Source organism: Parasteatoda tepidariorum, chromosome 5, assembly GCF_982258835.1.
Source record: "Parasteatoda tepidariorum strain Cologne lab strain chromosome 5, Ptep-v5.0, whole genome shotgun sequence".
In the NCBI taxonomy this organism is placed as follows: domain Eukaryota; kingdom Metazoa; phylum Arthropoda; class Arachnida; order Araneae; family Theridiidae; genus Parasteatoda; species Parasteatoda tepidariorum.
In genome coordinates, this window is record NC_141759.1 from 1932506 (window position 1) to 2004594 (window position 72089).

Below are 72089 nucleotides of genomic sequence, written 5' to 3' on the forward strand. Positions count from 1 at the left end.
TGTGAACGTGAACATTAATTATATTCTTATTACATATTTAGTATTCCATGTTTTGGCAACAGCAGTTCTTGTGTACGATATAGATTTTGAGTTTTTAGAATAACGGTGTGTGTAAATTTTAATAAAGTATTGATTTGTTTTTCTTTTAAAAGTTGTTTCTTACAGTTCCTTCTCTAAAAGGAAGAAATACCACTTTGTTTTCTTTTGTATAAGAATTAAAATTTTTTAAATTTAATAGGAATTTTTAATGAATTAAATTCAGAATAAAGAAGGAACGTTACAATGCTAAACGCTACATTACGTCTCTAGAGTAACTGAATGACTGTTCATATAGAAATCGCAGATATTCGTCTCATACAACGACGCCCCCTATAGTTCGTTGCGAATAAATATATTTTTATACTCTTTCAGTAATTTTTGCTTATTTTCTGATAAGTTTTAATTAGTTATGGATGGGTGGTCTAATGTAAACAATAACAAGCGTCCTTAAACCGGAAGAAATTTAGAAAATTTCCGGTGTATCCCTCCGCTTATGTTATGACTACGAGGCGATGTGTGAACAAGTCTAATATTCTATGCAGTTTTGTTATTGTAATTTGGGTTCAAATCTAAACATAATTGTACCATTCATAAGAGCTTTCAGAGGTCGTAAAGTCAAAAAAAATTTTTGGAAAGTTAATATCTCATTGTGAATAATTCTTAAGGTTTGCTATGTTTTGTATTTTATCCCTTATTTGGCTACATTTGAATAAAATGTCGCTAAAAATATCTTTTTAAGTTAGCCTAATTAGAAAATATTCTTATGATTATAATATTATAATGATAATGCTGAAGTTCAAAGGCTGAAAGAAAGAACTCGGTACATGTGAAATACTGCAAAAGATATGATGCAATAATATGATGGCGCGTTTTTTCAATCTGCGGCGTAAAAATATATCGGAAGCAGTAACCAGGAAGTCTTGCGAGAGCAATTTAACCACTAGCGCCACCACCCTTAATCGCCAATTTTTTGTTGCGACAAGCAGAAGTAGGAGGCGTTACTCATTGCTAAGGCTCCTCCCCATTACAATAAAGAAACTGCGCACGCTCGATAACAAGCCTATAAGAAGGCCTCATGGATCTTGTGAAACATGCCTGTGCGTAAAGTTTATAATACGTACGTTGCCATACAAATATAAATGTTGAATGGTACTGCATTTTAACTTCAACTTTATGTATCACTCTCCTTTACAGCGCTACCTATTGATTTTATTCAGCACTGCTCAAGTGGACGAAATGTCTATTGTGACGTTTAAGCGACTGTAAATTATATATTTTCTTTCATTTTAATTGCACTCCGCTAGGACAAAAGCTTTGTCAACTTCAAGTGAGTTAAAACATTATTATATTTATTTGCTTTAATTTTATTTAAACCTGGATCTTTATATAAATGTGTGACAATATTTAATAAACTACGGATCAAATGTAATTATTATCGAAGTTGGCTGTTTCTTTTTTAATTATAATCATTGTGATTTAGACTGTTAAGAGATCACTGAACTGCGTTTCTGCCATCTTGTTTTCATAGGGATTTTATAGTACAATGCCTTTAATATTGTTATAGCATAATTCTGTTAACAAAATATCTGTGTAAAAAAATCTGTACCTTTTTCAATTCGTTTTGTTTCATTTTTTATAATCTATCTAATTGACTTTTTAAGCCTTGGCCATAATTCCTTTGTTTCCTTTTTATAATCCGGTTTCTGTACTTGTCACATTGATATTTAAATTAAAAGTTACACATTATTTCATGAAATTCTTCGTTTTGGTGCAATTTTATTTTATCTCTATAATCCAAATATTTCATTATGCTTAAATGAGATAGGATAAAAAAATCTGTTCAGTGATTTTAATAAGTGACTTTTCTGTTCAGCTTTTTTTTTTAAGGGTAAAGTAAGACTGATAATCTTTTCTAATTTAAGTTACTTTTTAATAGTCTATATTATTAAATAAGCTTGTTTTAATCATCAGTTAAAATTGATAAAGCATAGATAAAGACTAATCTTTTTTTAGTAACTTTAAATTTTTTTTTCATGTAGCTCATTCAATAAATTAAATGGTTTTTTCCCTTGTTTATTACAACTCAGACTGAATTATTGAAAGTTGTCTTGCAGTTTGATTTCTTAATTTGTCCATTAACCTACTTAGATACTAAATTAGATTTTATATTAACCTTGACTTGGTCCATTAACTGTGACTTCTTTTTTTTCAGTAAATTATGTGTGAAAATTAAGGGTTTGTAACACATTTTCTGACAAAGCTTTTTTTTTTCTTCTTCAGCATTTCTATTAATCCAGGCAGGAGATTCTTTCCAATTTTAGAAAAAAATTTCCGAACTATTCTTAAAAGAGAAAAATCTCTATTGTTCAAGAATTTATTATTTATTCTCCTTTAGGCTGTTTTCCATTTAAAAAATATTAAAATTATTATTTTTTTTTTTGAAGTGCTACATCACTGCATAGTCTAAATAATGAAAATTAACCATTGTTCATCTCGGTGAAAAAGTTATTAGACTGGCAATGTATGCATAGTAATTAAAAGCTATAAATAAGTATGAAAATTTTAATATTTTGTTACTCTGCATAATAGTTTCACCTGTTTTTTTTATATATTTTTTTTCTATTTGAGACTAGAATTATGTTCTTTTCTCACTCTCATGCCTAATTATTCAAGCTTCTTATATGTTTTTACTTTTAAAGTAAGAATTTTCCTTTTCATGTTTTCATTGAAAAGAAGATTATGCTTTGGTTTAAATACATATTGTGCACACCTCGTGCAGTATTCTAAAACATATTTTATCTCTTAATTGGCGTTGAATAGTTGATCCTTGATCCAATTCTGAATTGTCTATCAATCTTCAATTTCGTAAATTGTAATTTTGAACCCGAACCAGAAAACAAGAGAACTCCTGGATTGGAACAAACTGAATTGTCTAAGGTCTGCTTTCTAGCTTTGGTACTTAGGGGAAAAATAGGGTAATCTGAGAGAATATTAGAGAAAAGGGAAAGAATGCACTGTCTTTACTGCGAGTGGGATTTTTCGAATGTTGTTTTGATCGCCATTTTTGCTTGCCTCTGCTGTCTCGTTAAAATTGCTGTGTTATTATGTCCTATGATTTTTATAAACTGTTAGGCAACTGTTAGAGGAAAATTAAGTTTTCCTTTTGAGAAATAGCTTCCAAGTTGAAAAAAAAGAGCCTTGCCTTTATAATTATTATAACCTCTTGTTTTAATTTCAGCGGAAAATAGCTTCAAAGTTAATTAAAAAGCTTTTTTTTCTAAAATTTTACTTTTTTACTATTTTTTAATCGGAATAATACTTGATTTTATTTTCGCGGATGTTTAAATTTCAGGAAGGGCGAAACATATTGTTTAGCCCCTCATTAATATTTCAGAGGGGGCGACTGCCCACTCTGTCCCTGCTGGCAAGCTACTGATAAGGGTCTAGCATGTTGATTAATTCAGAGTCTCAAACAAAACTTAAATTTCTCATTTATAAATAAAGGTTAAAAATTAACATGTGGATGGAGATTTCAATGTGGGATAGTACCTATACCAACTAACATTATAATCCATTGGAAGTCTCCCACACACTATACTAACACCTGATTATAATATAAAGAGTTTACTTTCGTTTTATTTTCCTTTCGACTATTTAAAGAGTGGGTTGGTTCACGAGGGTCCCCACACGCAACACACGAGACGATTCAGTCAGAGTACGCATACAAGAATGTAGGGTCATGAGGATCCCCTCACACAACATCTAACCTATTGGTAAATGGAAGGACTATTGGTTTATGAAGGTACTCACACACATTATGACTGCTGGTTCTTAGAGAAAGCATACACAAGTCTGTTAATTCATAATGGTTCTTAAATACAACAGGCGTTCTGGTTCATGGACACATGTCTGTTATCGAAGGTACCCAAAATCAGTTTCTTGGCTCAGAAGGGCACCAAACCATTCACATTTTAAACGATTTACGCATCTCTGACCACCATCGAGAGAGAAGAACTAAATTGATGAGCATTTCGTTAGAGAATGTATTTCACCAACCAAGTTCTTATTCGACAGCAATCAGAGGTGCGAATCTAAAGCAGTTAAAACGACCCTTCATCCTATTTCATACGTGTATACTTCAATGAACTCATCGTAAAGACACGACCTTTTCAGTAGAATACCAAATTCAAGCACAACTGGCTACGCTCAGTTCGCGAATGGGTGACTACATTGACCAACATGCGTAGGAACCGAGGGTTCGCGGTATTGGCTTACGTGAAACTGTTCTAGCGTAAAATGCTGGACTTCGCGCGCAAGTGGTCGCTAGATGGGGAGTCATTCTATTGCAGAGGGTCAAAATTGTGATGGCTTTTCTTCAATCATCCTCAGGATTGTTTTCCAGACCGTCGTCAATAGTCCATTGTGTAGCTCTAATGCGAGGTAAATAAAGTACCTACCTACCTCAATCAACAAAAATTAACTTACGAAAATTAGTGAAGAATAGCTTTAAAAAAATATGAAAAGAAAGCTTAAAGAAGTTAAGAAATTAATCATAAAAGATAATTATTTAAGAAACAATTGTACTGTGTTTTCTTTTTCTGGCAAATCAACTTTTTAATATAAAATAAAAAAAATTAATTTTCATTAATCAATTGCTTAAAATTTTTTCCCTAGTAATTATTTTTTTCCGTTCATTTTTCTATCACATGGAAAATTTTAAAATCAGCTCACATATTCTTTTCAAATAATGCAAATGGGCAGAAATGATCATCCTACTGTTGTTCCGTAATGATCGATGAGTAGGGAATTTTCAAAACAACTTTTAAGCAATGCACAAGCACATGTGCAAAACTGGGCTCCATAGTTAGAATGCAGTCTCTAGAAACTTGTCAACAAACTAACCTTTATTTGCATTAAATGGAGAGGAAAACCTTTAACCCAACAGAAGGGGGTCTTAACCCATAATCTGTCTCCCTCTGAGAGAATAATTTACTTGGGTTTGGAGCCAAGAGTAGGGTTGGTTTCAACCAGCCACTGATGGATTCGTTCACCTCCATGAGATGTGAACGCTCTGTCTCCTGACCCAGCTTGGTGCTATGCAGCATGTTCTTAAAAATTTATCATATTTTATAAGGCATATTCTTAGATATGTCACTTGTGAGTATGGTTAGTCTGTCTACAGTAAGTCCTCCCGCCATAAAGTCTGAGGCCGCCTGCTGCTATAGAAACAAGAATAGCACATTTCAGGGAGGGTAGCTTCTCTTCACTCTAAAGCTAAAAAGATTCCCTTTCTCTCGTCAACCCAAAACCTGTCCTAAACAATGATCCCGCACACCTACTTGAAATAGTTTTTACTTGAATAGTCACCCCCACAGGTTCAGACGAATGGCTAGGGGAGTTCTTACTTTAGACCAGTTCTTACTAGGGGAGTTCTTTTGAAATGAAGCAAACTGTTTTATTTTTATTATAATTCAATCAATGCAACTGCAAAATTAAACTCACGTTCTTGTTTAGAAAATTTTATTAATAAAAACTCAATGGTTTCATGTAAATTCAAAAGTATTCATCTCAAATATGCTTTTTTTAACATTAGATTCTTTGTATTTCTATCATTTCTGTCATTATTAAAATTACGATAACTATAAAATTTTTCATTCAAAAATTCTTTGTGCAAAAAAGTTGTATACAATTCAAAAGAAATATGAATAAACACGTTTATTCTATTTTTGGAAATTTTGGTTTACACTTCTCTGGGAAATTTTTTTTCTTCGACATTTGTTATAAATTGCTCTTCATCTTCTTTAAGCTCGTGTAATTACAGAATGTTTCTCATCATTTCAAAAGAAGAAATGTGCTGACAGTAGTTATTGCTCCATTTTACTATTGTCAATATCACCAAATCACGAGGTTCTGCAACCATTTCTTGACCAACAACACCACAAGATATATTTTTTATCAATTAATGCAAAAACATCAAACAAAACATGTGAGGCTTTTTCTTTTAACTGTGACAAATCCTCATTCTCTACATCTTCAGTATCAGGATTTAGTGAATTTCTCTTTCAAAACAAAATAAGTTGCTTTTTTCTTAAAATTTGGTAGAATTTCTGTATGATAAATGTAAAAAATTCCTAGTTTTGTAAACAATCTTAAATCTCTCCAAGTTGGAGATGATAACTTGGATCTAGATTGTTTTTATTATTAAAAAAACAATTTAAATTAATGCAAATTTATTAAAATATTTTTAATAAAATAACTTACCTTTACTTTGATGGCTTATCTTTTGACACTGACTAACATCATGCACAACCACACCCAATCCTCACTTTTGCTATCTCCATTCATAACCGTCCACCCTACCCTTTTACTGAATCAAACTCACTAGTTCGCCACATTCTTATGTTTTTGAAATTAGATTTTGATTCATACATGATTCAATTGTCGCTCTCATACCTTTTGCATTCCATAAAGTTAAAAATTTACTCATCCATGTTCAACCAGTACCGCACAAAAAGGAATTAATAAAGTAATAATGGTAACTCAGTAAGAGATCAGTGGCATAAATGGCAAAAACATCAACCTTTTTACCTCTTTTCTAACGAAATCGGACCGCCGTGTAGGTATACATATAAATTAACTAATCAGGTTTAAGAATTTTCGAGAATTTTAGAATAATTTCGAAAATTTTAGGCAAAAAGTGGTATGTCAAAGGGTGGGTGTGTGGTTCTGAACATCCGGTGTTATCGGACATTTAAGATAGACGCTCTGTAAGGTTGCAATATATCTCCTCGAAATATCTTCTAGAATCCTAGTTTGGCTAGATTTCAAAAAATCGTCATGGGGTGGGCTATTTTAGGATCCACCCGAATATTACAATTATAAGAATGGTGTTTATGACGGAACTTAAAACAAAAATCTACTCATGGAAAAAAGGACTATACAGATGCACTTTGGACTATACAGATGCACTTTGGACTATACAGATGCACTTTGGACTATACAGATACACTTTGTAATAGCTTTAAATGTTACTATATCTAATAAGAATAAAATTTTCTAGGATTCAGTGTAACTGTAACCTATAGCGGCTGGACTTTTATTCTGCTGTGGTCACCATAAACGTAACAACGGATAGGCAGAGAGGATCGGGGAGTGCTTCTCGATGCTCCGGAGGAAGGTAAATTTGACTTTTCTGCTTTGTAAGAATTCCTTAAGAACTTGTTTGTAAAAAAGATTTAGTCAAGTCTAATTATTGCTCTGTTCAAAAATGTATTATTTCTCTTTTAAATAACAAATTACATCAAGAATTTTCATATTATTAAATTTAAAGCATATATATATATGTATATATATATATATAAAAGTTTAGAGTTTTGCAGAATTATTTATTCAGTAGATGGAAACAGATAGTCTATAATAGAAATCGTAAAATAAAGATATTTTGGTCTAATTTTTTAAAATACTCATGACAAACAATTTTTTATAACTGACAAAATTTCTGCATTATTTGTCTAAAAGTATCACATTTATTTTGATATATTGGATTTATATTCGTTGATGTATTTTAACAAAAAGTGAAGTTTACAATGCAAATAAATAATGAAGTAATTAAATGTGTTTATACATATTACACATAATTTTTTTCCTATATAATTATTGTATTATAATTTAGCAAGTTTTTTTTTAATCATGTTGGTTCAATTATATTAAATGCCATATTACTAAAATATGGTATACTTCATATAATTTTATATAAGAAGTTGCAAATTTAAATTTATAAAACAATATAGTAGTAATTTCAAGGAAGAATTCAATTTAATATTTATAAAAAAAAATTGATTTGACGTGCGTTTTTCAAGTGGGAATCTGAAAAACATGCAGTTTTTTTAGGCTGTTCCCATCCTGGCAAACCTTACTTTTCATTGCGGTTTTCATTTATATTTGATTTTAAAATGAGTAAGAAGTATATATAATTATTATTGATACATAAATTTTGAAATAAGTGAATTTTTATTTTGATGTTTTAGGGACGAACCCCCTCGTCCAGACGCCGCTAGCGTAGGCTCTTCCGCCCCTCGCAGATGGGTACCTCCAAGCAGCATTAAACGAGATGCAACCTCCCTTGAAGAAAAAAATGACCAAGTGTTCCGACGAGTACGAGGGTGAGTTTCTCTTTTTAAAATTCTTTTCAATTTCTGTAGTTAAAAAAATCATGCAATGTTAATATTTTTTCATAGTTAATGTTATGAAATTGCATGAATATTTCTTTTTAGCTTAGTCAAAAGCTTTCTTTTCATTTTTTATACTACAACTGTGGATTAATCAAATACAATAGAAAATGGAGTTCCTTTATCACTTGGTTGTTGCTTAAGAATTATTTTATATATAAAATAGCAATTTGGTATGATTATGACGTTGATGTTTGGGAAGATCAGTTTTGATGGTATTAAAATAGAGTACATTGGAAAAAAAGTATTCTATATTGTCAAAAAGTATAAGATATTTAGAAATAGTATTTTAAATTATGTAATTTTATTGACACCATTTTAATTAATTTAAATAATAAATAAAAATTGATTTACGTTGTATGAAATTTAAAAAAAGAAGTTGTTACTTATTAGAATTTTTTTTAAAAATTTATTTTTATGATGATATTTACTCAAGCTGATTTAAATGAAAATGAACTAACTCTGATTTATTTTTTTATTGACAACCATTGGTTTGTATAAGGAATTAATAAATATATTTTCCTTTCAGCATTCTTAACAAACTCACGCCTGAGAAGTTCCACAAGCTGAGCGAGGAACTCCTCAGCGTTGGACTTGATTCTACCCAAATTCTTAAAGGTGTCATATTACTGGTAGATATCTTCTTTCATCTCTTTGCATAAAAATTCGAATTCTACTTTTTCAACATTTCAACATTTTTTTCTCTTGTTCAGATCTTCGATAAAGCTCTAGATGAACCGAAGTACAGTTCTATGTATGCATTGCTATGCAGGAAATTGTGTGAAGAAGCTCCAAACTTTGATCTCCCTTCAAATAATACTGGTAGTCACAACAGCAATGTAAGTTTTTTCTATCATTGGAAAAACTGATGGAAATTTGTAAACTCTTTATAAAAATTTTTTTCATGTGTAAATAATTTTTCAGAGTGCATAGCTTAACCCCTTGCACTATTTTCCTGAGTCTGTCTCTCGCTGAAATTTTTAGGTAAATTTGAATATCATGAATCAGGCTCATTGTTTAATTTCATGTCAAACTGAATGTCACGACTCGTGATCGACATTTCGGGCCAAACATGAATATCACGAGCCGTACTCATGGTCTTAATCTGGGGCTAAGCAAGAACGTTTGAATGGGCTCTTCTGTATATGAATCGGTATTTTATATCTTGTCTACTAATGTAGTTTGCATGCAATTTAGGATGCATTTGAAATCTAAGTAAACTTCTCCCAAACATTCGGGTGCCGAAGTTAGGCATGGCTTGTTCCAAATTTAAGCCTAGTGCAAGGGGTTCAAGGCACTGATTTTGATTTTCATGTTTTAAAATTCCTAGCAGTGTGTTTTTTTCATTAGGTGTTTGTAAAAAATCTTTAGTTTTTATTTTCCTATGTAGGAGGTGAGGAAGAGAATGATTGATGATATTTAGTGCAAGACTCTTACTTCTCTTAACAGTTTAGGGAACTAATGATTATTTCTAAAATGATGGTAAAATAAACATCTTTTAAAAAAGAAAGAAAAATCCTTAAGTCTCAATGAGGAAAAAATTTTTTTTTTTAAAAATGGCGGAAACATTTATCAAATTTCATTCCGGTTTTCTGATTTCTCGAATTTTCACTGAACCCTGGGACCAACTAAACATTGCCAAATTTTAATAGCAAAACTTTTTTTATTTCTCTTGTTAATTTCATTGTTTGTGAAGCATCTTCATCAAAGATAAGCTAATGGCCTTCATTGCACTATTTTATTTATAGATCAGTACATAATCTTTGAATTTGACTTGATGACCATTCACTAAGTACATATTTTCATGTACTTAGTGCATATTTTCCTCATAAGTCCTCAGATCAGTCAAGAATCACAAAGCTTCATCACCTTAAATATTCCATCTCCCTTTTATTCATTTAATTTATTAAAGATTAGAATTAATTGAGATTTTTAAAAGTAAAATTCTTTACCTGAGGGACCACCTACTAATTGCATAATATTTAAAAAAATTTTATTGTAATTTATTACTTTTTACTATTAATTTTTTTTTAATTTTGATTGCAAAAAATTGTCTGAAAACACACATCCATCCAAGCACAGACATCCAAATATGGAAATTAGTACTGTATATAAACTTAATAATTTATAGTTTTAGATTCTATCTGTAATTTATTTTTCTTCTCTATATTGATGGTGAGAAACCTCTTTCAGACATTCCGTCGCCTTTTGTTAGCCAAGTGCCAGGACGAATTTGAAAACAGAAGAAAAGCAAGTGAAGGTGATATATATCTATAATTTATGTTATCATTTAGAATTAATCAAATTTTTCTGTTTGTATTTCATCAGCATTTTGTGTGGTGGAATTTCTTTTTTTTTTTTTAAAACATTTATGTTAAAATTAGTTCTTCAATTTATTCGAAGCTCAATTAGCTGTCGAAATTAGACTTCCACTCAGTGTAATCTCAAATAATTTTCGAATAACTGATTCAAACAATCATCTTATTATTCTGTTATTATCTCGGAAGAGGGCTTTTTTTTGAAAGGGGGGAAAAATCTCGATTTTTTCTACATATAAGGATTAACAGTTGCTAGGTTAGACACAGCGTTTGCTGGTTTAAACCAATTTTTTTTTTTTTAAATCTAAGCCTCGTCTTTCATTTGAAAAATCTTAAGTAATTAAATTTTTACCATTTTATTATAATCGAACAAATACAACTCATTTTTTCTCACCTTTTTTTTTTTTTTTTTTTTTTTTTTTTTACAATTTTGAGTTATAATTGTAATCTGTATTTTATAGAAACATAAATCTGCAATTTTTAAATGATTACGCAGAATAAGGTTCCCATAAAAATATTTTATAATAAATTAATGTTAACAAATGTAGGATAAATTACTATGTCTCTTAATATTGCTTAAAATAAAATAAACAATATCCATCACTAATCCCATGTTCTGTTAGTTTTTAAAGTGAGCTAAGTAATGTAATTATTTGAGAGTTAGTTTTTTTAACTTTATTTTTACCTGCTTGCTACATATATTTTTCCTATAGTCAAGAATATAAAAAATTATATCCTTTATATTTTATTAGTTTAATATTGAAACCATTTTTGGTAAATTATTATTTTTAAAATTATTTTTTACCAGTGCGAATAAATTTGTATTTCATGTGTATTTTGATGATATTGTGGTTTTAAAAAATTCTGAAGTTTTTTTCTGTTTAAGATTTGAAATATATTTTTTAAAATTACATTTGATATTGAAATAAGGCTTAAATTATTTTTATATTTGTTCTCTCTTTTGGAATTCAATATTTATAGCAAATATTTAGCAATATTTTATGGTAAAAAAATAATATTTAAAAAGAAAGCTCACAAAATGAAGAATAGATAATTTAAAGTTTTTGTGTTTAATTCTAAGAATTTTCTTGTACACAATACAATTCAACTTAATAAGCATATAATTATTATATTTTTATGTTTTATATGTAGTTACCTTAAAATTACTTTTGCTACATTAATGCAAAATGCTACTATTTTTATTTTGTGTTCAAAATGTTTTTTTAAAAATTTATTGTGATTTTTTTTCTATGTATTTATATTAATTTAATTATACATGGAATGATGTTTTATACTTTTGTTTCTTTGAAATTAAATTACCATGATCCCCAAAATTGACCTTTTAGAAATAGCGTATTTGAAATTTATCAGATAAAGAAATTTTAACTTTGCAAATATCCTTAAGATGCATTATTAAATATTTTTAAATCCATGTTCTAACTTATATGTTTGTTGCCATTAATTGCTGGGTTATTTTTTTCAATTAAGAAAATGGTTAGTATTTTTCTTATTTCAACAAAGCAAAATGTTTTTAGCCTTTGACAAGAAAGATGGAGCACTCAGTGCTGAAGAGGAGGAGCAAAGAGGAGTTGCTAAGCACAAGATGCTGGGCAACATCAAATTCATTGGTGAGCTGGGGAAGCAGGGCCTGTTGCACGAGGCCATCCTTCATCAGTGCGTGCAGCAGCTCTTGGCCAAGAAGAAAAGGCAGACATCCAAGGACGTGGCTGAAGACCTCGAGTGCCTCTGTCAGATAATGAAGACTGTCGGCCACAGGCTGGACACAGACAAAGCCAAAGTGAGCATTAAATTTTATTTATTTACCATGTTCTTACCTTTTATAACTTTAACGTGAACTGTTCGATTTTTGCAATTTTTTTAAAAATGGAATATTTTGGCTACTTTTTCCAGTTTTGAGCAATTTACGCTCAATTTTGCTAAAGTAGGTTTGTTTATTTTCTATTTGTTTTACAAGTGGTAATTTTTTCCCTTTAAGAAAAACTACTTTCAATATGTGAAAATTTCCGATTTTAATAATAAAAAGAAACCCATCTGGAATTCTTTTCTTAGTTTACATATAAATAATAATTCTTATTATCTTTTACAGGCACTGATGAATCAGTATTTTGAAAGAATGCAAGTATTTGCATCAAACTTTGAACTGCCTTCTCGTATACGCTTCATGTTGCAAGATGTATTAGAGCTGAGACAAAATAGGGTATGTTATACTGACTGCCATTTTACCTTTCACACAGACTTAAACATTTCTTTAAGTGGTAGTGGCAGATACTCTACCTAGAAACTGGGAAAACCTGAAATGTCCTGACATTTTTGATTGACAAATTTGGATTGAAGAAATAAACCATTTTCAGAATAAATGGATGCATATGCACAATTAAAATACATTATTTTTTAACACGAAAATCAGTGAAATGGTAAATTTTAGTGAGTTAGAATTTGTCTTAAAAGGGGATGTTCCTGTTGTGATCAAAGGCACAAACACACACGTTTTAGATGACCGCCTCTACTAATTGCAAAAGATCTGAGCATACCCTAACATACCGTCATATTTAATAAAATCATTGACCAATTATTGTACACCCAATGATATATGCATTACAAAAAAAGGAGGCATATTTATGAATATGTTTAAAAAAAAGAGAAGAGTAAAATTGTGTGTATATTGTTTCAGTGGATACCTAGGAGAATTCTGTCTGAGCACGGTCCTAAGACCATCCAACAGGTGAGAGATGATGCAGCAAGGGACTTTGGGTCGTATCTTCCGAATCGCAACATGAACTCTCTTCCTCCTTCCACTGGCATGCTCAACATGAGCAAACTTCGCTCTGGAATGGATGATGTCTTCAGCCCCATTCCTATTGGTATCTATCTTTTTAATTATACAATGTAAACCTAAAATATCAACTCCTAATTTTTAAAAAATTTAATTAAGTTTTTTTGGAATCCTAATGTTAACTTAATAACTATTTTGCGAGTGCATTCAATTATGTATTTTATGGAATTATACTTAATGTATATTTGGTAAAAACATTAAGACAAAGCTTTTATCAACGAAAGAAAAATATCCAGGTTTTTTAATCTTATGCTGCAACAAGTACTTCTTGCACATTTAGCAGGAAAAGACCATATTTTCCCCTCCAAAATTTTGTGCTAAATTGGCAAAAATGTTTATAGGAATTAAAACTTGATAAACTCCGTAACTTTTTGAACCGTGAGGTTTCACGATTTAAGAATCATACATTGTTTTCCATTCTATGCAGGAGTGATTGTAGTCCGGGGGTACCCCGAAATTCCAGGTTTTTTGTATAATTTTTTCCGGTTCAAAACTGGAAGCAGTGCTTGCAAGTTTTGCGCGAATATCATAGGATTTCGCATAACTCAAGACTATTGGTTTCGTGAAACAGAACTTTTAATCCGACGAAATTTTGAAGATTTTGCTAAATCCGGTTAACTAGACGTTTTCATACACTCTTCTGCCAATTTGATTGTTTCGGTTTGGCAAATTTTCGATATTTTTAATATTTGGTACAGCGGAATCTGCTAATATTGCGAATCTTATTCACGTGATTTTAATATCAAATATCAATTTTCATATTTACCTGATTTAAAAACTGCGTGTTGCTATTCGTTTTAACTAGATTAAAAAATCAAATATCATGATTTGTATTTATGCGTTTTTAAAACCCAATGTCTCGATTATTACTCACACGAGTTTAAAATCCAAGGCTGCGATTCTTATTCATTCACACGTTTTTAAAATCTGATTTTGCAACTTGTATTCTCACGTTTGTAATATCAAACATCGATATTTTATTTTTTATACGTGATTTAAAAACTATGCATTACAATTCGTTTTCAACCGATCTAGTGATACGCATTTAAACGATTAAAAAATAAAATATCTCCAGTTGTATTTTTGCCTTTTTAAATTCCAATATCGCGATTCTTGTTAGAAGTTGCTTCTTGAATTAGTTACTCTAATGGTGTGATATTTTGCATTAGAAGGTAATTTAATTATAAATGTTAATTCAAAAAATTATGTAAAGCATGAAAGATATATGATAAATAGTTTAATATCTATTTTTTGCACATAAAATTTTCAGGGTTTTTCACTTTGTGCTACGATCACCCCTGTCTATAGTTTTTAAAATCATATTTACAAAATCAAGCCTATATGTATTTAATGAAGCAAGGTGGTATGGGTTCTTATGATTAAAAAATGAGACATTGTTAATCACATTCACACAATTTTAACATCAAACAAACATATTTCAAGTAACGCGTCACTTCATATTTACTCAATTCCGAGTCATAGGGTTTGAAAGATGCACAATCCGGTTCATACGCATGCAATTTTAAAATTATGTATTGTAATTCGTATTTATGTGTTTTAAAACTGCACAATGTTAAATTTTTAGTAGTAATTGCTATTATTAAATGCATTTTTATTTAAATAGGTTAAAAACATTTAATTTTTATTTATAAGTTTAGTCTTATTTTCTATATAATTATTTCGCTTTTGTTTAAAAAGTGGTTCTTTTAATTTTTATATATGCCGCTCTTACCGTAGTTGAAATGTTGTGGGAAAAAGTTTCTTCCAAAGTGAATAAAAGCACCCTAGAGGGATTAGATTTCTTCCAACCCAAATCAAAGAAATGGCTAAAATTTTTTATTAACAAGTATTGAATTAAAATTGCTAACACCTTATAGTTACAATCTAGTTTAAATACTTAATACTAGTATTATTTCCAAGTCATTTAATGAATCATTTTTAAATGAGTGGGAATAAAAAATCAAAAATTGGGGAAGAAATAAATGTAATGAGTTTCTTGAAACCAGCTGTAGGTACTTTCATTTTTTAAACAGAAATCTGAGAACTTAAATTTTTTATAATTATATATAAAGAAACTTAATTTTATAATTTAAAATATTATAAGATTATACAGATTTTTATAACAAAATGCTGTTAGAATGAGTACTGAAAACATATCTTACATAATATGCTAAAGGCAATAAATATTTTGAATTCATATTATATTCTTTATGTACCTAATCATAAAATTATAAGTTAATCATAATTTGTAAAGTAAACTTCATAATTTTTAACTATAAATTTTTATTCCCAAATTACTTAATTTTCAAATCAATGATTAATTTTATGAAATTTTAAAAAATATTGATGAAGTTGTAAAAAATTTTATACTTAATTATTTGAACTGAAAATCACGACAAAACGCATTAATGTATTAAGATAAAAATATATAAGATTTAAAAAAAACATCAGTTTTTTTTTCTCTCTAATATTACTTAATGTGATAATTAGTTTATATGAATGTAGTTCTATGTATAACTATTAATATTTCTCTAATGTTCTTAATGTTAATGTGCATGTATATATATATATACATGACTGCCAACTAGGACTGGGCTATAAATCAATATATCGCGACATATCGATTTAATGCCTGTATCGGCAGGCCGATACAGCGACTTTCGTTCCAGGCGATGCATCAAAAATCTGATTTAAGTCATCATGTAAAGAAGACGAAAAATATAGCGATGCAAGACACGCAAGGATCTCTTACTATCCAATGCCAACTCGCGCTGGTGAAGACGATGTTGGTATCGTTATATTGAAACAGCCTTGATTGATGAGCGGTAGAATCAGAATCAGTTTTGAGAACATATATCGTGATCTCGCATGTTCGTTTTCGCACCTCTTAGTTTATTTTTCTTCTTTGGCGCGATTTGATATCGTTTCTTGTAGATTATTTTCAGTGGGACTGACTTTGTGATCGCCGTCATTAACTTGTTCTGAACGTAATCTATTATTTAAAAGAATATATAAATAAGTGTTTCTTAATTAATTAGGTATATATATTTTTTAAACGAAACTTTCTTTTTTATTTTTAAATGTGAAAATTAATTTTGATATATGTTTAAATATTATTTTATATTATTGAATTTATTACAAACGGAAATCTAATTTAAGGTGCCCGTATTGAATTAAATTAAAGAGTAATTAAATTTGTTAGGCTATTTTTTACTTTGTTTTAATCTTTTAAAAACTTTTTGGATAAAATAATAATCTAATGGGTTTTTATTACTGATTTTAAATTTATAAATCTTTAGTTTTCATTTTTATCAATAAAATTATAACAAAACTTATTTTTCCTCTTTTGGATTTGGACATAAGTCAATCAACTTTGTTTATTCAAAAAAATTAGCAATGTTTGCGATTGCGACTTCTTTTTTTAAAATCATTTAGCACTTCGTTTTATTAAAGAGTATAATCGTGTTTTTTAATTTTCTTTCAATATTGTCAGTTGAATATATTATCGAATATCATAATTCTTTTGTTTTTATTTTTAAGAAATTAAACCTTACTTTGTCTTTTCGTTCAGAATTCGGTAATTATTCAATTTAACTTTATTATTTATGTGAAATAATAATGATAAAAAATAGTGTTGTTTTAAAGTGTTTTTTTTTTATTTATTTACCACTTCGTTTTAAGCATACAAATAATTTTTAACGAACTTATTTTTTAAATTTTCTTTCTATATTGTTAGGTAAATATATTGATAAATTTCAATTTTATTAATTTTTTATTATTTATTTTTTAACTAAGAAATCTTTCGTTATTTGCGCGATCATTTTTAGAAAATATAACATTAATATCTTACTTAAGCAAAACATATACATCAAATTCATAAATTGATTTAAATCAATCTGAGTATGAAGTTTTGATAGAAATCCGACTTTCTGCGCCTTACAAGTAAATGAATTTAAAAAATACTATATCGCAATACATCGCTATATTGCGATGCTAAACTGATGATCCATCACGATATAAGATTTCTTCTTTCGCCCAGTCCTACTGCCAACCCTTTCGCATTTTTACTTATTTTAGCTATTTTGTCTGCTTTTACGCGCAGAAGATAAGATCTTCCGCATCTTTTTCTTTCAATCAGAGTCCTCCTTAGAAAGCCCGCTAGCGGTGATGCTGCCTTTTCTTCCATTTATGTCACATAGTTCAGTGTGACGTAATGGAATTCTCCTCTCTTCTACCAATGAGAGAAAAAATTAGCTTATGTTGCGAGAACGCTTCCCTTTATCACATGACTTCCTGTTTGCCGGCGCGAAAGCAAACGTTATAAGACAATGGCGTGTGTAAAAGCAAAACAGCAATTGGTTTATGGCAATATTTATTTGCTCATTAGATTAATCTTGTTAATTTATTATGACTGAGCGAAAACAATACAAACAAGCCTTTAAGGAGTCCTATTTTCTTGAATTTCCATTTATTTCTAGATCGAATCTTGGACTACATGATGTACGTTGCAATGCATGTAAAAATGACTAGCATAGTGCATGGTGGTAAAACTGATATAGTCAGACACGTAAAATCGATAAAACACTAGAAGAATAAATTTTTTTAAATATAATTCTTTTTTCATAATTTCTATTAAGTTTATATATAGTGCATGCTAATATATTATAACTTAACTATCATATAACTTATATCTCATATCATATATAACTAACTTATCATATAAGTCTTAAAATATGGCATATTTCCCATAAATCAAAAATATTGAACCATCAAGTAGCTAGTCATTAGTTTTTTTAAAAGGTTATTTCCTTTTCTTGTTTTAAAAAAAGTTGAGTATTGCTTTTTTATGCTGATATAGTGGATTTATAAATAATTAATTAAAACCCGTTTCTTTTATAAATATATTAGTAATTAGTATGCTGTTGTGAATTCTTCTGCATTTTTTTGTCTCGTCTTCTGCATTTTTATAACTAGAGGTTGGCAGCTATGTATATATATAATAAAAATATTAAATAGTTTACTGTTTTCGTATATTTAATAAAATTATTCTATTATCAAAAATATTATAAGCTTGCAAATACCTTTGGATTGTGGTCATAGATACTTTGTTTTTATCTTGCCTTGTTCTTGACCTCTTAATTGTGTAATAGAATTGTTGTATGTTATTTTCAGGTGTTGGATCTCTAGGTACTGGACCTGGTGTAATTTCTACTGATACTTTCCCCAACTATTCTAGTAACATGGGTCGTCCTTCCCGTGGCGGAATGGGAGGATCCGGTATGATCTCCTTTTTCATTTGAGTCAATAGATAAATCTGCATTTGGTCTATTTTTTGTGAACAGGATGTTACATAAAGTTCTCCCTTAAAAAGTTCTTCTTTAAAATAAGAATATTTTAGGATTATTAAAAATGTAAAGTAAAAAAATTACCTGCATAGTTTTTGATGTCACTCATTCTACAAAAATTTAAAATGTTTAAAGAGGCTATTACAGGTTTTCCACAGCCCTTAAAAACTGCTTAATTTTTATTTTGGAAAACAAGGGCCCTTAAAAGTACTTCATTTTGGTACGAGGTTTCCAAAAGTCCTTAAATTTTTAGCATTACTATAGTTGATAGGAACAATTTTTCAGTTCAATGTTTTAAAACAAAATGTTCTTTTATCACTTAGAATTAGACCATGCATTGTGGGCAAAGCATTTTTGAGAGACAAAAATTGATGTGTGTGGGGAGATGGGGAAGAAAGCATGTCCTTTCATTAATTTATTGGTTCTTTCAGTGTATATTTTCCTTTTACCTAGAATGATATTCTATGAGGAGAGTAAAGCATTCTAAAAGAAAAGAATAGTGAATATTGTGAACAAGGGGATACTGCACAAGAGATTGCTTTTTTTGAGAAGGTACCTAAGTAGAAGACCCACACTGACACACTAATAAAAAAAAAACTTTGAACTAGAATCCATAACTAAAACCATTTCCTAAAATCTTGAAGAATTAAATAAATTTGTGTAATATTTCAATGAATAATAAGTAACTAAATTTATAGAAAGCATAAAATTTTTCAATATTCATTGCCCACTTAGCTTTTTCATCAAAAACCTGGGGTTTACTGGGTTTTTGATGAAAACCTATCTTTTTTGTCTTCAAAAATACTTTAATTTTTTTTTTCCTGAGTACTAAATAAGAAAGCATGATTTGCTTCCAACAAGAAAGTTAAATATTTATTAACGATTTATAATTTGTTTTGTTGCAGTGTAATTTTTTTTTTAAAGTCTTAGATTGTTACGCTATTATTTTTATTTCTTAAGGATCAACAGGTTACAAAAAAATTTAAATCTATGCAACTAATAGATCCTTAGATTTTAATAAACATTTTACTCAGTTAATATGCTGTTTTTAATTTTTGTTCAATTTTTTGGTTTCTTTAGAATTAGTTCATGTTTTTCACCAGAATGTTAAAAAACATTATGTAAAGTTCATTCCTAATAACTGGTTCAAAACTTCAACCATAGCTTAAAAAATATTGCTAGTAAAATCTCCAATGTTGGCAGGTATGTGTGACTTCTTCATTGTGTTTTTGGTTAGAGATTGTTGTAAATCTATTTTAAGATTATATGATTAATATTGGTACAAAAGAATCTTAAGTAATTGGTACTGGTTATTCGTGATGTTCCATAAAGTGTCCAGATTTTTTTTCTTTGATCATACTATGAGGCCTAATGTAAGAAATTAAAAATATAGTTTCTATAAATGATTTATTTGACAGGAGGATTTCTGACTGGAGGTTCATCTCAGCCATTCTTTAACAGTAATCGTAACAAACAGTTTCCTAATCGTGACCATGACCTCTTCCCAGCTTATCAACAGCAGGCAAGACAACAAAATCAGAACAACCAAGTAGGATTTACTGGAACCTCATCCAACCGAGACTTGCCTCCTCGCTTCCTGAAAAAGACACTTCAACCTCACAACGCAGACGAGGTAACATGTTTTTTTACTACATTTTGAGAATCTAAAGTGCCCTGGTGGGAAAAGAGTAACTTATTTAAATGAATTCAAAGTGCATTCATACTCAAAATTAAATTCCAAAATTAATACCAGTGTTTCCGCTACAGGACCTTAGAACCCTGGAGGGCCAAGAATTTTGAATTATTTTTGAACTATCAAGGCTTTTAATTAAGACCCTTCATTAGTGTGCTATGCCAGTGGTCCTTCACTGAAAAAGATTTGTGCACCTTTATTAAATATTAGTTTATTTAGTAAATCTAAATAATGATTATGAGCACATTCCCTTTTTAGTTCTCATTTCTCTAATGTATTGATGAACTTCAATACTGCTATAGGTAAATAATTAAAAAAAGTTGTTGAATTCCATTGAACTTGTTGCTAAACAGTGTTTATGTTAACTGCTCTTCCAAAATTTAAATGTCTGAATAAATTGTGGTATTGCAGATAAGTTTGCGTCCTGCCCAGAATTCTATGATGGTGAAAAGCAAGCAAACTGCTCAGTTCACCAAAGCCAACTCCAATTCCAACAGTGTGATGACCAACTCTATTCTGAGGGACAACTCACCAATCATTCCAACAAATGCTCCGTCAAACCCTGTTCTCAAAGAAGTAAGTAATCTATATGTAGTGTCTTAAGTTTTGAAAAATTAAAAAAATCTCAAAAAAGTTTTAAATAGCACATTGGAATTATCACTCTTTGATACTCTATTTGCACAGATTCTATTTTGAGTCTCTGTTTCTCAATTTCTTTCGCTACTGTTACATTTCTGGAATTTTGCTATGGTTTTTTTAAAAGAAAAAGACCAATATTTTTAATACCATACTACAATAGGTGCATGTTCTAAGAATAACCCCTAAAATCAAAATACTGCAAAAATTCATAGATCAATATAACATAATTAAAATACTATGATGCTATGATAATTAATTGCAGAAAAAAATATCACCAAAGGATGTCAATGATAATGGAATTGCCGCAAATTGAAAACCTTTAAAAATTGATAACTCGAAATTTGAACACCCTATTAAATCTTATAAAAATATCAGAAAATATAAAAACCATGTGCAAATGGGCGAAAAAAAGGATAAATAACTACCAAAAAGAGGGTTGTCTAGAGTGCCGATACATACATTACCTAGTATGATAGAACTTTCCAAACTGACATCCGAATACTTTGAATTGCAATGAATCAGACTTCGTAATAACATTGTGTTCTGAATATCAGAATTTGAAAAGGGCCAATAAATCAATGTTTTAACTGACGAAAAACTGTCTTAACACCACGAAATTGGGTTTGGGCATCACAAATCAAGAACAACAAAAAGTGATAACGCTAATATGAAATTCGCACATCGTAACAGCATCGTTAAAGAAATATCTGAAAATATTCTCAGACATGAAATTACGATAGAAACATTATTATCAGACATGAAATTACTATGGATTCATCAACAGTTCTAGTGTCAAACAGTTATAACTCTTATTCGGATTTCAAATGCCAAATTAAAAAAATTATGTGAAAAGGGCTGATAAAATGATAAATGACTCACCGAAAAATCATCACCAAGTGCCATCAAATTGCAAATAGAATGATCGCGAAACGAACATGTTACAGAATTGATAACTCAAGTTTAAAATAATGACTTATTAAATATATCAGAATTTGAAAAACCAAATTAAAGCAGTTGAAAAAAAATGATTAATTATGGTTGAAAAACAATATATTGCTGCTGTAAAAATTATCTGAAAAACCACATGAATTCAAAATGGTGTGAGTTGCACTGTTTTTTTACTCTTGCCTTTTAAATACACCAAGATAGGTAATCAAGTTCAGAGGGCATGCAGGGCAAAATTTTTAATTCAAAGGGCAAGCTTGACGGCCCGTCCCGCAAACACTGCCTAAAGCCCTGATTTTATATCACACATTTAAATAATTATTTTTTGATAAGTTTGTACTTTAATCGTAAATGTATGTTAATTCCGCAATAATTGTATGCTCGATCTTCACTTTAAGATAGAATTTATTTGTGCCCATTTCATCATAAATCCAAGTTACCTTTCCATCGTTTTTACGACTGTCACCATCCATTTCTATGCGGTATTTAGAATCACGATATTTTAATGCAATGTTTTTGTAACAAAAGAAATTCCAAAAAAGGGGGGAGGGAATTTTTAAACTGTTCACTGATTACAATTTGTTTTAAATTTTTTGTAGCTTAGGTGATTTTTTTTTTAAAGAAAAAACAAAAAAGAGAATGTGTGATGTCTGGTGGTGCCCCCTCAAGAAAAATAAAAAACAAAACAAAATGACACAGAGGAGGGAATGCACTGATTGAGAGCGGAAGTGAAAAAAAAAGGATGTATGCTAGTAGTTTTGTTTAGGTGGCTTGGTTATATTAATTTTCTTCAAACTTCATCTTTTACTGTTGTTAATAAATGTTTTTTTGTGTTATAAACTGATTACCATTTTTTTGGCCAATTGTGTTTTTGGGAAGCATCTGAGTGAAGAGAGAAGGGAAAAGGAGGTAAAAATATATGTAATATCACAGAATGTTTCCTATTTAAAATTCTTAAAACCTTTAATAATTGAAGAAATGGAAGGAGTACCAAAATGTAACACAAAATTAACATTCAATCTTATTTTGTACTATGATGGTTTTGTTTTAAGTTTTTGCAAGAACCCTTTAAATTTTCTTTAATTAAAGTATTTTATTTCAATTTTTTATTACTCATTAAAATATATATTTATGTTTTCATTCTGTAACTGTTATAGTTTACTTACTTACTTATCCTCTACGTGCCTTTGGGCACTTAAGGCCTCTAGCATATTCTTCCAACGCATACTGTCTCTAGCAATAGATCTTGCTTCCCAGCCAGATGTTCCACATTCTTTTAATTCGCCCAAAAACATGCGCTGGATGATAAGTCTGGGTCTTCCTCTTGTTCTTTTACCGTCAGGGGCCCATGTAAGTGCAACAGATGTAATTTTTTCTCTGGGCATTCTAAGGATATGTCCGAACCAGCTCCATCTTCGTTTTTTAATTTCATCTTCTATTGTTTTTATTTTAGCTTTCTTTAATAGATTTTGACTTAAAACTTTGTAAGGCCAGAAAATTTTAAAAATAAGTCTTAAACATTTGTTTTGAAAGGTTTCTAATTTTTTTATTTCGATCTTAGTCTGTTTCCAGGTTTCTGCGCCATATAATAGTACTGCTCTAACAATAGCTGTGTAAGCAACTATTTTTGTCCTTATTTCAATATTTGACTCTCTCCAAAATTTATGTAATCCCTTAAAACATGTTCTTGCTTTGATTATTCTATGTCTAATATCTTCACTACTTCCACCTTTTTTATCTACAATAGAACCTAAATAGCTAAATGACTCTATGTCATCTATTTCATGATTTTCGATTTTAATTTTGTCATTTTTCTTTTGATTTATTATCATTACTTTAGTTTTCTTCTTGTTTATGACTAAACCTACACTATTTGAATATTTGTTGAATTTGTCTGTTTTAAGCTGAAGGTCTGTACATTTGGATGAAAAAAGTACGATGTCATCAGCAAAATCAAGGTCTTCTAAAGTAGTTGTGAAATTCCACCTTATTCCTCTTTTTTCATCTTTCAAGCTGTTTCGCATAATCCAGTCTATCACCAGTATAAATAAAAATCCTGATAAAGCACATCCCTGTCTCACGCCAGTTTTTACCAAAAAGAATTCAGTTAATTCTCCATTTACTTCTATACATGCTTTGCTGTTATCATACATATCTTTGATTATGTTAATATATTTCTCTGGTATATTATAAAGTGATAAAATTTCCCATAATTTTTCTCTCTTAACTGAATCAAAGGCTTTACTGAAATCAATAAAGTTTAAATATAAAGAGGTGTTAAATTCTAAGCTTTGCTCAATGATATTTCTAAGTGTGAAGATTTGCTGCATACTCCTCCTCCTCCTCACTATTACAGTTTATTTTAAAATAAAAAAAATTTTGTAGTGAATTTTCTGCAATTTTAAAAATGGGGGGTTGACAGGTATGCGCATGAAATGATTAGTCATATTTGGCCAAGAAAATTTATATTGAGATATAAGTTGTCTGAGTTTATGTGTATATGTATTAAAATTTGTTAATTACTATTAAAAATTATTTTATTACTAATGAAAATATGCATCTAGTTTGTATTAAATTTTTTTTTGATTACTATTAAAAATTATTATTTTTTATTATTTTTAAAAATATACTAGAAAATTTTTTGAAATTTAACTGTTGAAATCTAAAGAAATTTGGATTTGCCTCAAGAGTGGACAACCTGTTCTGATTTTTGTTTCTTTTCTCCTCAGCCACCATTAATTGTAAAACAAGTGACTCAAGACAAAAATAAAGCAAATAAGCATATTCCATCAAAAGAAGAAGTTATGAAAAAAAGTGTAAGTTTTTATTGAGTCTCTTTCTACTTTACCTTTTTATTACTATGCATTTTCTGTATATTATGACATTCATTTTAAAACTGTAAAATACCTTCATTTTATCTCATGTTGACTGTTGCAAAATGTAGCAATATTGTACAGTGACACATCTTTTGAGTAGTAAACCATTTTTTAGCAGAGGTATATGTCATACACCAATAACATTTATATTGCTGTTTCTAATGCAACTTGCCATACTAGCAAGCCTGCTTGGTGAAACCGAGCAAATTTAAAGCACAGTGTGCTTTTCTTGTTTTTCAGTGGCGCCATCTATGGCCAAGAATTCGACTTCTGATACACCATACGTCTCACCCGTTTGTAGGGCGGACCCATTCATACATCCATTCATTCATCCACAGATCGTAATTTTGACCTGATTCAGAGAACGATCGATCTCCAATCCAGTACCCTCAGAGGTGTTGATTTGTTATGGGAACCTGGAGGGCTTATGTGACACATCAGTCACTTTACTTTCGGCCGCCGGGGTTTGAACCCACGAACTATTGGTATATATATATACAAATACATATCACCAACAGCTGTGAAATAGTAATTAATTGGCTGGGATGGCCTGGTTGGCAGAGTGCCGGACTCTCGTTTTTTGAGAACATTAATTGGAATCCAGCTGGCCGAAGACTCGCGTAGTAAATGGTGACTGGTGCACGTTAAATCTGTTGGGTCGCAAAGACCTTCACGTTCCCATGACAAATAGATACTAGGCGTACTAGATTGGAGATTAATCATTCTCTGATTCAGCTTAAAATTACAATCTGTGGATGAATGAATGGGTCCGCTCTATAAACGGGTGTGGAAGTGGGTGTTCCAGAAGTAGACTTCTATGCCATAGATGATACCACTAGAAGACAACAATTGCACCCCATCTGCCTCAATGGCCGACAACAACAACAATTTATTAAATCCTTTTAAGTAACGAAAGAAAAAAAAAAGACATCAGCAAATATTGAATCACAATTCGGGATCGTTATTGGTTGATGGGCAGAAAGTCTCACCGAAATAAAAACTCACACATATTTATTGACGCACATCTACACTTATTTATAGTTCTTCAACTAATAAGGACACCAATTTGTAAGAAACTAAAGTTTATAAAAAATATGTCCATTCTTTCACTTATACGGTGCTATTATAAACTTAATCAATAAAACTTCTTTACTTAAAGATTTCGCGAGAAAGTCTGCTAAGTTGTCTTTACTAATATGTTTTAATTTGAATTAAATCACTTGTAACATAATTTTAATAAACTGATATTTTACATCAATGTGTTTTGTTTTTATATTTTCGATTGAATTTTTAGAGAAATAATAGAATACATCTTTGTTGTTACAAAATTGGATTGTCACTTTATTTCCTATTACTCCCAATTCATTCAGCACTCTTGAAAACCAAATAGTTTCTTTAATGGAGTCTATCAAGGATATAAATTCAGATTCCATGGAATTAAGTGCAACACACTTTTGTTTACTAGATTTCCAGGTGAATGGTATACCAACAAAATAAATATGTCCGCTTCAGGAATATCTGTTAGTTATCTGTCAGTTAGCATCAGAAGAAGCCATGCGTTACTATTATTTGCATTTGTCGAAATAATACACTCAATTTAATAAATAAGTTACTACAATCCAGTGTTGAAAAGAATGGCCATTGTTTTTTCCAAACATTTCTATGACTCCGCTTTTTGTTACATCAAAATTAGCATTTATTGTTTCTACGACCTTTCGTTCTTCAGGAATTTAGGATCCGAAACCTTTCCTTTTTGTTGCCTAGCCAACTAGAATTACAAGTTTCGAAGTATTATTAAATTTGTTTTACTTTGGGTACGTGTACAAATCCTAGTAAACCAAATACTTAGAAGTGTCGAACTGATGGTTTGTGACCATACCAGATTTCAAAAGGTGTTTAATCCTTCCGTCAGTTTAGCGCTTCGAGTTCGAGCACATATATAATTTTACAAAGTGCTAGGTGTAAAACCTTTGAATTTAGACCAGAAATAACTCTATAATCTTTTGTTCCGTCGCACAATATTCCAGCAAAATAAAATTGAGTCTCAATATTTGCAAACGAAGGCTCGGGTGCTTCTCCCAAAATTGCGGTAATTTAACACTAGCTGCATGCACTTTGGCAGAGCGATCATTTACATCTGTTCCAACATTTGTGTCGTAGGATAAATCATTTAGCAGCATGTTTATCATTGCAGCATGTTTATCATTTAGCAGCATGTTAAAATGAATAAATATACTAACAATTAAAGAAGTCTATAAAACTGCACTTTCCAGATCATTAAAGGTAGAAAAAAAAAGTTCCCATTAACTTTGCATAATGGTATCCCAAGTGATGAAACACATGTTTATCATCATTTAGCAGCATGTTAAAATGAATAAATATACTAACAATTAAAGAAGTCTATAAAACTGCACTTTCCAGATCATTAAAGGTAGAAAAAAAAAGTTCCCATTGACTTTGCATAATGGTATCCCAAGTGATGAAACGCTAAATTGGCCTAGCGCCTTGTTACGTGCTTTGTAGAGGATGTGTTATTCAAATTTCTCTGGTCGCCATTGTAAATGTATTGGATGTTATCACTGTTAAATGATAGTGGCAGTTACTTAAATAAGTGCAATTAACTTCCGCTGTTAACTTAATGTAATTAACTTCTAGGTTACTATTTTATATACAAAGCATGAATTTGACAAAATTTGTAGTTCCTGTTGCGAGCAGTGTCTCTGGCACACACAGCGCCATCTATTGTTGACTTCTCTGCATCATCTGTAGGGGTCTGCTACAACTTTATCCCCCAGATTCTGTCTTTTAATCCACTACCATGAAGTGATGCTCAAACTGCTTCAGCTGCATCACGATTAAATTTTTCGGCAACACTGTTCTGATAGAGAATATGTTAACGTTTATTCTATTTAAATTCCAAGATTATTTAAATATTCATAATTCCTTATGACAAAACTCTAATCTGTTGTCTGTTCTAATTGACTTTAGTTTGCAGTTTCATTCTCTCTCAGCCCGAACAAGAAATGTTTTAAAACTTCTGTTTTTTTCTTTATCGTAAAAACTTACTTTTCCGGAAAAGTCTAACTGTGGATTTAAAAAAAAATATATTTTCTTCTTCCCATTGAAAATGTTGGAGAAGATCCCCACAAATCCATATTCACTTTAACTAACACTTTGTTAACCAGCAATAAATGCTCTAGATTTTGTAACTTAACCAGCTATACAAGTTTTGAATTTTCCCATCAAATTCACCATCACTGACCACAATGCGGTAGACAGATCATGGGTTAGAGTCCCCTTGTTGCCAGACTAACTGTGGGTAGTTTTCATGGTTTTCCTCTTCATGTAACACAAATGCCGGTTGGTTCCATAAAAAGTCCTCCATGAAGGCCAGGAATTTCTCTAAATACTTGATCCAGGAGTTCCCTTATCTTCTGGATTGGGTTAAAAAATATAGGTTTCTGGAATTGAGTCTTAACCCCCATTGTATTCTTAAACCCCTAAAAATGGGTCATATGTTCAAAGAGGTTTATAAAAAAAAATACTTTTAACCCCGTGGCAGAATTGCGCCGACATTGTCGCAGAATATTACATAGTTTTAGCAGAAAGATTTTTCATTTAGGGACAAAAATTTTGGTTTTCCTTTGTGTGTAATTTTTCAAAATTTTTTTTTTGCAGAATTCTTTTCTAAAGATGTCTTTTTTGTGCATCAGAGAGGAAGGAAATAAGCATGATTTTTCTATTCTCATTTGAGATTTTTTTTTTCTAAAAAAAAAAAAATCCTTAAGAATTAGCTTCAGCTGGAATTTCAAAATATGATATAAGCCTAAATGTGATTCTTTTGCGGATTTCCGCTTTTTTTCTTCAGATTTTTCCATTTTTCTGGCTAATTTCTGCATAAAAATTTTTCCCCACAAAATAAAATATTTTATGAGAAATTTAATTTTCCTCGGAGCGAAAGTATTGAAGTCTTCATTCCTCCCTCTGAAGTTTTTCTAAAAATCATTTCCTTGGGATAAAACTGGTTGATTTTTATACAAGGATGAGATGCTTTCGCTTTTGTCTCTCAGATTTCAGCCTTTTTATTAAAAACTTCAGTTCTCTAAAAGTTTCGTTTATTTTTATTTATTTTTTATATTTAACTGATTTAAAAGTTGAACGTTGCGATTCTTATTCAGGCAGTCTAAATATCGTACATTGCGATTCTTATTTATGACATTTAAAAATCCAATGTCTCGATTTGTATTTACGTGCTTTTAAAACCCTATATATATATTTTTTTTGTTGATTTGTATTCAAGCGAGCTTAAAATCCAATGTCAAAAGCATTCGCAACTAAAGAGTCCGAATTATTTAATGACACATATGAATTCGTACGCATTAGATTGTAAAGTTAATGCAGTATATGGAGAATTGCAGGTTATAGAATTCATTACATGGAACTTTTTCTCCAGTGCATTTTAATTATGAGAAATGCCATACTTAATTAATATGAACTAGTGATGGGGCCGAATACCGAATATTCGGCCAAATTTTGGGCTGAATACCGAACATTCGGTGGCCGAATATTTACTTTTAGAAGCAAATTTAGCAAGAAAATATCTTTCAGCTCCTACAAGTACAATATACAGTGAGCGTTTATTTTCTGAAGCTGGTAATATATATGAAACCAAACAAAACAGACTTCTTCCTTTAAATGCTGAAAAAATATTGTTCTTGCATCATAATTTCAGACTTTGCAATGATAAATGATTTTTTTATACCTGTAAACCATATATCTCATGTAGCTTGTTTCTCTAAGTATCAAGGCATCCATTAAATGGATAATTAATGTTTTACATTTATAATAAATAACTATATAATCATATATTTCTAGTGCATATTATTGATAAATAGATATTATTAAGGGAATCACAAATAAATTTTAATTGCCGATTCAGATAGTATTCACACTTCTATTTAACAAACTATATATATTTGTATTTTAATGTAAAAGATTCCAATGCTTGTTTAAATACATATGATGATAAATTTGCAACAAGAAAACGTTTTTATTTATGTAACATTATTAAATGCACTTATGTATTATACAACATAAATTGAGTAAATGTTAGATTTTCTAATAATTAATGCAGTGAAATATAACTCTGCAATATTCATGATTAAATATATTAAAAAGCACATCTAAAAAAATATCTCTCATTATTATGAATTTATTCAGCCAAATAACTAATAATATTCATATTCATGCCGAATATTTGGCAGAAGGGCCGAATACCGAATAGTGGCCGAATATTCTTTACATCTCTAATATGAACTGCATTTTTTAATAAGTGGTTGCAGTTTAAAAATACTGGTGGCAATCCTGGCAAATAGCAAAATTTCCTAATTTTATCATAGCAAAATTTCCTAATGCCCTGTAATATACAGCTACATTTAGCCATTAATTCTAACCCTGCTCATAATTTTTTAACTTACCAAGTTTTTCGTTTATAGGTTATAAAAAAGAATTTAGATATGTTTACAAAAGTTGTTTTTTTTTTCTATTGCAGGAAAACCTTCTACTAGAGTATTTAAAAAATCAAAATATTGATGCTGCTGTCAAAACTTTCAAAGAAATGAGGATGCCAAAAAAGTAAATTTTTTTCTTTTAATCAATTTTAAAATGATTAGAGAGAGAGAGGTTCTAAATCTTTTGGTCTGTAGGTATGCTAGTGATGTGATGTTGATGATGATGAAACTAACCATTGAGAAGACAGAGAGCGAAAGAGAACTTCTCAGCCAATTGCTCAGTGAACTCAAAAAAGAGGGTCAATTAAATGGAAATCAGGTGATGGACGTAAGTATATTTATGCACGAATAAACAAATATATATTTTTTTTTATCAAGTTATGTAACTAGTTATGTAGTATCCAAGTTATGTAGTACACAAGGTTGCATTCCCCATAAAATTCCTAATAATCATTAAAGTTATAGGGAAGAAACATCGATAAAGTTACCCAAACTTGGGAATTACCCTGCACCCTTTATTTTAACCAAATCTGCACAAGATGTCATTTCTCTGCAAGAAGAGGCTTGCGGCGTCTTTGGAAAGAAGAAAACTAGTTAGATAAAGTCAACTGCGTCGCCGTGCCGGCATTCGGGTGTGTGATTGATTGGATTTGTGTTGTTATGTTCCACTTGAGACGTCACGCGCCTCTCCTTACCCGTCTCTCCTTGTCTATTGCGGGGTTCTCGAATGAGACGAACTCTTTGGTCAGTCACGTCAAAATATTACTTTCAGACGCCTTTTTTTATTAGGTTTCAGTAGTGAATGGCTGATTTGTTCTGATTGACCTGGAATTGCTCTTTGTTGTACAGGGACATGTGTTTGTCAGTTACCTGCATTTTTATGTTTCTTCTAGTTTGTCTAGTAATATAAACATTTGGGATCATTTTCACACTGTCTTACAGTATTTGTCTGCGAAAAAATTTATGCTGTGGAATAAGGACGAACCAAATTCCAGAACGATTGGTTTGAAAAAGAACTGGACAATATTTTTCTAAAAGAATGGTTGGAATTGGTGGCTGGTGTTTATTTCCCGAAGTGGGGTTTATGTTTCAAAACTTTTGAAATATCAGGAAGTCGTTTCACTCAAGTTCAATAAGTGATTTAAAGCAATGGTCAAGCAATACTATTTATTTGGGTGCAAAATAGAAGTATTGTTGATACTGCTGTTCTTTGCTAGCAAAATCAAATTTTGAAAGCTGAAACTCTGATTTGTGCATATAGCTGAGAAAAATATTTCTTTTAAATCTTGTACAGATACAATCGATTTATTTAAAGTAATGTTTCCCGATTTCCCCATAGTATTGGCAATACAACTTAAAAAAACTGCTTTTGTACTGATCCATAAATTTAAAGTATTTTGTCTCTTAATGAAGGACTAAAATAAGCAGGATAAAATAACATTAACATTTGATGACAGTACTAATGTACAGAACAAGCGGCGTAACATGTCAATATCTGAAAACTGTATTTCTAGGTCATGCTCACTTTAATACTACTACAGGCAGTAAAGGAATCTCACAAGCCATACCATGAATATACTAGTAAATTTAAAGAGGAAGCTTAAAAAAGAAAAAATTACAAGAGTTAGAAAAAGAATCTGAAGATCAATGACTTGAAAAAGAATTAGCTTTAAGTCTTATGAAAAAGGGAACAAAAAGGCTGATAAACAGCCACAAACATTATGGAGATGACTGTCTTCAAACTGGAAAGGAACAACTTTTGACAAAGAGACTCAAAACTAATTTTATTTTCTGTAACTTCTGATGTAAATTGCTAATTTGGAATTTAATATCAGACAATAGTTTTTTTTATTAATAAGGTGATAGGATTTAAATAACAAGGTTTCTAATAATAAGTTAAAATTAAAGTTTGGCTATATGAAATGAAAAGTATTTTGGAGGGGATGTTCTTTTTTTTTAATTATTACAGAATCGAAGTAGAGTTGATCATTAATTTATTAAATATGTAGATTATTTATTTTTTTGCAATATTTTCTGTATTTGTATACTTAAATTTTTCACATAAATATCGTAAGAAATTGGAATGTGAATTCTCTTCTGTTTTTATCTGGCATTCTATTTTTTCTGGGTACTTAAATTACACAGGGCACCAGAAAAAAAGAAAAAAGACCACCTTGAATAGCTTTTGATCCAATGATAGGATCTTCACTTTCTAGGACTCACTCTTAAAAATTAATGACTCGAGGCCGTGACCTCAAATATGCTAATTAATAAGCGCAGATGATATTTTAACTTTCGGAAACACGCAAAAACTTACTTTCTCTGAATAAACATCCTTTTTTGTACTTATTTGGATTTCTGACCCCCAAATTTTTGGGGGATGGCTGCAATCTGGGAAATATTTTCCCAATGGTTTAGTCAGAAGAGCACTTCAAAGTTTGGACCCCTTAATGTTTTTTGCGTATTTTGCTATATCTCGAGAACTTTTTAAGCGAATATAAAATTTTTCACACATAATTATAAAATTCACATACCCAATTCCATGCAAAAATAAATAACTTTTAGAAAATATTAATTTTTTTAATTTTATTTAATGATGATCAAAAAAAGTTTTGAATGTATAAAATTTTTTGCACCATTTTAAAGATTTCAATTTTTAATTGCAAAATACAAAATTTGAACGAAATCGGTTGAATAGTTCCTGAGAAATTGACTTTCAAAAAAGTCTGATATTTAAAATTCGGAGCAGATCTAGTATGGGTGTTTTAAAAGTTTTAGAAAATGGTGATTACTATTTGTCAAGAATATAATCAGATCCCTTGTGGTTAATTCTTTAAAATACTGATGAAAGAATAATTGTTCAATAAGGTATTTTGATGATAAGTGGAAGCTATAAACCACATAATTAGAAAAATTAATAGTTTACGATTGTTAGCATTTAAAATTTGAAATGTGACTACTCTTAAAAAACTAGGTTTCTTATAAGGAAACAACTTGTAGTTTGATTTACTGGTTTTGTGCCTCAGAAGTTGTGTTTCAGATATGATTAAGGAAGCATTCATTTTCATCTATTCAGTTATGAAAAAAATATCTTAGTTTCTTTCTAGACTTAAAATAGTATCACTTTTTAGTATTTCCTCAGAAAATATCCACTTAGCCGAGATTTAAGAAAAATTGGCTTAAATGTTAATTTTTTTTTCAGGCTTTAAAGTGTATATTTCAACAGATGTCAGATTTAGAGGCTGAAGTTCCTCGTGTCAAGTCTCACGTTGCTGGCTTTGCTGCCAGGGGAATATCCAGTGACGTGGTCAGCTTGTCCCTGGTGGCAGAACCTCTGGAAGGTGGGGCACACTACCCCCTCTTCCTTCTCTGTCTGCAACAGTTACACAAATCACAAGGCCGCAATTGGTTGCAGTCTACTTTTAACCAGAGCAAGATTAACCTACTTTCTATGCTTCCAGGTAATTTCTTAAGTGAAAAAAAAATTAACATTATGAATTATCTTCATAATATTTTATAAGATTTGCCGACATATTAAAGGAAAAGGCAGTGTATTTGTCTAATTAGAAAATTTGCTCTTCACTGAGGACTTTGTAGTTTCATCTTCAAACAATGTTTTGATGATTTTAATATCTCCTTTGTTCTAATTGACCTTAATAATGATTTCACCATAATCTTAAAAATATGTATGGATTAACTAACAGGATTAACTAGAATCATTTATAAAAATATACTGCTTACATGCAATAAAAATTTGTTTTCACTAACAGAAATTTTTTTAAAAATGAAGTATAAAATTCGGAAAAGCACCTCATTCCCATTTATGCTTTTGATTGTAGCAAGCATGATGTATTGAAAAACATGCAAACTTTGACATGAAGTCGATGATTGTCTGTTTATTTTAAAAATTTTTCGAGACATTATAACTTCACCTTAAATTTACTCAGATATACTTATTTTATAAATATATATTTTCCCAATGAGCAATAATATGTAAACATTTAAAAATTATATTCATTTATTTAAAATAACATAAACACACATTAACAATTAAACTCAAGCGTAAAAAGATTTTTATGGGAGTTTTTTTTTTACTTCATTTGTTTACACTATGCTAAAAGTATTTGGCTTGGTTGTTTTTAAAAAACCATAAGTTTTCTATGATTTGAAATTATATTTTTAAGAACATAATTTCAGGGAATATAATTCTCCAAATTTTTATGTTTGCTTCTTATTTTTAATAAAAATTAAATTTCCCCCTTAAAGAGATTGACCGAACGAAGGAGAGACTGGCTGACATCCTGGAGGACAGGGGACTGAGCTTCCTTTTCCCCCTCCTCCGTATCCAGGCAGATCTCTGGAAACAGATGCAGACAGATCCCAGCCCCACCTCTCTCTACAGGTGGATCAAAGAAACCATCGATGCCTCTCAACACACTGTGCCTGGATTTGTGAGCGCCCTTGTCTCATGGTCAGTTCATTCACCTCCACTTTTATCATTGATTGATTTTTAAATCATGCTAAGAAGAATCCCTATGCTTGATTTTAAAATAGTGTGGATACGAATTCAGATGTATAATAATCAGTCGCGTTAATGCAAAACATGATATTTTATATCAAATCTTAAAATTGCGAAACATGATGTGCAATCTTAAATCACGTAAACAGGGGTCGCATTCCCCCTAAAATTCATAAAATTCCTAAAACTATGCGCAAACCCTAAAAATCTGATAAAATTTTGTTGGTGTTCCTAAAAAATTAGAGTTATTGGCTAAATATAAATAAAAAAAGCAATAATCTAAAACCCATAAGCAGAATATTTTCAAATGTTCTGCAACAGGACTCATTAATTTATACAAATGTTCTGCAAGCATTTCACTGCGAAAAAAAGTCAACTTTAAGTTAAAATACTATATTTTCACTTATTAAAATACAGGATCATACACAGATACACTACATTATTTTTTAAACCAAGGCAAACATTCTAGATTTGTTACTTTTTCAATCACTTTTGAAGTACAAATTTTGTGATGTGAAGGTCCGAACATTAAAATAAGGGCTGCCTTAAAAATCTTTCGAAGGTACAAGTGCCCAAATGGTGCACCATTTGCAAACACAAACATTCACTGGCTGTTGTTCCAACAACTTCTTCATCTCCATCAAAAGCATTTGGTCTTTCAGAAACAATTCTGTCAATCGTGGATCCCCACGATTCACAAATTGCTTCTGAAATGGGAATGGAAAATATAAAAGTCATAAACTGTTATGAAATTGGAAATCTCGGAATTTAAATCTTTTACGGCTTGATTTAGAAGCTTTCTTGATAAAATGGTGATCGATTTCTCCTGTTGTCTGCTAAACACTGATACATCCATTTTATAAAAATGTTATAGCCAAAAGCTTATTCTTTAATTTCCTCCTCAGAATGGCAAAGATATGGGAGAGGGAGAATACTGATAAATGTTCCTCTTTTAAAGCAACATCACTCCAGGGAAACAGCAAGTGGTCAAAGCTAAAGAGAATTCTATTCAAGATACAAATTGTTCTGCAGGACTTCGTTTGTTCTGCGACGTACGTCACAGTTTTAGGCACTTTCTGCTTCTGGGATCTAAAATATAAGAATTTAACTACATTAATTAAAACTGTTTTAATTTTGCCACACGGGAATTCTGATCCTCAGAGAGGTTTTTCGATAAATAAAGCATTGCTTAATGTGAGTCAGCATGAGAATACTATTATGTCTCTTAGACTAATCAAAGATACCATTCAAAATTATGGAGGAGTGTTGAAGATCACCACAACACTATTGAGGGCAGTAAAAGAATCTCACAAATCATATCAAGAATATATTAGCAAAATGATCATAATTAATTTGTTTTTCCCTAACTTCTAATATAAATTGCTGATTTGAAATCTAATAATATCACACAATAGTTTTTCTTAATAAGGTAAGGTAAAGGGTAATAATAAAGTTTTGATTAAGAAGGTAAAAATTAAATAAAAATCAAATAAAAAAGTATTCTATTTCAGAGAGGAATGTCCTTTTTTTTAAAAATTACTATAGAATCAAAATAGAATTTTAATTTATGGTAATAATTTTAATTATAGGTATGCAGATTATTTGTTCTGATTTTTCGAACTAAATTTTTTTTTTTAATACTTTTATTGTTTATATAAACATCGCAGAGGATGAGAAAGGGAATTGTTTACAATATATGTAACTTTAGTTAGCAATATTTTTGTCATGATTTCCATTAATTTTATCTGATATTAAATTTTGGAAACTTTTCTGTGTGCTTTAATAGTACATATAAGTATCAGAGATATGAGAATTTAAATTGTTCAAAGTATATACAATTTAAGACAGTATTATTTTTGTTAATATTTAAGTTGATACAGTTTTTATATGGTATATTTTTGCTTCATAAATGATTAAATCATTTTCTGTATACTTAATCTGATAAGGATGGGAAAGAAATGAAATTGTGAATTTTTTTAATATGTATATCGCTTATAATAATTTTAAGTTCATAAAGTTTTAGTCAAATATTCCTTAATTTTTTATTTGGCGTTGCATTTTAATTTACGAATTGTTTTGGATTTAATAGAGTATATTTAATTTTTCCAAGTTGGTGTTAATTTATTTTTTCTCTAGATTTATTCTCACTTTTGCCTGTTCCTGAATTATGCACTTAATTTTTGATTGGTAATATGTTAAGTTGAAATTTCATTTTTACGCTTTAGAGATTTCATTCTTGACTTAATAAATTTCAGAGCTTTATTTTATGGCTTCCAATTATTTATGATATGTATGGATGAATTATAATAATCTTCTGTTATGTAATAAACTACCGTGTGATCTGTTTTTATCCTAGCAAAATCTTATATTACCCCTAAAATTTACCTAAACTTTTTTGAAAAAAGTTCCTAAAATTACCCTAAAATTTTAAAAAACTTTGCTTCTACCCCCTGCGTAAATGCAAATTGTGATGTCTGATTTTTCTTCTTTTTTTTTTAAAAAAAAAAGAAACAAACTACTTATTGAGTTTCTGATATCTATTCAACCAAAGAATTCACTTCACAGAAAGCTTTACAACAATGTTTATTTAAAAGAAGATAAAACTTTAAATACAAAGAGAGAAAACTATACTTAACAAAACTCAATCTAGAGCAGAACATAATTAACTGCAAAAACACCCATTCCACAACAGGAAATGACACGGCAAAACACTCCCATCTATTTGTTCAGACTTGGTTTGAATTTACCAACAATTTTAAATTGTGTGAACACGTATGTGATTTTGAATTGTGTGCATGTAATTTTGAATTGCATTTGTAGGTGTAGGAAAAAATGTAAAAGCAAATATTCTTTTCTTATTAAATTGAAAAAGACAGAAAAACTCTCATCCCTGATTCCATCATGCAAGAAAGTCAATAGCAATGACGCAATTGCTGAATTAAGAAGAGCGGTTGCATGAAGCAGATAGAGAAAAAAAAAAAATCTTGCATCAATCTTGGTCAGATTGGCCTACTTGTTAAGATAAGGAAATGTTAATCTTTTTTTTTTATTATTATTAATGAAATATTTTTATCTTAAATATATATATAAATATAAGTGTTTGTGTTTAGCGAAAGAGATAAAGCAGCAAATTATTTTACATACTATAATGAGCCCATTGAAATATGAAGATATGAAATGAATAATGATTGAAAAATTATAATTTAAAAGTTACATTCTTATCTACATTTAAGCTCTTAAAAAAAGAGATAATATTTTGTTTATTAACTTATTTCTTGATGCTATGAATAAAACAATGTCAATGAGATTTGATATCAGTGGTTTATTATCAGCCTTCGTAATGAGAATCTATGATTTAAAAAAAAATTTGTGATTGAAATCAAATATTTTTTTTTTTTAAATTATGCCAAAACTTTTTTATTTTATTTTTCTTGACATTTTCTGCAGCAGTCCTTAAGGATTGCCCGCCGCACTCACAAATCGGCAGTAGTTGAATTTTTTAATGCAATTACTTTCCATGACAAAAAGTACCATGTTATTTTAAAAATTACACTCCTGAATGTAAAGGAACATTAACTGAAATAAAATTCACATTTGAAAATGTAAATTATAATAACCCTGAACTCATTATCAGAAAACTCTAAATCGAGTTCGCCCACCCCTTACAACGGCCCTGCTTAATGGCTGTTGTGAAATTGCTTCTTACTTAAACATTTTAAATTGCAATTTCTGATAGGTTATTAAATCTTCAAATTGATTCTTAGTTAGAAATTATTCCAATTGAGTATTCAATATGAAATAACAACACAAGAATATAATAACTTATATTAAAATTTCTTAATAGGACTTATCTAGGAAAAAAAAACAACATTTTTTTAAGTAATTTCTAAATTTTTGTATGGTTAAATTTGTAGTATGGAAAGCATACTTGCCAACTCTTTATTCTTTATTATACTTATATTTTGAAAGATTTTAACAGGTTTTAATCGATTTGCTGAATGTTTAATTTTATCATTAAAAATACAGCTTAAACTACTATATGTATATAAGTCCCACATCGTGGTTCATATTCCTACAATTTTAAAATCAAACGTGATTCTTAATCACGAGGTTTAAAAATTATGCATCATGATTTGTATTTACATAATTTAAAAATAAAATGTGATTTATATTTATGTAGGTTTAAAATCTGATATCACAATTCTTATTCACATGATTTAAATATTATTCATGCATCGTGATTCTTATTCATGCAATTCATTTGTAATATTCATATTCAATATTTCCACAGGTAATTAAAAGACTAAAAAATGTATTTCCTTTTTTTTCTGAAAATATTTTTATTTCTAAAGAATTGTCCAAATTTATGTGAATTGTCCAAATTTGTGTGTTCAAATCTAATGTTTCTTAAAATACTAACTTTGATAAATTTTATTTATTTGTACAATACTATATAAGTATTAAAATTTCATGAAATTTGATTAAAAAAGGTATATATCAATTTCTCAATTATTAAAATTTTCTGAAAGTCATAATGGACCACACTCAATGTTATGTTTCCTACATACTTTTTTCCTGACAAAATTGCAGTTTTTTCTTCCCCCTTTTGCTCTAAAGTTTGGTAAGGTGAAAAACTGCACTGTTTCTAACTGCAACTTCTCTTCATAAACTGTTGCGGCAATATAAAACAGATTGTTTTTATGCAAATGATTCCTATTTTGTTTTACTTGTAGCATGATCAAGTATATTACTCAAGAAACTACTCTTGCGGATGGATTAGATCATTCAAGTGTACCAGATAAAAACATACTTGACAAAGAAAAAGAAATGTTAGATAAATTCAAGGTAATCCAGTTATGTATTCATTCAAAAAGTAATTCACAGTGTTTCTGTTGTGCTTAATGATTTTATTTTCCCTGTGAGCTTCATTCTCAAGACAGATTTAATAATCGATGTTTGTTCTAAAATATTTTTTATGTTGTTAAATTCTTTGTTCCAAAATTGATATTCTTTTTACCATTTTTAATGATTAGTTTTTTATTAAAATGTTGGCTGGTAACACAAGTTGTGAATGAGATAAATGTGTCTTAAATTCTGATTTGTGACTTTCAAACAGTTAAATCAGAGCAATATATTTGTTTCTCTATCTGAGTAAATATTTTATTTTTTAATTATGAAATTTTTCTATTTCATACATCCATGTATTTTCTTTTTTATTTATTTTTCAACGCTAGTTATTGTCTTCAAAAGAAAGTAATAATTTCTTAATTATGTGATTGTTAAAGTAAAGATAGAAACAAGAAAAAGTAGAGTTTATTTCAAATCCTTTAGTTAAAAAATGTTTTTCGAGCCCTGATATAAAAAATATATGTATAACAATTCCAGATAAGAAATGAACGTAACTGCCTCAGTTAAGATTTTTGTTGTGCTTAAAGGTCCTTATTATTTTTTTTAATAGTGTGTCAAAACCATTAACCTGTGCAAACAATTTCAGTTGTATTTTTCACGGGAAAGACGATTCTACTGTGCAAATTTTAATCTGTAGAGTAAAACAAATAAAGGGAAATTTTTGTAGTATTATTTGTAAAAAATTATTTCAAAAAAGTTTGGGCCAAACTTGAACACTTGAACAACAGATTCTCAAGAAATAGTATTAATTCTCAATTTGTTTATCGATTGATCTGTTTTTCTCACTCAGTTATTTGATTTCCCAGGGTCACTAATTACTTCAGAAACAAAGAAAACCTCAAATTCTTGAAAAAATTTACCCCCTTTCTGAAGTTTTTTAGTTCCATTCATTCCATTGAGCACGGCATCACCATATTCGCACATAATTTTGTTGCAAATGATTCATTCTATTCTTTCTCATTTCTGTGCAATGAATTGTTCATTTAAAATTTTAAAAAAGCTGCATTTTCTGTTGTTTTTCTTTATTGGTGATATAATAATATTAGGATAATAAACCTGGCATGGGAATCTTCTGCCGATTTGCAGAATTCCACGAATCTAGAAACCGTTGATTCACAGATTGCAGCAAATCAGTAATTTATATTTCGGCAAAATTTTCTCGAAGTTCCACAAGCGAGACATATATTCTGCCCTGAGCACCACCTTTTCTTTCTTCCCAAGTTCTCATACAGAATAAAGTCTTTTTATGCAGAGAGAAAATTGCATCTTTGATAACCCTAAAAAATCTAACTGCGGCTGAAACTAATGAATTGACAATGAGGCAAATACAAAAGTATAGAATTGATAACCTAGAAAGATATTTCCAAAATAACAAGCATTTGAAAAATTGCTCACTAAAAAATAAATTTTTTTGTGCCAATTTCAAGTTGTAGCGAAGGAATTTATGTGATATATTTGCTTCCTTTTTTATTTGCCTGCAATTAGATTGAATTAATTTTTCAAGTGTTAATATGACATAGAAATTTTGAATTGTGCATTTCAGTAATCACTTTTTATCGAGCTCAACACCATCTTAAATCCACGTTTTGATCTCTTTTTTTTTTCCCTTCATTTACAGATAATGCAATTGATTTTCTCATAGTTTTTAAAATTCTAATGTTATTACAACACACGAAATTTGAATAATCACTTTTTGATGCTCTTGATTTGTATGAATATCATCTTAAATCCACACGGTTTTCCAATAATTTTTTCGCTATTGTTGCTACAAATTGTATCTTTCTTTAATCTTTTAATTGTATCTTTCTTTCTTTTCCTTACATTGTTTATGCATTATTATTGCGTCAAGCGGTTTGTGCGTTTAATAGTCACTTTTTATCTGGCGGTCCCCCCCCCCCCTTTTTTTTTGGATCAAGTTTTTCACAATAATTGCTACTGAGATCCATGTTTTTTTTTTTATTTGTATAATTTCATTCAATATCATCAGGAAATGAAAAATTCAAATAACTTTTTAACACAGTCGATTTGCTCTAAATCCATGATGCATTTTGATACGGCTTTTTTTTTTCTTTCCTTTTTAATGCTGATAACTTTTTAACATGATTTTTTTTAAATTACAGTATTATTATGATACGAAAATTCAACTCACGTACTTGGGTCTTTACTATTTGACGCGATAGTTCTATCATTTTTTCCCCCTTCAATTATTTGGCAGTTATCGCTACTAATTTTTGCATATTTTTTAAAATCTCTATATTTTTATTACGTTATTATTCATAATAACACATGAATCTCAAAACGCCTCCGATTAGTGCGTTCGATTGTGTTGCAATTACATTTGGTTTATCATTCATCTTTTATTAGCTATTTCAGAATCTCATAGTTTTTAAAATCTTTTTTTTTTCTTATGCGATGACGACCCGCAAATTGCAAAAAAGCAGGAATTTGTAATATTTTCAATGTATATTTCCATAAAAATAACTCAAGAATTATCTTTGTGCAAAAAGATTTTTAAAAAAAAATAAATTGAGAAAAAATTCTTGATAATTTCTTCTTTCAGCAGTCTGTAAACCTTTTTGTGAACCAATTTCTATATTTCTAAAGCCTATGATAAAATCAAGAAAATTTTTAATGGAAATTAGAAGAAATGTTTTGAGAAAATTGTAGGCATGAAATAATGAAAACGAACTAACAATTTTTATTTAATTTTTTCTGCATTTAATAAATGTGTATGTAAATTTTAAAATTATACTTTAGATTATGTGAATTCCAAAACTTAGGTAATTAATATTTTACTGAAAATCTCGGGGATGTAAATTTTGTCTTGGGTGTAGCCAACCTGTTAGCATAGGTCGTTTTTGTCAATGAAAACCTTTAATTCAAAATATTATTTGACTTAAAAATTATTTTTCAGTGAACAGAATGTATTACGTGTACTGAATTATTAGAGTTAGAAATGATGCAAGTGCAAATGCTGAAGTTTTGTTTAATTTCTATAAGCATTCAGGCGTAAGATATTCTGCCGCAATTATTTATATGTCGCATTTTTCTGCAGAATAATACTTTGTTTATTAGTTTATACAAGTTAAATAAGCTTTTGCAGTTAGATTATATTTAATAGTATATCATGTAACATTCCTTTTACTCTTATATAGCCTGTGTTCCAAGCATTTTTACATGAGCAGCCAGGACTGCAACTGGTTACGTTGTATGCCCTTCAAGTTCATTGCTACAACCATGGATTTCCTAAAGGTATTTCCATTATTTGTCCCTCCATATTTCTGCTTTTTTAGTTCATCTCAGTGTTTTTATTTTTTAAGAGTATGCTATACCACAGGAGACGACACCCTTTTTGTCTATGTAAGTAAATTAAAGTTAAGAAAAGAATGAGTTTCAAATGCTGAAGAAAAAAAAATTTTTCTAAATGCAAACAAATTGTGAAGGGATCACTTAAGATTATGCTATGAGAAAGTTCCAATAATTTTTGTTTTTTTTATTTTGTATGTTGATATTTAGAAAACATTTTTTCAACTTTTGAAGTTCCATCATTTTCTCTAGGTTTACAGCTGAACTTTTGTTTCCATTTTTAAAAAAAATTTCCCTCAGTATACCGTCATCTTAAGAGAAAAATTTAGATTCTGCTTAAATCTGTGATTTTTAAAATTCTAGTAAAAATGTTGATAAAAAACTTTTCCTTTGTTGAATGAATCCACTTAATATTTTAAATATTTATATATACGAACATATATAATTCTTCTCTTATTTTCTGTATATGATGTATTGCTTAAATGAAAATTGATCGTGGCGTGCCAAGTATCTATTTTCAAGTAAGTTCATCGTGAATAAAACTGTTTTATCGATGTTGCAGGTATGCTGCTAAGGTGGTTCATGATGTTTTATGACCAAGAGGTGATAGAGGAAGAGGCCTTCCTGAAGTGGAAGGAGGATGTCAACGATGAATACCCTGGAAAAGGAAAAGCTCTCTTTCAAGTGAGTTCCCCTTCATTCTGAACACTTTTATGAATCGCCTTCCAAAGAGGTGATTCAGGTTTGAATCCCAGCGACGACTGGTCGATACGAATTCCGCATTCGGCTTGCACCCACCACAGTGCTGATGCAAAATATCCTCAGTGCTAGACGGATCATGGGTTAGAGTCCCCTTGCCATCAAGGTGGAGGGTGTTCGTGGTGTTTGTGTGTTGATCTGTGGGATGTTTTCCTCTCCATGTAACGTGAATGCGGGTTAGTTCCAACAAAAAAGTCCTCCACGAAGGAAAATTCGGATGATTGTTGTTTCCAATAATTCAACTTAATAATTTTAAAAAAGATTAAAACTCCACATAACTTTTTTAAAATGATTTTAGTACGATTCAAAAAAATTTATTAATTTTATTTAAACGGGATTTTATTGACAAATGTTTTTTTTTTTTTTTTTTCAGGAGAACTATTAAAGGTTTTAGCATTAAATAACTTTAAAAAATTGAAAATAAATTGTAAGATTTTTTTTCTTCCAGTTTTGCAATATTTTTAAAAAAATAAGAAAAAGGATTTGGTAAATTGTTAAAAAAAAAAAAAAAAAAAAAAAAAAAAAAAGAAATGAAAAGACAATGTTTTTAAGAGTTAAATGAACACTTGAAAAGTTTGTTTCAAATTAAATGTGCCTCACTACATCGTAACCTCTGTTTCAGTAAACAAAAGGAAACTTCTAAATTAGGGACAAATCAGCTAACTCAAAACGTTTTTACATCTTGATAAATGGGTAGTATAATTGTTACTCAATACAATGACTGCTAATAGTTTAAAAAAAAAAAAAAGAATATTGTTTTAGATACTTTTTGCATAAACAGTAAGTTCAGTTTACATCTTAGCTGCGAGAAATGGGGCTCACTGTATGCAGTATATAAAATCAAGCGCACTATTATATTATTTTCAGCACTGAGCATTTTAAAACTGATTAGAAATGTATTAATGGGCTTCGTAATAGACGAAGAAATAATCAGGACACTTTTTGAAATAGTAGACATATACAAAACTATATTTAAAAAGGGCAGACAACAAATTAAATATAGTATACTCTAGTAAAATATGACAAGGGCGAATTTAATTGCAAAAGGAGGGATAAAATACACTTTTTTAATATTAGGAAGTTTGCATTTCATAACCCACTTTAATGGATGAGCAACAAGTTTACGATATCAGGGCTGCTACTTATCCGAAAAAAGATTTCTTTAAAGAAAGGAATATTTCTTTATTACCTTTCTTTCGAGGAGAAGTTAACAAGCAAGAACTACTTCTTGATAGTTATATAGCATTCTTTACAATGAAGATTTGTATCAGATGGAATTGAAACACTCACAAAACCAGAATTTCAAATATTTTATTAGAATAACTACAAAATTATTTTTATTCAATTTTCATAAAAAATAATTGGAGATCCGGGATGGCTCAAGGAATAGAGCGTTCGCCTTACAATGAGGTGTGACTGGTTTGAATCCCCGTGATGGCTGGTCGCATCCAGTTTGCACCGACTGCAGTGCTGGTGTGAAATACCCTCAGTGGTAGGACGGATCACGGGTTAGATTCCCCTTGCCGTCAGGCTAACTGTGGGAGGTTCTACTGTCTTTCTCTGCATGTATCACAAATGTGGGTTAGTTCCATCAGAAAGTCTTTCATGAAGTCTGGAATGGGTTCAAAATGACTAGGCTACGGAGTTGAACATAAGTAGTCGTAAACCCAACAAATTGGGTCGACTGTTCAGAAGTGGTTATAAAATAAAATAATATGTACAGTAGAGAAACATTTATCCGGTATCCAGAAAACCGGAAAGAATTTTGCTTGGTTTTCCCACTATTTTGAAGTATTATAAAAAAAAAAAAAACGGAAATTTGACTTATCCTTGAAGTTGAGTAGAGGGAAAGGGGGGAATTCTCCTCTTTTGCCCAGAGAAACTTCAATTCTTCTCCTGACCTTGATGATCATAGATCGAGAGAGGGCAGGGAAGTTTTATTTTCTCCTGTCTGTTGGTTGTTTTTCGGATAAGCTGCCGTCAATCAAGCTTAAAGGAGTGGAAATGCTGATTTCGTTTTCTCTTTGATTTAAGAAGGGGTGGGGAAAAGGTATTGCACAAGCATATTAATGAATGTTCCAATTAAGGAACTTGAAACTTCTGGCTAAGAGTATTGACATGTGAGATTTATTTTAAATCCACTTTAGTTAGTCAGTTTTCGTTATCCTTTATTTATTGTGAGGAATTGTTTTATTTCGGATAATGCATTATTTATTACGAACAAAACGTTTTTTTAATCACTAGTTATATTCATCTATTTGGCATCGATTAACAAAACAATATATTTTTTGTGTAAATATGTTCTGATTTTCTAGAAATGCGGTATCATTAGCAAGTTTTTCTTGATGTCGAATCACATCTGCTTTTGTTAAAAATAGTCTTTTATAAAAAAAATGAGATAAAAGGATAAGATTGTTTATTAGTTTAAGCTTCTTTTTTTAATTTTGATTTTTTTTAAAGATAAGTTTCGTAATTAGTAAGTTCTTTTTATTCATAAATTTTATCATTGAGTTTTTTTTTTTTTTAATTCCCTTGATCTTATAATATCCTGCCTTGTTCCAGGTTTTAATATTTATGTTAGTGTAGGGTTCCCACAGTCCTTAAAAGTCCTAAAAAACTGCTTAATTTTTATTTTGGAATATAAGGGCCCTTAAAAGTACTTAATTTTGGCACAAGGTTTTTAAAAGTCCTTAATTTTTCAGCATCACTATCGGAACAATTTTTCAGTTCAATTTTTTTAAAACAAAATACCGTTCTTTTATCACCCAGGATAGGGCCATGCATCATTTTAGAGAGACAAAAATTAATGTGTTTGATGGGAAGGAAGCATGTCCTTTTATTAATATATTGGTTCTTCCGTTATGCTTTTTCAGAGGGGGGGGGGCAGTTTTAAGGTACCTAAGTACAGTACAGAACCTGTTATCAGGAAATCAGAAAACCGGAACGAGATTGGTAAATTTTCCCGCCATTTTTAAAAAACACTTTTTTTTCCTCGTAAAATTTTAGGATTTTTCTTTTTTGAAAGATGTTTACCTTAATATTTACCATTTTGGAAATAATCATTAGTGTATTACTTCATATTTTTTTCTTCTTTTTAAGACTATTTCCAAATATAATTTTTTTTTTTAGTTGCTTTTAACAATAAAAAAAACAGCTTTTTGTAGCGATTCAGAAAACCGGAAAAATCAGTAATCCGGAATAGCGATGGTCCCGATCGTTCCGGATAATCGGTTCCCTACTGTAGAAGACCCACACTAACCTTCAAAATTGACAGAATTCAAGAAATTCAGTTCTGCTAGTCATCTGCTTATAGGAATTAAGTAAAACCTTAAGAAAAGAAGTATCAGAAATATTTTTTGAACTAGAATCCATAGCGAAAACTATTTCCTGAGTTCTTGAAGAATTTAATTAATTTGTATAATATTTCAATGTGTAATAAGTAACTAAATTTATTGAAAGCAGTGAAATTTTTGTAAAATTCCTGATTGTACTAAAAATTAAACAGATCTGTAATAAACAGGGTTTGAAAAATCCCACCCCACCTTTGTTTTTCATCAAAAACCTGGGTTTTTGATGAAAACCTCAAATTTTTTCAAAAATACTTTTTCTGAGTACTAAATAAGAATGCATGATTTGCTTCTAACAAGAAAGTTAAATATTTAACTACTATTTATAATTTGTTTAGTTGCAATGTAAATGTAAATTTTTAGATTGTTACACTATTATTTTTGTTTCTTAAGGATAAGCAGATTGTCACGTAATATTTAAATCTACTCAATTAAAAGATCCTTAGATATTAATAAATTTTTTTTCATTAAACATTGTAACTTAATATACTGTTTTTTTTTTTTTTTTTTTTTTTTTAAATTTTTATTCAATTTTTAGTTCTTTCAAAAATTTTCATGTTTTTCACCAGATTGTTTAGTAGCATCATGTAAAGTTAATTCCTAATAGCAGGCTTGGCTAGTAATAATTTTGTATAAAGCTCATTATAAAAGTAAATATAGCACATTTGTTATATAGTTATAATTTCAAAATTGATGAGTTACATACCGTTTTAAATATGTTTTTCATAAAATATTTCAATATTTTTTTACAAAATGTTACCTGATAAGGTGATATTACAGGACTATTTTATAATAAAAGAATACCACTTTCAGTTATCAACTGTTAATTTGTGATAAGAAAAAATTTTCAAATCAAAATAATAGTAAAGAGTATATTAGGAATGGTAGAGGATGATAAAGAAATATTGCTAGTAAATATCTATAAATGATTAAAATATAAATAATTTATCAGTATTTATTAATTAAGGAACCTTATCAACTTTCTGGCCATAGGAATATGTTGATATCTTTGAAAAATCGTTTTAGACCCTTTTGTTTACATGTTTACTAACTGATAAAAACCTAATAATAAGAACTAATAAAAGATAACTAATAAAAAACAAATTGGTTTGAAAATTATAAATCTTTTCGAATGTAATTGTATTTTTATTCTATATAAATTTTTATAAAAATATTTATTGCAGTGAATTTAAAAAATATATTGAGTTAAGCCTTATGAAAAAAATGTGGAATGATTTAAGGTGCTTAGATATTAGTATCGCCTTTTTTTACTCAAAATAGGACTTAATTTTACAGTTAAGAAAACTATTCTTAAGCCTAACTCTACTTCAACTTTTTAGTATTAATTATTTTAAGATATTACTTTATAAATAAAACATTTTATTAATAGAAAAGAAATAATTTTTTTTTAGCGTAACTGAACATTTAGCAAGATTGGCCCACAAATGAATATGTGATGCAGGTCTAGTAGTGAAATATAAAAACTTGTAATGAATTTTTCAATGTTTTTGCTAAATTTTTTTATTTACTCTTTTCTTTAATATACATGAAAAAAATTGCAAATCTTAATTTCTGGACATAATTTTACAATTCAATTTCAATGAAATCGTTAAAAATTGAATATGGATTAGTTTCATAGATGATGTTAACCTTTTACGATCTGAAAATGTTTTTTAAAAAAACCAACCCTGGTTTGCAAAAATTGCCTGGTACTTTGGCGAGCCCTATTAATGAATGCATCTATATCAGTGCTTACATTATGATAAAATTGTTTTTTTTATATTTTTTATTTATCGATTTTTTTTTAAAAAGGAAATGTAAATAATTTGCACTGTCACTGGTAGTGTGTGCATATATATATATATATATATATATATATATATATATATATATATATATATATATATATATATCAGGGATGAGAGTAGTCAGAGAGTAAAAAAGAGGAAATCCAAATATATATATATATATATAAATCGCACTTTTTTTTGTCAAATTTTTGTTTAATCTTGTAATCCATGTGATTATAAATCCCGATATGAGGCTTTTAAATCACGTGAATATGAAACTCCACATCGAACTTAAAAAATGCGAAAATACAAATCATGATCCGTAATTTTTAGATCAAGATGCATAATTTTAAAATTGCGCGATATTACAACCGCAAAAAGGAATCACGACATTGAATTTTAAGCTCGCGTAGCTACATAGGGTTTTAAAAGATCGTAAATACAAATCGCGATATTAATTTTATAAATCTCGTAAATAAGAATCGCAATGTACAATATTTAAATGGCCTGAATAAGAATCGCAACGTTCAACTTTTAAATCAGGTAAATACGAAAATCGATGATTGATATTAAAATCGCGTGAATAAAATGGAGATATTTGCAGAGTCTGGACTTGGGATTTCTAAAATACTTGTTTGAATTGTTTTTTGTTTACACAATAAATAAAAATTTACAGGATTAATTGAATGAGCAAATAAATATTTTCAGCACAAATCCACCTCTATTTTTTTTTCGCTTTTTTTGTTTGCTTTCTCTCCAGAATACAAGAAGCAGCGACGTCTAAATTACGAAAATACGAGCTATCCCGCCGACGGATAAAAAATACGGAAAATCTTATTTTCTGTGCGAGAAATCGGAGAAAATAGCTAATATAAGTAAACATGCGGAAGGATTAGCAGCTAGGACGTAGTTTGAATTATCTGTTTTTCTTTGAAAATCGTAAATAAGTACAATAATTTGACTTCAACGACTGAATTTTTTTTTCAAAAAAAACGGGATATTTATAAATAAATAAAATTAAAAAAAAAACGAAACTTTTAGAGAATCTGAGTTTTTGATAAAAAGGCTGAAATTCCAGAAACAAAAAGCGAAAAATATCTCATCCCTGTATAAAGGCCAACCAGTTTTATCCCAAGGAAATGATTTTTAGAAAAACTTCAGAGGGAGGAATGAGGACTTCAATAATTTCGCTCCGCGGAAAATTAAATTCCTCATAAAATATTTTAACTAGTGCAAAAAAAAATTTCAGCGGAAATTAGCGGGAAAAATGGAAAAATCTGAGAAAAAGCGGAAATCCGCGAAAGAATCTCATCCCTGATATATATATATATATATATATATATATAAAGTTCAAAATGAAGATAAAACAAAGGAAAATTATCGACACATGAAAAGGGGGGGATAATAATTGAAAAAAAATAACAAACGACTGATTTAAAAAAAAGAAAAAAAAAGAGTGCTTTCTGATATTGTATCAATATAGCCAAAGCAAAATATATTAAAACAGTAGTGTGAGGAGCACTCAAAAAAATTTTTTACAAAAATTACAACAAATAAAATAGAAAACAATAAGTAAAAATAACACGTAAAAACAGAAAATAAAATAAAATGAAAAAACAGTATAAAACAAAATCCCTAAAGCGAGTAGCGAAATCAGATGTACTTACATGAACGAGAAAATTTTCAAGAATGATTTGAAAATATTTTTGCAATAAGATTGCCAGATTACAAAATATGAAAACAAAAGCGCAAATTGAGTGTAACTAGAGGAATTTAAAGTGCCATTCTTACTGCATTGCTGAAGTGATTTGTTATGCTGTGCATTGATTTGTTAGTTACCAAGGATGGACCCGAAATGGATGTGCGCAAGGTAATATATATATATATATGTATGTATATATATATATATATTTGATGAATGACAATCATTCTAAGTCCTTAATTGTTTAAAAAAAAAGGACCTTAAAAGTGCTTAATTTTTGCTTTGTTATAAGAGTGGGAACCCTGTAGTACCTTTTTTAAATATTGTTTCTGTTCGATAATTTTCAAGTATTTTTATTTAGATTAATAACTTTTCCTTTTATCGCCTCCCCTTTTATATTAGTTAATTTGGGGATTTTAATTATTATCAAAAAATAAATATATGAATTTTGTATTTTTTAAACTTCTTTTTCTTGTCTAAACTTACAAATGTTTTTATCCTTTTAAATTTAGATCTTTTTATTTTTTTCTTATTTTAAAGAGTGTTATACTTTTTCCTTGTAATTTGGGTTTGATAAAACATCCATTAACGGCACTCTTGGCCGATCCAGAAAACCGGGAAATTCAGACATCCGGGATAGCGATGGTCCCGAGCATCCTGGTTAATTGGTTCTCTACTGTGTATGTGTGTATATATATACACACACCTTTGCTTTAATGAAATGCCTATTCCCAGACTGTTTTATTTGTTGATTAATAGGTAGTGTAAATTTTTTTATTTGTATTGTAAAATATCCTGGATTTTTCCTATTTTACATCGGCAATTGCATAATGAAAAAAACCCTATGAACCCAAATACTAGTTTCTGACTGCAATGAAAAGAATTTTTTATGGCTTTTAAAATAATTTTTGATGAATGCTATTTTCAATTTATATTTCAGGTGAACCAATGGCTGACTTGGCTCGAAGAAGCAGAAGAAGATTCAGATGACGGTGAAAATTAATGAATGAGGATTTTCTCACAAAATCCACTATTTCTCGCCAAACACTGAAAATGTGGAAACTTCTTTCCTTTTCCCAACCTCACTCACTACTTGCGAAATATTAACTCTTTTTGCATATCTATTCCCCCCTCCCTTATCATCTCTTTAAATCATTTGGAAATGAGTTTCTCTTCTTTTTCTTCTTTTATTCCTCTGGAACTATATTTAACATTCTTCTTTTATTTTCTAAAGAGGGAGTTTCTTTCATGCTCACCAGATGTGTGTCATTGGTTCCATCTTATCTTTAAAAAAAAATTAAAAAAAACTTTTTCATAAAGATCTTTTGGGTGGCAGCATTTAACCTGATTAATGACGAAGAGGTGTTGTGCTGCTCCTGCTGCTTGACTCTACAAACATAACTCTAGAAATAACGAACGAAAAAGGAAAAAAAAACTTCAAATTTAATACAATCCTGAGTTTTTCTTATACTTGGAGTCATTTTAACTCCTTCTTCTGTGCATTATATGTTAACTTATTTTGGTCGTAGCTCTTGTTAAAAAAAAAACTCTTTAAACTTATTTGATAGTAACTAACATAAGGGCTATCTTTTGACTTATTTTGGTCTAAACTCTTATTGACTTAAGTACATTTTAATTTATAAGTTCAAGCAATTGTGGTTTGTGTGTTAACTCAATGAGCATACCTACTAAACATACTTTAAATCTAAGAACAGAATGATTTTTTGCAGAAAAGCTCTTTAAGTATATAATTCATCAAGTCAACATATTCACTCCAACTTGCTTTTAAATGAATTTTTACACAGAAATGTTATAATACCGTGTGTTGCCATTGTGTTTTGTTGGTATGCTCTCTTGAGTTGAAATGATGTTTAAAAGATGACAAAGGTAGTTATCTCTAATTATGTAAAAATTTTGAATAATTATAGTTATGTTTTTTATGTTTTTACAAAAAAGTAAAAATTAAATTTGTATCCCTACAGCTAAAAAGAAAGGGTAAAAAAAATTTCTTTGATTTTTAGAAAATTTTCATTGCTGTCATGTTTTTAAATTTTTATCAAATAATTCAATCATGTTAATATATTTTAATTATTGATTACTATAAATCAATTATGAGAAATCGAGAAAAGGAGTTGTGTGTGCATTTTGTCCTTCTCTGCAGGCAGATTATTTTAAAGAGGAAAACGTTGTGAAAGTGAATCTGAATTTAATTTAGCATTTGTGTGTGTTTTTATGCAACATTATTTATCAAAACGTCCTCCCAACGCATCTCGTTTGTGTGTGTAATCGTCTTTTCGGAATGGATTTTAATTGTTTCAGATTTTTCTTTCTTAAGTGAGTTGCCTATCAAAGTATTGTTTTTATTATTGAATTTGACCTTTGACAGATGTAACCAATATTTAAAGCATTTTTTCATACGATTATATTGAAATAAACAATTCGATTATAGTTATGATAAACTGTTAAATTGTAGTGATGATAAAAAATAAAAGCAATCATATTTGTACTTCAATAAAAAAATTACCTTTCAAGTAGTTTTGGTCTCTGTTTATTTTTTTAACCTTGGAACATCTACCGTACAATTGCGCAAAAACGTACCTCTTCTAGTATCCATTAAAAAATACATATTTTATACTTCCCTGCTGGGTTTTTGACCCAACTAAAAACCCGGGGTCAAATGTTTTTTTTTATTTTTATAAACATAGTCAAAATGGATTAATAATAAAAGAGAAATAGATTTAAGGGATTTCATATTTATCTTAAATATATTGATTCTGAAATTTTCAAATCAAGACAAACTATAAATACATAGTTTAAAGAGTAATTCTTAAAACTATTAAGAAAGTTCTTTAATAAACAGTAATTCTGTAGTTGGCTTGCTAAAGGCTTACTTTACAGCTGAAAAATGAAGCTATTACTTATGAATGTTATAATTAATTTAAGAGTTTTATTAATAGTAGCATGAAAAGATGGTACTAGAATTAAAACTTATTTTAATTCATAACTTAATTATTTTCGTATAAAAGTTTTCTTTTTATTAATTGTTCTTTTTAGAATTAAATCTAAAAAGTGTTAAACTAGGTAATATCTTAAGAAAGCCCACTAAAACCCACCCGGGTTGGGGTGTTTTAAACCCTGCTTCCATGCAACACTTAGTGCTGAAACTGTAAAAATGACACGAAACAGACCCAACTGATCTCTTTAATTGTATATCATGGTGCGTAGCGTTTTTAAAAGGTGCTTATTTTCGATAGTCGTTTTTTAAAAGCCCTTAAAGGTGCTTCTTTCATTGGATGTTTTTAAAAAGTGTTTAATTTTCCCTCTTCGAAAATGAGATTTTTTTTCTTTACCATGCCGATTTTCGCCACGTATTATGCAAAAGCGTGCCTTTCACATTGTTCTATTCAACGTTTTCACAATTCATTCAACAATCTATTTCGGTGTACCGTCTGTCCATAGCGCATGAAAGCGCCAATCATTTTGCGTGTTGGATGAAATACTTGCGTGTCCGCATGTACGTCTATTGAGCTGGGTTCGGATAAGATTCAAGTGCTCTCGTGTACAACTCTGCTGCATTTTGCAATATATTCTCAATTTCAAACTTCATTTTCCAACCTCTGAAATCGAACTGAAAAATATCTTTATCGTTTTATAATGAAGAAAAATGTTCTTTGTCAGAAACTAGTTATTTTATCATGTGAAGTCTGAAAATTATTTTGCATTTTTTTATGTATATAGTGCTTGAAAAGTACTTAAAAGGTGCTTATTTTTTGTTGAAAGATTTGGCTATGCACCCTGTATATATTTTCACCTATATCTGTGAAAGGACATGGGTGATTGTCCTTCGATTAAGTACCACCGAAATTCCCGTATCTTTCTTTTTCAGCACTGAAAATCCGCCTTATACATCTTGATGAAAATTCACCTTCTTCCAATTAAGTTACGCTTTCTTTCATATCTACAACGACGTGATTGTCGCAATAACAAAACGAAGTGTTTACACTCGGAAGATTTTCGTTAGTAATTCTCATTTTTGTGTGTGGCTATCATCTTCTCTCTATATGTGATGTTTCTTGGAATTTTTTGTTTCGTTTGCACCCTTAATGCTAAACTACCGTTATTTTAATTTTATTAATATGGGAGACTTATCATTCCCGTTTAACTTTCTATGTAACGCTACTAGACAAGCGTTAAATTCCACTGCTTTCTTTTTTTTTTTTAGTTAGAGTCTCGATACATATTAACACAATTGACGACATTTGCAAATAACGCATATTAAAATGACAGGGCTTGTTTCTTATTCACGCAATCTAAAAATCGCGTGAATGGATTTGTTTTGAAAGTTTGACAATGGGATTATCTCAATCCTGATGGGTTGTTGAAATGTGGCATTTGTTAACGTTAGCAACCGTTCTTTCCATTCGAGTATCGATTCTCTTACGTAACACATTGCTACGGGGTTGAACATTGAAAGTCTCGGAAGTTGAGTCGACTTTTCAAGAACGGTTATAATATAAATGGCAATCAAGAATTCTAACTTGTTTTTTTTATTTTATTTATTCACGATTTGAAAATAAAATAGAAGATGATGAATGCCTTCTCTTAGGACAGATATCAAATTTAATGATGTTTCAAATTTAGATTTTTCAGATTTCTTTGGTCATGAGCCTAAAATAATTAAAAGAAATTGTTTACTTGTCATTTATTTAATTACTTCTCATTGATCATTTTTTTTAAAATCTGTTTTATCTAAGCTTAAGGCTTTTATTATATTAAAAAATAATCATGTAATATTAACTTAAATAAATTTTTTATGATAAAAATATTTCGTTTACCGTCTATTATTTATTTAACGGTTATATATCTTTTTTAATATGTTATATTTACTTAATGCATTTTATGTGAAACTGAATTCACTCGACGTATGTACTTAAAACATTAAAAGCTAATTCACTATTTAAAATTTTCAAAAGATTTATTTTTTCACACTATTGCAGAAATGAACCATTTTACTATGTGTAAGGAGGAGCTTGTTGGAAAAATATATTTATCCTCAAACGAATTGATGTGCTCAAGAATATCTAGATATGATTCTGAATTAACCCTTTTTTTGAGTATACTTCCAGGCACTCTAACATTTGTTTCATCCTCAATTATAATTGTCATTAGACGCACTTTGTTCACTGAAGAGTATTTTTTCTTTTCTTTCAAAGACCTCATTGCGGCCAGCTGCTTTTGTTTTACAATCATAATGCTATGCTAGCCTAATGCATAAAGAGTTTATAATCGTCATCAACTAGGTGAATCATACCAGGAGAGCCTGGTTGGCAGGGCGCTGGACTCTAGTTCTTGAGAACAGGAGTTCTAATTCAGCCGGAGGAAGATTTCCTGTTTGGTAAATAGTGACTGATGCACATTAAATATGTCGAGTCACAAAGTCCTTGATGTTCCCATAACAAATTGTACCTCTGGGGATACTGAATTGATTATTCGCTGGTTCAGGACAAAATTACGATCTGTGGATGTATAAATGGGTTCGCCCTTTAAACAGGTGTGACGTAACATCTGAAGGGCAGATTTGTTGGTTGCTCTTTCATCGGCACCCTATTAGGTGGGCCAATGTTGCTTAGGACAGATAGTACAGAGAATGAAAGAACATCCATGCCTTGCCAGGATTTGAACCCAGAACCTTTCTGATGCAAGGCCAGTTTCCTGACCCCTACACAGGTCGGTTAGCTCTCTCTTGCAACCTAAAGTCAACCGTACATTGCAAATAGCTTCAAAATCTGAGACAGATTGTTTTTTTAGTTGACTGGTTATCTTTAACTTGCACAACTTAATGGGACTTGGCAGATAAGTTTATATATGTTTTGAATTTCGAAGTTGCAGTGTTTGTAGGGTATTTATGTTTTCCCTAGAAAATTACGATTTCACTCAACGTTAATAAAAAGTTTAGCCGACTTTCACTGTCTGTGCTTTCCTCGTCATTAACATCACTATTATATAACTATTTGATAAAATGCCATGATCTATTTAGTCAAGTTGGTGGAAAATAAAATAATTTTTATTTAAACATTAGGGTCCTAGCACTAAATTTTTTTGTATATTTTTAGAAAATTAAATACTTTTAATTACTAGAATTCTATAAAAAAAAAACCTTTTCATTATTGATTTAGCAAATATATATACATATATATATTCTAGAAAGTGCTTTTCAAATTTGAAATTCCCGAATCATAATATGGTATTAAAAATGTTTTTTTTTTTTTAAATTATGCAGAATTTTGTAGCAATAAGCATTGAAAAGGTGACCGAGAAACCAAATAGACTTACAATGAAATCTGTGCAAATTGAGCGCATTAAGAAGTGATTACTCAAATTAGCAATTCAAAATTTTTTATTAAAAAAAAAAATCTGTGTTTAGAAGCTTCCACGGGCTGCCAACCCAATTTATGCTAAAAAATATTGCTAGTAGTACTGAAAAGTCTTACAATTGTCTCCTCTTCCTGAAAATAGTTACTTTTTTAGCCTTTTCAGGCAAAATAGTTGCAAATAGTCGCCTGTTGCAACTCTGATAACACAAGATACACACGCCTCCAGCGTAGCGCCTGAAGAGGGCTCTGCAGAATGAGATGCCACGGCCAGAGGAAACAAATGATGCTCGAATAAAGTGCCTGCTGTAGCTCTTCGAAACACTTCCATAACCTGCACCAAAAATATTATGAAATTTGTTTAAAAGTGAAGGATTAAATCTGCACATTAGATTTAGTTAAATAAGTTCTTTTTACTTACTTTCAATGATAAAATTTATTCTTTACAACTTATCATAAGCTTTCATGGTAACCGCTATAACTTGTGTGTGTTTTCTTTTCTCCATACTTTTAATTTGACTTTTGTTTTACTGTATTGGAAGGCAAACTCCCTTCAACTTTAAGGAGAAATGGTAATTTTTAAGTAATTCTTGTAAGCTAATTTTTAAATATTTTTTTTTAACCTTTTATATAATAAGCATATTCATAAAATTTTGAACTGCAAACTCTCCTGAAAAAATTTTGCTTTCACAATCAATCTGGTGGCTACATAACATTTATATATTCTTGTTTTAATAAATATGATTTAAAATGATTTTAACTATTATTACATGTAAATAATTTAAACCTACTTACTGAAGATTTACGACACGTCACTAAGTGTGTCGTAACAAATATAAATAAAAAGGCTGATTGCAGTGACAAGTCAAATTTCCTTTTACTACCAATAAGTAAAAGCTTCTATGAAAAGCAGAAGGGTTGGCGATTATGAAATATTTCTTATAATAAATATAACATTCGTTCATGGTACTTTTATTCAATCATTGGTTCTTAGTATTTCAATTTGAAAAAACTAAACCCATCTATCTTAGACATACTATTTTGTGATAAAACTAGACCAAAATTAACAACTGAAAACATTCCATTACATTAATTGTAGGTTATCACGATAGTCAAAATTTAGTGGTCTCATACCAATGATTGCTGGTTATATTATATGCCTCAATAGAGAATAACAGAAATAAAAATCAACCAAAAATATTGTTCAGATAAAAAATAAGCATATTTTGGCAATATAAATGTAACTTCTTAAGGAGTCTAAATAATAAAGTCCCATCTGCACATGTTCAATATGTTACTGTACACACACCATTAATATCTTTTCCATCCCTCAATGCATTTGTACTTGTTCATTAATATCTAAAGTAGTCTTCTCATCTGTTAAACATGTTGGAAGGCTTTTATTATGCGCAGGATAAGCAACGTAGTGAGAATATAAACTTGCTTGCAAATGATAAGCTTTTTGGCATACATTGCAAACATAAGGCTTTTTGAGGTTATGGAGGTTGAGGTGAGATCGTAAACTTTGTTTACGCAGGTACCTTTTATTACATATATGGCAAACATGTCGCAATATCCCTTCTCTATGAACACAATAGAAAAAAGCAAAACCATTTCGCAATTTATGTATACCTTTACATAGAGAGCATGGATTCTGCATGACATGCATGCTTACATGTTGAATCATATCCTTTTTAGAAAGGAAACTGCGCCAACATGTATTGCAAGAATAAGAGTCTTTGCTAGTCTTTACGTAATGAGTCGAAATATGATTAGATAAGGCTACTTTATTTGGAAAAACTTTAATGCATACGCTGCAACAATAAGGCACCGTATGATCATGAAGACGCATGTGAGACACTAAATGTTCTTCATGTTCAAACAAACTGTTACACTTGCTGCAACAGTGAAGAAGTTTTTCTTTTACACGAACATGGGCAGTTAAATCACTCTGGTAATGCCTTTCAACGCATGCATAAGGATTCTTCAAGTCATTTGTTAACGAACTTGCAGCAGTTTGACCACTACATTCTGGATTTTCATTGCACTGTGTAAGACTAAGGGAACTGTTACTTGTTTCACCATTAAAACAATATTTCTCATTACTATTTTCCATGGTTAAACATTCATTACTGCCCTCTCTAATTGAACAAAGTTTTATAGTACTGTCGTGGATAATGTTGTAAGTAGTTATATGCATTTTAGTGATCGCGTTTTTGTTAAAAATGTTATAAGTACTTAATAGATTCAAGGTAGGTATAAGATTGTGAACAATGACGTTATCAGAGGGAGAAAATCCCTTTAAGCATCGACCGCACGAATAAGGTTTTTCATTCAGATGAACGGAATCAGTGTTGAAAGTCCTCTCCCATGCAAACATGTTATAGCATTTACAGAAACAATTTCGTTGATCATTTGCAGCAGACATAGTAAAGAATCTTGTTTTTCTAGATAGAATTTTCTATGATATTTTAAAGAACTATATCGTTACAAGAGTTTTCTACCCGATCGTTACAGTGTACTTTACCCCCTTTTGTTTTGAAAATAAAAAAAATTAGATAGATTTTTTAGCATTCTGCTACGCTGTTAAAATATCCACTGCTTTCCCCTATACTATTAAATTTATTGAATTACATAAGTAAAAATAGCTTCCATATTAGTCCGAAAAGTTGCAAAATACATTTTTTTTCGTAGATTGCAACGAGCTCTTTGCTTTCGCTTACAGCTCTGTATTTCCATTTATGTGATCGAGGCTTGATTCATAGCTGCAGGTGGCAGATAAGTTAGTATCCTGAGCGCCATCTGTGCTTATCTTTATTCCCTTCCGCAGAGGATCAAAATTGTGATGGCATGTCTTCGGATCATCCTCCGGGATGTTTCCCAGACCGTCGCCAATAGCCCATTGTGCAGCTCTAGTGCGACGTAAAGTAACAACAACAGCTTATCCTTATATGTTCATAAAGGGAAATAAAAATTTGACTCCTAAACTTGCAGCCTTCGAAAGCGGATGGTGACCGATAGTAAAACCATAGATATCTGAGTGAAACAAAATCCAAACCTCGCAACCCCCGAAGAGAGAGGTGAAGGGAATCCCAGCTGTCGGACAAAGGTTTGGACCCTCCCCCTAGGAAGTGACGTTTTATATCGATAGTTATAAGAAAGTGACCAATGGCTTTTGTTTATCCTTTAATCGTTCTCCCTTCGCTTGGGGGTCGTGATCCATTGTTCTTTTAGAAAGAGAATGTATTCTTCTTTCATTTTGACAGTTGCATACATAGTCTAAAATAAATATCTACTTATTTTAATTTTTGATCTTTCTTCAGGAATTTAATATGTAGTATTCGTTTTAAACTTGTTTGCATTATTGTATTTATTATTAGAGAATCGATTCACTTATAACTATATTTACTAACAGTTCGCCAAAAAAAAAAAAAAAAAAAATTCTTAAAATAAAAAATAACATCAAATTACAAATCAAATGCATCTTTATTTATTACCTTTTCTAAAAATCATACTTTGAATGTTGTTTTAAATGAATGTAATTGATTCATTCAGAAATTTTATCACTAGATTATGAAACTTTAGAAATTATATGTATATTATCGAGAGCTTTTAGATTTAACGAACTAATGATTAATAAAGGTTATTTAATTTCACAAAATTTTGCAATTTTCTATTTTTACTTATTTTATTATTTATAAAATTTTTATTATATTTATGATTACTTTATTACCTTCTATTATTTATAATTATTTTTTTTTTATTATTTGCAATTGATAAAATGTGTAGCTTTATACTTTATAACACTAAAATCTTTTAGTTTTAAAGCTACAATAAGTATCAAAATAACGCGCAATAAATAAACTTTAATAAATCGGTAGAATGCATGAAATAAACTTTAAACTAGCATTTTTTAAATAATTGTTAGTTTAAATAATCTTAAAAAAAATTTGCTTTACAATTTTAAAAGAAACTGCTTTTTCAATTTTTCACTTTCTTTTTTGTTATGATTCCTCTTTTTTTTTTTTTTCGCAATTGCAAACTTATACATTTTAATAATTGTAAGTTATTTTTCAAGAAAAACATTATTTTCTTCTTTTTTATAATATTTTTTATAATAAATTACAATTCGCAACTCAAACAATGCAATATTTATTTTTCAAATTTAATAATTTATCTCTTTTTTGTAAATGGTATTTTCAATCGTTGTGTTATATTGAACTAGATTTGGAAAAAAATCCTCTGCAATGAATTTTTTGCCTTACATTACCCTCTTACATTAAACCCAACTCAGAAGACAAGGATGCCAAGTAGTTGTACTTTATTTAAGAATTTCATGCTCGAGTTATTAGTTACACAATTTCACTATTGTCGTTCTAGCCATAAAAGCAGTTCGTGATTTTTTTTATATCACAAATTCGTTTTTAAAGTTTAACTCGTTACAAGTATTTTTAATACTTTCAATTAAACACATTTTCAATTTCAAAATATTCTCAATTGTTTTTATATTTGATGCTGGATTTTTTTTTTTTTTTGCCTTATCATTTACCATTGTGTATGTAAATAAATTATGAAAAAGTAATTCGGAAAAATATTTGTTTTAAGTGCCACATAAATTTGTAAGAGACTTTTTGAATTAGAATTAATTGCATCAATGAGGATAACTTAAAATATTATTCGAATAATACCAAAAAAAGATTAGTATAATAATTACCAATGAATACAGGTAAAACAGAATATATTAGTTAATATTTAAAAATTAATAATACTTAGCAAATTATTAATACGTAGCTAATATTTTTTAAAAAATCTCAAAACAGAGAAAACAATTATGCTTGATTTTTTCTCTCCCTAAAATTTGTAATACTAACAATAAGTATTTTCCCGAGTTCAAATGTCAAACAACAGTTTAAGAAATAACTAAAAAGTTTTCTTTAGTCTAGAATTTTTTTAGTACAATTTTTAAAAAAAAATATTTAAAACAACGTGATTTTAGAAATTTTTTAATGTTTATTTTAAAAAATTTTTTTCTTAAAATATTATATAATTTTTAAAAAACAAATTCTCGAGTATATTTCGATGTTATAATTATAAGACTAGAAATATAAATAATTTTTTCTTGGAATATTGAGAACAGGAAAATTAAGGAAATAAATAATAAAAAAAAGGTTTCTAAAGGTCTGGTTTCTTAGGACAAACGCCTTATCTGAGCGTCAGCGGGACGTCAACGTCCCGCTGACGCCAACAAAATACTGGTTTGTTAGCTCTAGACCTGGTTTCTTAGAACTAGCGCCTTATCTGGGCGTCAGCGGAAAGTTGGCGTAGAGCTGACGCCAAAAAAATACTTTTTTGTTAGCTCAGCGTGAGCATTCGGTCCAACGCAGACATTATCTCTCATTGCGCATGCGTTAATAACGTAAACAAATATTTATTTTGAATTTGTATTGATTTTGTTGTTGTCGACCAGTGTTTTAGAGAACAAATAATGACTTTGTCCAAGAAAAAACACATTACAGCTGAGTTAAATGAAGAGTGCTATGTTTAATGAAGAAGCTATGTTTAATGTCAAAATCAAAATCTTGACTGATTTCAATGTGCTGTTGGATGTTGTCCGCCATTGCTTCTGTGGTTAACGTCACGTTGTAATCCAACTGCAGTTGAGTTTGACGGCAATTGTAGTTCAAGATGAGCGTTCGATGACGTATACTATCAAACTTACAAATAGACCAATCAGAGGTTAGCGCTGATTTCCAGCTGACGGCGTCTTGTCCTAAGAAACCAGGCCTTTAATTATTCATCTAAATTTATCAGCAACTTTAAAACAATTAATTCAAAAACAATTTTATTAAAAAAGTTTTTGTTCTTTATATTCCGGTCTTTTTATTACGCTCTTATATGGAATCCAACTCAGAAGACAAGGGTGCCAAGTCGTGAGATTATTTCTTTAATTATAATACAAAATTATTTCTTTAATTATAATACATTTTTCACATCTTCTAATTGAATATTTTTAATGCATCATCATACGGAAAATCGGATATTATATTTATTTGGCTGAAAAATATCCGTATTTGTTTCGTTTTGACCGTTTCTACCGACTTTTGTTTCATTTTCATTTGTCCATTACGGAGTAGAAGATGTCGCATTAATAAGGTATTTGTCCATCTTACATTCATGCAAAAAAAATGTAAACGTCTTACATGAAGAAACCTTACCTACGGTGAACACGTGGTTGCAGAGAAATGTGTTCTGAAAGGAGTTTCGCAGTTCGGAGGGGCTGTGTTCTGCTGTTCGCACCGGTTCTGAGCAATACTGATAATTATCAGTCCTTGTTATCTAGCTCCCCTATTTAAATAGGGAAGTTAGATAACAAAGGCTGATGTTCAAAATAAGGAAAGATCAAGGAAGAAACGTGAAACGGATTTTATTCAAAATGGTAAAAGGCTAAATTTTCCCCAAAATTCGTGCATTTTGAAATTGATTCATAGAGTGCGCGAACATCTCGCGTTAATAATTTTTTATTGCGAAAAAGAAAAAAATATGCGGGATTCTAGAGCAAAGCAGAAACGCCTGACTTATGTAAATAAAGATAAAACCACTTACTTGTCGGTATTCGCGATCGCAACGCTCGAGTACGCCCTCTATCGGGAGCCTGTAAATATCAGACATTAATTTATCACGTTTTCATTTAGTTCCATCCAAATCATCGGCCATGACGGACGCCATTTTCTTAGCAGCAAATTAAAATCAAAATTTCCCTAAGGAACAGTTGAAGAACTTAAAAAAACTAACCAGAACATGCCAAACATTGAAGCAGAACACGCCAAGCATTTGAAGAACAATTTCTCAATAATTTTAACCTTTCTATTACCAAAACATAACTTACAATTTCATGATTCGCGATCGCAACACTCGAATACGCCATCTGGGGAGAGACAGGTTTCATGCCTTTAGCCCTTCTCCCTGCCCTCTCCTCCTTTTTTCAGTTGTACAGGAATGTACTACGATATTTTCTCTTTTCTTAATATTTTTCCTTTTTATATAATAAAAATATTTCTTAAAATTTCCATGATACTTTTATTTAGAACTATGTTTAATGTAGTTTTCAGTTCCATATAGTTTCTCAAGTTAAAAGATTTTAATCTATATGAAAATCCAGAGAGAAACTAACGTACTTCCTTCCTCTATGACTTTCCACACGCTAATGGGGAAAGCATGTTAAGTGTTGCCATAGGAAAAGAGTTCTGCTCTACGCCACCTGCAGCCCATTTCGATCGCCAATCACTTGCTGTTACAGATGTGTATATTACGGTAAAATAATTTTGTCTGTCTTCAATTCATTACAAATTAAAGTGAAGTCAACATTGCTTTCGTCATTCCAATAAAGAAATGTGAATTCAGAACGTCAAGAACTGCAATAGTTATAGAATTCTTCTTTGTTATAGAACAGTATATATTTCTGTATCTATATAATTTGGAAAACAACAATAAAGAATCAACCAAATTACTTGAAATAGTGTCATTTGTGCTGATGATTAATAAATTTTTTTATCGTTTTCTTGGTAAGTATTTCTTAGTTTTGAAAGAATAGATAATTTCAACTAGAATTCAGCTGTTCTGTTTTTAAGCTACATATTCAAATTCATATCGAGATCTTACAATTATAAAATTTTGATGTGTGGTATGTTATCTAAAAGTAATAAAGGGATAATCTATGCACATATTATTTGAAAATAAAACTTTCAAACGAAGAACATTTCATTTGGAACTCTACGGATTTATAAAGAAGGCAAGTGTTATGATTTTTATAATAAAAAAATTAGCTTGTAAAACTTTTTGTTTCTTATTTGATGATAGTTCTCTACAGAATGGTTTCTTACGTCTGATTAAGAAGTATAAGAAAAGAAACTATATGAAAGTTTTTATTTCAATGTAAAGAATTCTTAAAATCGTTTTTTATCCTAAGAATTCTTTATTTTCCGTTTTATAGTTTATAATTTTTTGATAAAAATTGTTGTCAAAATACTTTTTTGAAAACATAAATGGTATAAAATTATGTGTTTATGTATACTTCTTGCATATTCTAATGTTTCAAGTAATATGATTCAGAAAAGTATGAATAAAAATTCGGTACTTATATATTAACGCCAGAACAGCTACAGATTTGGCTGTTTTTAAGTGCCGCCAATCAACACCTAAAATTTTTGTGACAAGTCATAAAACGAAACACTTTATTTATAATCAAAGTAGTTTATCGGATTTCGGTGGACAATGGGCAAAATATTTCGCTCCAGAAAAAATAAAATTGCATCTTGTTCTATTTTTGGCAAATCCCAAAGACGCATTTTCGTAGCACTAAAAAATGGTAACAAAAATTGAAGAACAAATCATTTTGGAATTCTTCTGATTTATGAAGCAGGTAAGCGTTAATTTTTATAAAATAAAAAATTTTACTTTTAAGTAGTTTTTTTCTTGATGATTGTTTTCTATGGAATGGTTTTCTACTTCCGATTATGAATCAAAAAAGAAAAAACATGAAAGTCGTTTATTTTAATATAATGAATTTTTAGAATTGTTTTTTTTTTTTTTTTTGTATCGTAAGCATTCTTTACTTTACGTTTTTCAGTTTCTAAATAATGATTTTTATTAAAACTTAAAATTTTTTGATAAAACTACTTGTCAAAAAACTTTATTTACAAAATTAAATTACATAAAATTATGAAGCTTATGTATACTTTTTGCTTATTTTAATGTTTGAAGTAATATGATTCTTAAAACTATGGAATGTAAAGTTTAAATAGGCCTTTCAGGTTTTATCATTAAATTTAGTAAAACTATTTCTCAGGCATTAGGTTTTAACTCTAATAAGAAGATACATATTTTTTTCTGTTTATTTACAAATATTTTTCAGATGTGTTTTGGATGTTCCTTCTTTAAAAAAAAAAGAGATACCATCTTGTTTTCGGTTGTATAAGAAAGGATATCAAACATTTTTCTTTTTTAAATTTAATACGCCACATTAAAGAAGGAACGTTACAATGCTACACGCTACATTAAAGACGTCTCCAGAGTAACTGAATGACGGTTCATATAGAAATCGCAGGTATGCGTCTCATACAACAACGCCCCCTATAGTTCGTTGCGATCGCGAATTGAAAAAAAAAAAAAGATAAAATATATCAGTCCAGTGCAGGAGAAAACAAAGTGGAATACTTTTGCGTAGACTTCAAAATAAAAAGTTAGCACAGTAAAGCGCTTCAAAATATTTCTAACCCAGGAGCAAAATACCGCTACGTGTCACACCGTCCCGAGTATTCCCCCCCCCCCTCCTTTCTTGATTGATAATCTTCATTTTTGATATTTTGATTGCACAATCGGAACCAGATTTGTTGCCTCACGCACACATTTCGAGCAGCTTGCAACTTACAATGAAATCAATCCTATTATGTGTCTCGTTATAAGTGCCAGATTTAAGCTCTGCGCAAAACAAGATATGCGTAAAAAAACGTGTTTAGATGACGCACAAAAAACGTGTGTTTTTCATGCCATTATGCAAAAAATTTTGTAAGCTATGGATGGTTGACTGAATGTAAACAGTAACAAGTTTTTTTAACACCAGACGGAAAACTTCCAGTGCATCCATCAGTTTAAGAGGGGGTGCGCAAACAGGCTTAATATTTTTAGCAGCGATTGCGATTACAACCATTGCAAATTTCCCCATTGGTAAGAGTTTTCTGTAATTTATAAATTCTGACATGTGGTGAGCTTAAAATAAATTTAAGAAAATTACTATCATAGCATAAATGCTTTATGTGTTATCTTTTATTTAGTTTTATTTGTGCAAAATATCGCCGTTTGTTATTTTTATAGTAACATTACAGCGTGTGTGCGGAGTCTTCCGAATTCATTTTTGTTTTGTTTCGTTGAAGTTAAATTGAACAAGCGTGTTACGTGGTAAACATTACAAATAAAATACTAGTGGATTGCATACTTTTTCAAGTTTAGGAGTAAAAATCAATCGGAAATAAAAATCTGTAAGGATCAGTAAAATCAGTTAGGAGTAGAAATCAACCCCGGAGTCTTACGACAAATACAGTCACTCGAAAAAATAGCTGAGCACCGTGACCCTTGCAAAATAAAATTGGAAACGCAAAACGACACAATAAATAGTCTCAAGCCTCGATTCTCACTGCTCTTTTGTCGTGACACCATGTTTGGAAACGTTCTCACTGCCCTCTCGTGAAGCAGTCCATTGTGTATGTGAAATGGGTGACCCCCCCAGAAAGCCCTGTCCAATGCATTTTCAAGGGGTCTGCACCCAAACGCCCAATGTTGGCGTTGTGTGTATTTTAAAAAAATGGGACGAGTCCCCAATTAGGGGGACTCGTCCCATTTTTTTTAAAAAAAATGGCTTTTGACACAGAGTTAGATTTCGTGTCGGCAAAGGGGACATGTCCTGTGTGGACGCGTGCGCAACCAATTGTCCAGACACTGTGCGTGAAACACGTGCTGGCAACGAGTTGGATGAGGCATTTCCAACATTTCCTCCAAACAAATCGGACAAGGCTCGGGTGGGGCGTAATACCAGCTTTCAAAAGGTAACGAGAACAGACAATTTCGAATTTCGCTGGCTAGGCGAATCCGCAAATCGTCTGTCAAGTTGTAGCCTTTCCTAAACCAGTCACACACAATATTCGACAACCATCTCATGCCGAAGCTATCAAAGCTCCGGTAAGCTGGGCTCAAGTGACTGACATTATTCTCGAAACGCAACTCTCGATCGAGAAATTGCTTAAAAGCACCCCTCACCTGCCTCACATCGGAATAGCCTTCCGGGTCGAGGAATCGAAGCACAGGATGCGCCTCGTCCCCCAATTCCACGACCTCTGGCTCTCCCATCAACAACACCTCCCGAGGAAAAGCATAGCATGGAAACACCTCATCGGGGGATTTGAGAACGAGATTTCTTACAATAAAAAGATTTGCCATTTTGAATCGACTCTATGTCAAAAAATATAACGGCTCCTCGGCGTGCAAGCCCTTTTTATAGACACACAGAGGGCGCTCCAGTCGTCCTGAAATGTTTTAGAAAATGCCACGTGACCTAAAAAGAATCACACGATGCATTTCCAGAAAGTCACGTGATGAGATTCACCTCACCGGATGCACTTTCAAGAAATCGAGCGACACATCACATCCGCCAGATGCACTTTTAGAATATCACCGGATGTAATTCCAAGAAGTCGAGCGACAAAACACTTTCGCCAGATGCACTTTTAGAATATCACCGGATGTAATTCCAAGAAGTCGAGCGACAAAACACTTTCGCCAGATGCACTTTTAGAATATCACCGGATGTAATTCCAAGAAGTCGAGCGACAAAACACTTTCACCAGATGCACTTTTAGGATATCACGTGACAGGACATGGGAATTGTGATTGAAAGGTCAATGACCCAAGGTCATTAGAATGTTTGGATGATGCATGGAGAGATTGTCTCGAGACTCGAGGCTCGGGGCTCAGCTGAAAAAATTTTTTTAAACCGGAAGTGGGCGTGGCCAAATGACAACTCAAAACTTGCATTTCGAAAATTTCAAATTTTGTCTCGACCCAAATTTTGCTGGACCCAAATCTGTGGCCGAGTGAAAAAAATTTTTTATAAACCGGAAGTGGTGAAAAGATAAGTGTCTCAAGGCAAGGGTTTTCCAAAAAATGTCACGCGATTCCAAAGCCCATTTTCACCCAAAACCCGCATCCCAATACACGTCAAACCTATCCATTGGCATGTGACGCATCCAAAGCAATGCGTCCATTGGTCTACAGTCCAATCCATCCATTGGCATGTGACGCTCGATGGCCATCCCATTCAGTCTCGAGAAAATTTTTGCTCAACCCAAAATCTCCGGACGAGTGAAAAAAATTTTTTTTTATAAACCGGAAGTGATATGTGACGTAACGACAACGCTTGCCCATGACAACTCAAAACTTGCATTTCGAAAATTTCAAATTTCGGCTCGACCCAAATTTGCCTCAGCCCAAATCTCCAGGCGATTGAAAAAAATTTTTTTGCCTCGGCCCAAGTCGTCAGACGATTGAAAAAAAAAAAAAAAAAAAAAAAAAAAAAAAAAAAAAAAAGAATCTATTTATAGAACGGATCTATTTATAGAACTGGCTCAATTAGTCTTACCCGTTTTAGACCAAGGAATTTAGACCTTTTCAAAAAGGGCGTTTTTACAAGTACAAGACCACGCCCACACCACGCCCACTTCCTGTCAATCCAAAAAAAAAAAAAAAAAAAAAAAAAAAAAAAAATTTTTTTTTTTTTTTTTTTTTTTTTTTTTTTTTTTTTTTTTTTTTGTAAATGATGTATATAAGTGAGCGTGGCCCAAAGGGATACGTGTACCCTCTTCAACTGTATTCCAACGACATTCTTTTAAAAATCAATTCTCAGAACCCCCAAACTGTGATGGTGATCCAGACGATTGGACACGCTGAGATTGCATGATGACTGTGGTCGCATGAATGTCACTGACAAAATGGTTGACGGTGGTGGATCTCTGCTCCAACTCTGCAATTTTGCGCTTCAACGTTTCATTTTCTAGCTTCAGTGCGTCGATGATGGCATAGAGCTTATTCATCTCCACGGCTTGTTTCTGTAGCGCGCGCTCAAAAATATGCATTTGAAAGACTTGTTGTTTATTGAGCGTGTAGTAGACGTCCTTCATGCGTTGACGCCAAGAATTACCCAATTCAATCTGATGTGTCATGGCCTCGACGCGAACAACTCAAAACTTGCATTTCGAAAATTTCAAATTTTGTCTCGACCCAACTTTTGCTAGACCCAAGTCTGTGGCCTCGAGAAAATTTTTGCTCAACCCAAAATCTCCGGACGAGTGAAAAAAAAAATTTTCAATTTTGTACTTAAAAGTGCTCAAACATATAACTGTCTTTTTCCGCGCTAAAATTCCGCGCTTTTTCAACTATTCCATTTTCATAAGAATCATCATCTTTTTCTATCAACTACAGGCGACATCATGGACGAGCCCCCTATTATTGCAGCGTTTTTCAACTATTCCCATTTCCATAAAAATCATCATTTTTCTTATCAAGTGCGAGCGACTTTATGGAGAAACTCACGCCATTCACGCGTTTTTCAACTATTTCCATTTCTATAAAAATCATCCTTTTTCTTATCAGGTACGAGCGACATCATAGGAACTCACACCCTTCACGCGTCCGTTAAAAGATAAACGATTATAAAAATCCCAGCCCAAAACCCATGTCCCAACCCACTCTGCGAGTCCCAGGATGTCAGATCCAACTGAATGGATTCCAAAGCCAGCGCCGTGGATTTCAAGACTCCATGAATGTCCATGCATGTCAATCTTTCTCGCCGTGTTTCACAGCCAGATGGTTTCAACAAAAATGTCAGCCGTCGTATCCATCCTTCACAACCACACTTTTCCAATGGCCCATGGATCCAGAGCACCGGTCCGAGGCCATTCCAAACGTCGCCAAAAACTTTTCAAACCCACCCAGCGGTTTGGATCACCGGCTGTTCAGAGGCCACACGAGGCCTTTCCAAATCCTTCCGAAACAGCGTGATTGAAAAATTGGAAAGCGAGGTCTTGAAGGATGGACACTCTAGACAACTTTTGCCCACGAAGCAGAGCAGTCCAATCGATGCTGTCGATCGATGGATCCACTCTGGATGAGAGCTCCAGAAAAATTTTGGATGAACTGACAGGATCCAGACTCGACGACTCGTTTAAACGTACATCGTTAAAAAAATACTATCACTTTGGGGGTTGCATAGCGACAAGTGGACCTGAGGATACGTGGATACTATTGCCATGCGATTCATTCACATGAATATGTGTGCCTCCCGTGGCCCGTCTTTTCGACGCTTTCATTTCTCGTTGAAGAGCGACAATTTTTTGATTTAATTTTTCAATTTCGGCTTGTGTTTGAGAGTTTGAGTCAGTCTTTTGTCGTTCCAACGCATCAATTTTTCGCTTCAGTGTTTCAATTTCAGACTTTAATTCTACATTTTCCTTTTCCAGCGTGGTAATCTGACGTTTCAATGTATTTCTCTCCGATGCATTTTCTGCATCGAGTATTTGCATCGCAATTCTTTGTTTCTCAATCACGTGCTCAACGACAGTCATTTGACGAACTTGTGATTTATTTAACGTATAATAGGCATTTTTCATGCGTTGGCAAAAGGAATTTCCTTTTTGAATCTGAAAAGTCATGGCTTCTACGTGATTCGAAAATGTGGGTTCACCATTCGTGGGTTGGACGCGCATCACGTCGTTCTCAAACCAAAACGCTGTGAAATCTCCTTCTGGATGAGGCGCCCAATCCCATCGCAATTGAATGCAACAGTTTTTAAGAGGAACGATCTCGAGCACTTTCACCCGGTATGATTTGTGGGGAGAGCCAAACTTTTCGCATTTCCAATCCAGGACCAAATTATATCGAAGTTTTCGGGTCAGCCATTCCATAATACCGTTTCGCCATAAACTAGCCATGGACATGACGAAATGCTGGTGTAACGGGCGATTGATGTAAAAATGTCCGCCTCTCCCCACGCCCGGCTTCTGAGATCCGGAGCATTGGGATTTTTCGCACGATACGTAATGAATGGTATTGGCCAAATGCAAGGCTGACTGGATTTGTTTACGTCCTTTGCAATAGCGCTCGTTGGCATGAGATTGTTTAATCGACTTCCAAACCTTCAGGAAGGCAGCGCGATCTTGAACAGCCACAATCATGTGGCGATGCAATTTATCAGAAGTCATGGTATTCTTCTTCGGACTCGTACAGCCGTCGCACAAACACCAAAAGGACGACACCACCAGTTGACCAGCGTCAAACACGGACAGTTTTTGTTTAAAGTCGGAAAAGGCGTACGATCGAACAAACACGTGATAAAAT

The 72089-nt window shown here is 30.7% G+C and overlaps 1 protein-coding gene across 3 annotated transcripts; it reads left to right on the forward strand.

The window, feature by feature from the left end:
* The first annotated feature begins 528 nt into the window (after positions 1 to 528).
* Positions 529 to 53312, forward strand: NAT1 (N-acetyltransferase 1). Of its 3 annotated transcripts, none has more exons than XM_043044757.3 (21): positions 529 to 1366; positions 7100 to 7216; positions 8067 to 8201; positions 8797 to 8899; positions 8981 to 9106; positions 10461 to 10527; positions 12121 to 12383; positions 12693 to 12803; positions 13278 to 13467; positions 18612 to 18716; positions 20203 to 20417; positions 20889 to 21053; positions 24791 to 24877; positions 30489 to 30571; positions 30643 to 30775; positions 33650 to 33908; positions 34714 to 34918; positions 39700 to 39811; positions 43030 to 43126; positions 43743 to 43864; positions 51719 to 53312. In XM_043044757.3, exons 5-21 carry the CDS (start codon positions 9020 to 9022, stop codon positions 51779 to 51781), a joined length of 2364 nt encoding a protein of 787 aa, XP_042900691.1. In that variant the 5' UTR covers positions 529 to 1366; positions 7100 to 7216; positions 8067 to 8201; positions 8797 to 8899; positions 8981 to 9019; the 3' UTR covers positions 51782 to 53312. The 3 variants fall into 3 exon arrangements, with proteins under 3 accessions (XP_042900691.1, XP_087019239.1, XP_071041067.1); XM_087163113.1 differs by having other exon boundaries at positions 1350 to 1464; XM_071184966.2 differs by having other exon boundaries at positions 1356 to 1577.
* Positions 53313 to 72089: the final 18777 nt, after the last annotated feature.

Excerpts from the sequence above, each read along its gene's own strand:
- NAT1 (XM_043044757.3), top strand. The coding sequence starts at position 9,020 with ATGTATGCATTGCTATGCAGGAAATTGTGTGAAGAAGCTCCAAACTTT. Across the intron at positions 21,054-24,790 it reads CAAACCCTGTTCTCAAAGAA|CCACCATTAATTGTAAAACA; the intron begins GTAAGTAATCTA and ends TTTTCTCCTCAG. Across the intron at positions 30,572-30,642 it reads GAAATGAGGATGCCAAAAAA|GTATGCTAGTGATGTGATGT; the intron begins GTAAATTTTTTT and ends TTTGGTCTGTAG.